Source organism: Benincasa hispida, chromosome 8, assembly GCF_027475165.1.
Source record: "Benincasa hispida cultivar pf3 chromosome 8, pf3_genome.v1.1, whole genome shotgun sequence".
Classification (NCBI taxonomy): Eukaryota; Viridiplantae; Streptophyta; class Magnoliopsida; order Cucurbitales; family Cucurbitaceae; genus Benincasa; species Benincasa hispida.
The window spans coordinates 67,642,598-67,714,686 of record NC_143485.1 but is presented as its reverse complement, the minus strand read 5'-3'; the positions used below and the strand labels follow the sequence as shown (position 1 = coordinate 67,714,686).

Sequence of the window (72,089 nt, the reverse complement as noted above, 5' to 3'; positions counted from 1 at the left end):
TGATTTACAATGTATCTGTAAATTTGAGATACATATTAATATAGATAATTTTAACCTTAACATATACTCTTTGACATATGCTCAAACATGAAAACAAAGTAATACATATAGATTTTGAAAAAAAAAAAACAAAAAACAAAAAAAAGGTAATTGATACATATGGAGATGATCGACAGAGCTGGTCACCTGAAGTGATCTTAAAAATTGGCCACCAGGGGTGATCCTCGTCGAAGTTTATAATCGGAATTGGTATTTGCTAAAATTTTCATTGGAGGTGGTCTTCACCAGAGTTGTCATCAGAGGTAGTCTCTTCTAGAATTAGTGGTCGAAGTCGGTCGCCTGATGTGATCGTTGGAGTTGGCCTCTAAAGGTGGTCTTCACAAAGTTGATTAACGAAGGTGGTCCTCTTCGAAGTTGATCATCGAAGCTGGTTTTAGTTGAAAGTTTTGCCTGTTGAGTTGTGTATCCTAAAACTCGCAATTTGTAAAGTTAAACACATTCTATTATCAATAAAGATGTTATTCAATATTTTTCAATAAAGTTGATATTGAATCAATAAATTGCATTCGTAAACTCTAAATCCAATAAACTAAGATCTATGGCTATTACATGAATACTTGAATTTTTTGTAGAGACATAAAAATAGATCAAGTTTAAGTAAATAGCCAAAATAGTCTATAGTATATGAATAAAGTTGGGTGTCTTATTTTGGTAACACTATTGGATGCAGCCTACTCTGTAGTTGTTACAAGTTGATGTAAAGGTACTGCAAACAAAGTGATCCTGATTCATTCATGTATTGACATGAGAAGTGGGGGCATCCTATGCAATGAGTTTGCATAAGATTAGATCAAGAAATAAGTCGCTCTTACTTTATAACGTTGTTTACTGTTTAAGACTGACTATTTCGCTTAGATGGCCTAGATAACTCGATCTTAATCTCGAGCTAACTATGAACTCCTGTTTATTCGGGATTATCCTTAGATTTGCATAGGTGAGGGTTGCATCAACAACGCTGGCTCAATAAACCTCCCATTTCAGGGGTAAGACCAGGTAGATAGCTGGAGACATAAGATGCAAGATGGAATTCATGCCTACCCGATTTAGTGATAGAAGGTTGTTCTCTTAAGTACTGAATCCAGGTCTTGAATAAGGGGCCTCACCCTCTCATTGGCTCGAGAGGAATCCGATTTAGTGATTGAATCATAAACTAGTTGTTCATTAGAGGATCAGTAGAAACTTAAGGAGCAAGACATAATATCGGGGGTAAAACAGTATATTGACCCAACCCTTATTACGAACAACCTGTGAAGGGTTGACTTAATAGTTATGGTTAAATCATGTGGACACAAATATATCTACAGTGAGAAGAGTGCAACTATCAAGCTATAGTGGTGTGACTTGATAGTTAACGAATGCTAATTAATTTGGTCTAAAGAGTTTTAGCCAATTAATCTTAAATCGTTGGAGCTTATGATCTGTAGGTCCATAAGGCCCATCTACTAGCTCGTAAAACATGAACACCTTGAATTAATAAATTGAGTGAATTTAGAATGATGTCAATTTGAATTATTCAAATTGAAATTAGGGTTTGAGTTTGAATAAGTTCAAATTCAAATTAGGGTTTTTATAATTATATTGATATAATTAACGTTTAATTTATTGAAACTAAACAAAGTTGGAGTGTTTGTAATATTTAAATATTTATTTAAATATAAATTATATGAATAAGATTCATGTTGAAAATTAGGTGTATGATTAATTTAATATTTGATGTTTAATTAATTATAAATTCAAATTAATTTTCAATTTTAATTCCATTTAAGAAATTGATTTTTGATATTTTAGATTTGATTAATTATAAATAAATTAAATTAATTTTTAGGTAATTTTTGAATTAATTAAATTTTAAAATGGAAATTAATTTGAAAATGGAAAAGGCTTTCTAGTGGGTTTTTCCTACATTGAAGTAAGGAGGAGGTGTTCCTCCTCCATAATCCCACCTAATCCAATAAATCTTCAAGTAGCTACTGGCTGTTGAGCTGAAGTTAAACTGCTTGTATGCTGCAAGTAAATAAAAACACTCAAAATTGAAAAAGAAGATAGAGAATTGAGCTGAAAAAAAGGTTTTCTGCAAGCTTCGTCTTCTTCCTCTCAAACCCAGAAACTTTACCTCACAAATTCACTCAAATTCGAATTCCACTACTCAAATTCAAGGCTGAAAATAGTAAAGAAGATCTCTTGGTGGTTCACTAACAATTTGGAACTGAACTAACGTGAAGAGCAGCTTGGATTCGGAAGAAATCATCAAAGGTATGTTTATTTGAAACCCACTTATGATTTTCTGCAAAAGCATGCTTTAGAACTCAAATTAAATGTAATTAAAGTACTTATTGATTCTATTTGCTTCTGTTGCATACTTGTATATCCTATCATTGTCATTATTGGAGTTAGGTGATGGAGATCATAGACTGAGTTGGTTGTCGAGGTGATCGTGGGAGTTAACCACCGAAGGTGGTCCTTGCCGTAGTTGATTATTGGATATGGTGCCCACCACAATTTTTGTTGAAAGTGGTCTTCACTGGAGTTGTCATCGGAGTTGGTTGGGTTAAGGTGATCATCGAAGTATGCCACTGAAGTGAGATAGTTGTAGTTGTCGGTGGGTAGAGTTTTTTGCATTTAAACGGGGAGAGTTTAGCTAGGTTGAGTTGGGTTAGATTGATTAAAATAATCAACTCAACTCTATCAACATTTTAAGTTGGTGGGACAAATATTGAGTTGGTAATTTTTACTAACTCAACCTAACTCATGTTGGTGAGCCAAACACCCCAAAAGATACCATTTCTATTTAAAATAATAATAGTTAATAAATGTATTATTTTTTAACCATTGTTAAAATTAGATGGAGATTGCCTACTGAAACACATATTTAGAAAAATAAAATATATTTATATATAAAATACAATCTTGTTTTTCATTATATCTTCGTGTTTTCTAATTTTATTTTCTTACCAAACCACACCGTGGAGGGACCCATTGAGTAGAATTAATATGTTGGAGTTAATAAGTTTCTGTTTGGAGGTTAAAGTTGTAAGATCGAGTTATTCAAAAAAATGTACAAAGTAAAAAAAGAAAGTAGAATTATTCGATAAATGTAAAAAGTTGAGATAGTCACAAAGAGAAAGATGAAGTTTCTCTAAAAATGTGAAAAGTAGAAAAAAAAAATGAGAATATAAAGTTATTCGATAAATGTGCAAACTTTAATAGTTCAATGGTGTTTACTATTGAAATTGAGTTGTTTACACCAATTTAAAGACTTGGTGAGTCAAACAACTCTAAAGTTTTTTTTTCCTATTTTCAGATCACTTACTAAAATAATATGATACAACATGAGTGATCTGTGGTATTTGACAATATCATAAGGTTCAAAATGAAAATTTTAAAAACTATAACACTACTAATTGAAATTAAGCTGACATCATAGGAAAAAATTGAAAATTCAAAATAAGCTCCATATTGACCAAATTAAAATTAAACATAGAGATCAACATTTGTTGCGACTTTGGAAAAGGGGCGCCAGTCTATGCACACAGTCTCTCACATTCCCACTCCAACGTACAACATTTATTATGCATTCATGTGGTGCAAGCTTATCATGTTTGATATACAACACTTGGACAGTCAAATTAATTAACTCAATTTTCTCGTTTGAAGGTGTATTTGATTTAACTTTTTAGTGTTTAATTTTAAAAATAAGTCATTTTGAAAAATATAAAATATTTGACAACCACTTAAAATAGATTTTGAAACGCTTTAAAAATATATCAAAAGAATCCAAATAGACAAGAAGTGTTACTTGTCTGATTCTTCCTTTGAAGAGAGCATTAGTTAGATCCTATGAAGTCTAAGGCTGATAAAACATCACATTCACTAAATTATTCAATGAGATTGCTAATGTATTATCGTCTATGTGGTTTTGAAAGTATGTATAATCCAAAGTAGTGCAGTTGGGTGTGACGACTATTTGCCACTCAATGATTTTTGTTACCTTTTCATTTAATGAGATTGGTCGGTCTAACATTTCTTCCCGTTTACAAGTCGTATGAACTTGAAAATTGATGGAAAAGCGAGGGCAATGGCATAGGCGGAGGGTTCTATATGCCATTGACCTATAATTTATAATCTGGTTTTACAAAAAATAAAACACAAAAAAAAACACAAAATTTATAATTTAAAACTTAAATTATTTTTGTTGTTTTTTTTTTTTTTTTTTGTGTGTGTAAAACCAGACTTTTAAGTTTATTTTTTTTCATAATAACTTATTGTCTTTTTATGTCCGGAAAGATTTTGAAAATTCAATATAAAGTCTTTTTATGTTATAGGTAATTTAATTACGGGTAAAATGGTCTAAAGTTATGTCTATTTGGTCTCTAAAATATAAAAGCAATACTTTAATTTTGGAGGCTTGAAAAATAGTTTTGTGTAGTCCCTAAACTCTTTTGACCATTAGTTGATTAACAGATGATCTGTTGGTCAAATTTGGATGATTAGGCTTGCTGAGTTGGAAAACTAATTTAATAAAATTTATTTATTATTTCTTCTTCCCCATCTTTTCTTTCTATCCCATTATTTTCTATTGTAGTCGACGCCACCTCAGTTATCCTAGTTATCTCTGTAATTTTCATTCCTCTAAAACAAATCCCAGGTACAAAACCAAGTGCATTCCAATGGAAGTCCTCAAGCTTAACAAAGATTTAAATCTACCATTCAATGTCTTGTACTTACATTTGTACCCTCATCAAACATCAAACATTTGAAATCCAAAGAACCCGTCGATCCAATCCCAATTTTTCTTCCTCTTCCAAGAAAAATCCCTCCAAAATGGCTGAAGAAATTCCCAAACCTCAACCAACACAAATACACAAATCGAGTTCGAGGAAGGTTCATACCAGTTGACTGATAACGGGTAGAAATACAAGTTATCACAGTTCAAATAAGTAAAACAATGAGAGAATGCGACGGTAAAATAAGCATTGTCATGTCAAAAAGCGCTAAACTGAAAGAAATTGCGATCGCATGCACTCATCGCATAAAAGAAGATAATTTACTTATTTTGTGCAGGAAAAATGTGATGGCGCAAGTGAAATTGCGATCCAAAGGAACAAGGCATCAGCGTGTATGAAGATTGCGATCACAAGACATGCGATCGTATGCGATCATAAGAAGTTTCTTAAAAAGGTGGCAGCATAAAGACTGTGCATCAAGGTGACAGCACAATAAATCATGATGGGACGGAAAGCTGATGACAGTCGAATCCGAATTTAGTTGACAAGCCATTAAAGCCACACTGTAGCAAGTACACTCAACTTTCAGTGACTATTAATCGTTGCATCAGAGCAAGAGAATTAATATTACCCATCATTGCAATCATTAGAAAGAAAGATTGATTCACCTTGAGCTTTATAAATACCGAAGGCCACCAGTGTTAACAAGTAACGAAGTTAGAGAGTTAGTTAGTCTGTTCACACACATACTCGTAGATATACTTAGAAGACGGAGACGAACAAGGAGATAAGGAAGCTGAGAGATCATTCCCGGACAGATTGAGAGACTATTGAAAAGCGTTACAAAGAAGAGAGGGCCAACACTTGCAAAAGCAAGAATACACATCGAGAATAGAGTTTGAGTGAAAAAGAACAATGTAAAAGGCCACAGGAAGTAAGACATTACTTACCGGGCTTCTTATCTCTCAATTCCATTTGTTATTTTGTATTCAGTACTTATTTATTGAATATGGAAATCTCATTTCAATCTATGTTCAATCTCTCCATATTTCGCATGAGTAGTTAAACTTCTGAATGGGTTAAGAAGTATTTAGCTAGTATGACTTAAGATTTACATTTTATGCGATCATCTTATCTTATGTATGCGTCATTCACCCTTTAGAGATAGTTAAGAGAGTAGTCTAAAGATAGAGTCTAGACTTGAGAGAGTCAGATTAGAATCTAGGCTTGAGAGAGTCAGATTAGAACCGCATAACCAAGAAATAGAAACTTAGACATAAGTTTTATTGCTATCTACACATCGCATGCACCCTAGAAATAGGTATGATTGTATGTAGTCACCTTGTTTTATGTGTACATTACTCATCATCGCATAGACAAGAATAGAGGCTTAGACATAAGTCCTATCGACTTTATCGTGTACTCATCGCATGCGTCCTAGAAATAGGAGTTATGACATTCTACATTGAGAGATGATGTGTTGTCATTTGTGTGTAGCATGATCGCATAGCTTGTGTATAATCTTAGGAATTTACTAACTAAACCCCTTCTCAACCCCTTCGTCGCCTATTCATTGTAACTCTCAATTTCATCAACTCTGCGTTCAACTCCGTCGCATAAGAAAAATTCTTAATCAAAATACCATCCACTTCATTTGTTTTTGCTACTACAAGAGAATTAAAGTGACTGTCACGTACTTACTTTGTAGTCCCTGTTTCGACCCTAGACTTACCAGGAAACCTAATAAGGCTTATAATTGGGTCTTGTTAGGAAAACTTGCATGTTCACTGCATATCCCACATCACCGCAACTCACATCATAACGCATCAAAATTACACGCATCATTGACCCTATCAAGAACAATTGTTGAACATGGCCGAGGCCAGAAGGGAAATTGTCACTACGCTCAAATATCACTGACTCATCACGAATATATGGAAAAAGAAAAAATAATAAATAAGCAAAATAATTGGGGCTTGGGGTTTTGGTTTTTCAAATCAGCAAGTTTAATCAACAATTTGGCCTATCAAAGGGGGTTTTATTGTTCCACTTCGTGAAAGGTGGGTGTAACGAGATTGGGATTTAGGGTTTTGATTTTATGCTCAAGGGAGCAATTTTGTTGCTTTTTTTGAACTTCTATCTCAAATTTCATCTAGGCAAGACACAAGATTCTATAAAGATCATCAAGCATTAGTTCTGTTATGAAAATTTGGAGAATCATCAAGCACTAGTTCTGTTATGAAAATTTGGAGAATCAATCTCTTAGATTGCCTGAGCTTAAGAATTTCAAAGAGAAGTATCATCAAATGGTTTGGAGAATGATAGACTTAAATGTTGGGAATACGATCAAACTTCTACACATTGGTTAGATAAAGGGAGAATCATGGGTACATAAAGGAGGACAACTATCTCTATTGGTATGAGGTCTTTTGGGGTGAAACCAAAAGCATAGAAGTGAAAGTTGAAAGTTGATGTATGGGGGAGAGGGAGGGTGAGAAAAGCATGTAAGAAAACATATAGAAAATTTAGATCAAATAGACATCAAGACCAAAAGTGCGGTTTAATTAATATAAGGGAGGGCGATTTTTTTTTTTTTTTTTTTTTTGGGAAAGAGAGCTTTCAAAATTGTACGCTATCCCTCATTGTGAGGATTATTTAATATAGTTCTTGTTGTTGGGGTGGTTGATAGCTATCAAAAAGAGCTATTATTCTTAGTTTAATTTAGACTCGTTAATGGATTTTATGTGTTTATTGTGTTATTTTGTAGGTATCAAGCAATCAAGAGGTAGAATTAATCATTCGGTGAAGAACAGAGTTAATTTGAAGAAATTTGGAGGTGATATGAACATCCGGGCTTCAAAGGAGTTAAAATTACAAAAATGTCATAGTCACTGAGTTGCAACGCTAGCCTGACGATTGTTTGACGCTCTGTAGAATTGTAACACTTGCCTGATGCTTGCCTGACGCTTGCCTGACGCTATAAGGCAGAATGTGTAGCATTGCAACGCTACCTGCAGTGTTGCAACACTCTGAAGTTTACACAACGCCAGCGTCGCAGGCTTTTCCCCACGTTGCAACACTACAATTTTTTCTATAAATACCTCCCTTCATCTTTAGGTCAAGATATGCTGAATTTTGGGGCCGAATTTGATGGAGGCTGAAGTTAACCTTCATTCTTCTTCCTTTCCCTTCAGAACTTAGTGTCTTTAGGTTAGTTATTCTTTTTGTTTTGGGTTGTAATCGTTGGATTAAATGTACATCTCAGATTTGTCTATGAATTAAGAGGTAACTTCTATCTAATTTTCTTTGAGCAAGAGCTCTATGTCTAATTTCTTGAGTTTTCTGTAATTAAATTGTGATGTTCTTCAATTCTATGTCTTTCTTTGAATCTTGATGAATCTAGATTGCATTTGTCTGTTGGACTGAAGACCCTATCATGATTGCATATCTCCGTTAGTTAATTTCGAGCTCGTAAGTTTCCTCGTAGTTCGTCTATGCTTGATTTTACCCTGGTAACAATGGTCGAATGTGTATGCTTGAGATTTTTAGGCTATCCTTGAATTTTGGCATTGCATGTTTAATCCACATTCGAAGAATAAATTGGTTAATTGAATATGGCTTTTCCACATATTTTTTTATTCTATATGATCGCTAAGAATCCAGTAGAATTGAGAGCATATAGTTTAATTAGGACATGGTCTTTCCGACCTTAATTAATAATTAGGATGTTTGATTGATTTTGATTTAATTGATTGTCGGCCTTCGTAGAGAATAATTAAGTCGAATCGATTTAGTAGTCGTGCATGCAGAGAATTGAACGTTCCTTTAATTATCGATTTTCATGATAGAAATTGCATAAGATTCTCTCTCTTGCTAGAATTAGAAAGACTTCTATTCTAGATTACATTTACTCTTTTATTTTAATTTCGTATGTTTTATCTCTTCCACACCAATATACCCATTCACCGCTCTAGTTAGGAAATTAACATAACGAAACAAATCGCGCTTCCTGCGGATCGACCAAGACTTACCACTATTGCTGCATTTTAGTAGTAATAGCAGTAGTTCGGTATTATAAATTTTCTTTCATTTCATAGTCCTTTTCAGGAATTAAATGATACCGCAAAAGAGTCGAACAAAAATGACATCGTTACTAGGGAGGCCATTGATGTTTCGTTAGTTAAATTTCTAGTTAGAGTATTCTTTTGCTTTTGATTTTTTTTCTTTTTTGTGTCAATATTCTAAGCATGGACAAATATCATCAATAAGGATGGGGCAATGAAGTGGAGCATCTCGACTTAGTGACGAGGTTCGTGACCTTCAAGGTAAACTTGCTGAGTTAACTTCTTTGGTTAGTCAATTGTTTGTAGATAACCCTCAACAGGTGCAAACATGCCGGATTGATTACCCTGAGTAAGCATGCCCAAGTCTGCAATGATGGGAGGAGCCCTATAGCTATGGAAACCTATAATAAGACCAGTGCCACTATGATCCAAACCCTGCCACATCCGACATGTCGATGCATGCTCACATCACCGACTCAGGTATGTCAGTAGAAGATGTGATTAAACAACTTTCTATTAACAATCTTGTTTTTTAGCAAGAGATCCATGACCTTCAGGAGAGCTTTAGTTTTCAGACTGAGGTTGGAACTGATCTTCAGAGTTTGAGAGACTCAGTCACTCAATCTTCTGATTCAGTTGAGAGAGGATGAGAATCCCCGCAACTCACTTCTTATGACATCATCGAGCGTGCAACGATGAAGTAACCTATGTCTAGAGTCCATTTTTTTAGGACTATGGAGAGTTTGAGCCTAAACCCATTGATTTCTAAGTGATGGAGTTAGAGGTTGAAAAACCTCGCCTTGTTTTGTCGTCTGGTACACCGTATATTTTTTAGTTTTGTTCTTCTTGTTCTCAAGAGTCAGTTGAGTTAGTTGAGTCATAGTCTTTATTTTCTGAAGAGTTAGTCCTTAAGTCTTTTGATTCTTTCTTTTTACTTTTTTTGTCTAATATGAAAAATTTCAAATTCAACTTGTCTGGTTCTCTTCAAAAGATGAAGAGCCTTATGGTCTTACCAGGCTATATCGACTCATCTAAGAAAAGACCAGATAAATACGAGAATATCTTTATGCCTTGACAGAGGACAAGTCACGTCGAGCAATCGACGTTAAAAATTTGCCCTTCCTGGAGGGAGCCAAGTGATAAAATTTACTACTTTCTTTATTTTTTTTTTCTAGATTAGGTTTATTTTTGTTTCTGTTGGTTTGTAGGGACAACCTAGAAGAGAGGAGCATCTTTTTAAGAGGCGAACCTACTGCCACACCAAAAAAACCGAGCATGAAAACGCCTATAGGAGAGGTTTTCTGTTTTCTTGTCTTTATTTTTATTGTGCTTAGATTAGAGACACAATGGGGACAATGTATCGTTTTAAAGTTGAGGTGGTGGTTATATAGGCGTCTGGCAAGTCCTGGAGTACCTGAGCTCAGAATTTTTGGTTGAGCCGCTAATATAATTTTTATGATGCATGTATTGTGATGATGACTTTCTGTGATAGGATTTAGATAATTCTCGCCTCGATCTGTTTAAGATTCACAAAATGTATGCATGATTTTGGGCCAAATTTAAAAAATCTTCTTGATTCTCTTGCATATTTTGAGCACATAGTCATCTTATTTTTGGTTTTTTAAGGAACTCTAAATAGAGAACCAGTGAGCGGAAGTGGATCATTCCAAATCCTATTGAGAAAGAATATAAACAATTACAATCCAACGAGAACAGATTATGCATAAACAATAAATTACACATGCTTCTTTAAATGAACAAATAAGAGATAGAGTATGCAAACCTTTGAAGAACCTTTCTTTAAGTTTCTCTCGATCGTTCAACAACTCGTTCAACAACACGAACTTGAACGCAATGATTAGAACACGATGTCAACGAACGTCTGGATGAACCTCGATCACAATCAAGTTCAACTCGATATTCAAACTGTAGGAGTATATCAACATACAGTGGAAGCAACAAGGATCAATAAGCATTCTAATTCATTAATTTTAGCTATAAATAAAGCATGCTCATATAATAATAAGAGGGTTTTATGTCATACCTTTGTAGAACCTCTTGAATTTCGATTCTCAATTGCAAAACTTCTCCAAATCTCGTTGTGAATCACCTCAAGATCTTTCCTACTATTCTCTTGGAGCTTTAGATTGAGTTATGGGACTCAAGATAAACTTGAATGAAAGGAACTTGAAGAAGAACTCACTGCACCATCCACTTTGAAGAACACCATTCTTCAACTCAAATTTTTCAGCAAAAACTCAAATGATGCATGCTTCAATTCCACTTCCATCTTCTCTATTTATTGCAAGACATTCATGCAAAGAAGAAGGTTGCATGAGATGCAGCTCATGCTTGGAGTATTGAAGCTAGAGTCAAGTGCATTTTGTGTGAGCAACTTCATGATTGAGGAGAAATCTAACATTTTAAAAAAAAATTGTTTTCCAATTTTTTAAATTCAAATTGATTTCTAAAATCAATTTAATTTCAAATTTTGAAATTGTTATTAATTTTACAAAATTAATTTCATAAATTAATTTTCTAATAAAATTAATAACAAATAATTAATTAAACAATTTAACTAAGTCTAATTAATTTAATATCAAATATTAAATTAATTTTTCACAAATTCCACCTTCATGAATTTAATATTTAAATCATATTTAAATATTAATTAATTCTCCAATTCCATTTAATTCTAATTTGAACGTTTCAAATTAACTTATCACGCTACTCTAAAGTTAACCTATTTACGAGCTAGTAGGGGGACCTCACGAACATACAGATCATGGGCTCCAATGATCCGAGATTAATTGGCTAAACTCTTTACACTGAATTAACCCTCGTTCGTTAACTAATGGGTCACTCCACTAAAGCCCATAGTTACACTCCCCTCATTGTAGATATATTATGTCCACTCGATATAACCATGATTACTAAGTTAACCCTTCACAGGTTGTTCGTAATAACGGTTGGGTCAAATGTATGTTTTACCTCAGAGATTACCTCTTGTTTCTTAATTCCCACTGATCCTCTAATGAACAATTGGTTTGTGATTTGTTCAACAAATCGAGTCCCTCTCGAACCAATGAGAGGGTGGAACCCCTTGTTCAAGACCCGGAGTCAGCATATAAAGAAACAACCTCTCTACTATCCCTAAAAGTAGGTAGGAGTGAATTTCATCTTGCACCCTACGTCTCTAGCTATTTACCTGGTCTTACCCCTGAAATGAAGGTTTATTGAGTCGGCGTTATTGAGCCAACCCTCACCTATGTAAATCTAAGGATAATCCCTTCACAGGTTGTTCGTAATAATGATTGGGTCAAATGTCTATTTTACCCCCGAGATTACCTCTTGTACCTTAAGTCCGACTAGTCCTTTAATAAATAATTGGTTTGTGATCCGATCAACAAACTGAGTCCCTCTCGGACCAATGAGAGGGCAAGGCCCCCTGTTCAAGACCCGAAGTCAGCACTTAAGGGAACAATTGTATATGCAATTATCCATTATGGAAAGATCCAAGGTTATTTTATGTAACTTGAATAGTATATGGTAGACATATAGGTAGATTATGTTCAAGTAATAACCTAAATGGTCTGTAGTATATGGATAAGATTGGGTGCCTTATCCTGATGACACTATGGATACAACCCATTTTGTAAATGTTAAAAATGTTGTAAGTGTTGAAAATGATTTGATCCAAATCGTTCTGTGGAGACATGCGAGTGAAGGTATCCTATACAAAGAGTTTGTATAAGATCGGACCACGAAATGTTTAATCTCTCACTATAACACCATTAACTGAAGAGATCAACATTTCATATGGTGATCATAGGTAACTCGACCTCAATCCTGATTGAGTTATGAACTCCAATTTATAAGGGTAGTCCTTTGATTTTTATGGGTAAGAGTGGCCCATGTCGTCGACTCAATAAGCTTACCATTTTGGGAATTTGTCCGAGTAGGGAGTTGAGAATATAGTTACACAAGATGAAATTCACTTCTTCTCGTTTTTAGAGTAAGTTGATGAATTGCTTCTGTAAGGGCTGATTTAGGGTCTTGAACAATGAGGCTTCACCCTCTTATTGCTCAAGAGGGATTGGTTTATAGTTAGACTATAAATTAATTGTTCCTTGGAGGGATCAATGGTACTTAAGGAGTAAGAGGTAATTAAAAGGGTAAAACGGTAATTTGACCTAGCTATAGTTACGAGCAATTCGTGAAGGGTTGACTTATTGATAATTTGTTATATCCATGGACACGGAAATATTCTACAGTGCGAAGAATGCAGTTGTGGGTCTTTAGTGGAGCGACCTAGAGTTAATGAATGTTGATTGATTTAATTAAAGAGTTTAATTAATTAATCTCGAATCATTGAAGCTTCTAATTTGTAGGTCTATTATGTCCCTACTAGCTCACTAATGATAAAACAAAGAAAATTTAGTTTTGGAAGAATTTGAATTGTTCAAATTCTAAGGAAATTTAAGTTAATTGTATATGATACAAATAATATATTGTATATGACACAATTAATATAATGTATATAGATATATTATATTATAAAGTTAATTTTGAATGAGACTCAAAATTAAACTATGTAATATGAGAGAATAATCTTTTTTAATAAGATTCAAATATTAAATAATATGAATGAGATTCATATTCTGACTATAGGTTAAATTTAATGTGAATGAGATTCATATCAAAACTATAAGTTAAATTTAATATAAATGAGATTCATATTAAAACTATACTATATGAGAGGAAAATACATTTGAATATGATTCAAATGTGACACTAATTAAATATATGATATTTAATTAATTAATACTAATTTTGATTGATTAATATCTATTTTATTTTATTCAATTAAATATGATTTAATTTAATTAAAAGTTAACTCCTTTACAGGGGAGTTAATATTGATTATTGTGAGGGAGGGGAGTTATGTCCCTCCTCACTCCAAATGCAGAATGATTTTTCATTTGATGGACATACAAAAGAAGAAAAGTTTTCTCTAAAGAGATTCTCTCAATGCTAAAAAATCTCTCATCACTCAAAAGTTACAAAGAATGTAGTGGTGGTGTCCTGCGTTGAAGAGTTGCTGAGATTGTGATCACATTGTGGAATTTGAGAAAATTGAGGAATTGTCTTCAAAGGTAACTCTTCTCCTAAAATTTCTTATTTTTACAGCATGCTTAGTTAAAAATATATTTAAGATTTCTCTGTTTTTTCTGTTAATTTGAAACCTATATTAAAAGCACACGCATTCATAAGCTTCTGCTGTGGGATTCAATCCCTTCAATGATTTCATGAATTAATGAGGAGCCATTATGAGCTTAAGTATTTGTTACACTCCACTAAATCTATATAAAGCGATCGAAGTCATTCATCCAAGGGTATGTCCAAAATTCTCTCATATTCTCTACTATCAAGCTACTCATAAATCTAAGATTGACTTAAATGTCGAGTGTGTATGACTCATAGTATTAAATTTTCATCGACATGTCCATATTTTCATCACTATTTCTATGTTTACATAGGTTCGACATCAACATAAGGGGTGAGTCGATATTTCTATTATATTGTATATCCACGAAACATTAAAAAAAAAAAAAGTAATAAAATGTCATTAATGTAAATATAATATAATTAATAGACATGTTGACTTATTTAAAAATCATAAAATGTTTGTTTACTGATTTTTTTTTTTTAATTTTTTGTTTTTATAAATTTTTCAGAAATATACATTGTTATTTTATCAATATGTTCATCGAAATTTTTGTATAATTAAGACTTTGATATTATAAATCTTGATGTAGCTTGACACCACATTGGTGTTCAATTTTCTTTATCTTGCAAGACACTTGGACTATTGTTGCTGGATATTTACAATGTAGTGAAAGAAAGTAGAATTTGAAATATAAAAGTGGATTTAATCATGTAGATTAAGTTCATGGCTAGAAACTTCAAATTAGATTGAAACCATCAAATTAGATGATGATTCAAGTATAAATTTAACATACACATGAAAAGTTAAATTTATAGGTTTTTTTTTTTTAATTTGAATAAGTTATGTTTGATTTTGGTAAACTAACAACTAAATTGAGTTAAATTTGACAACAATTTTGTATTTATTTCATTTTATTTTGTACTTCGGAGAATTAGTAAGTTGCTAGCCTATAAATTTCAACTTATTTATTCATTTGAAGTATCTCATTCCAAATTGAAGAGATCTTATTTTTCAATCTTGAGTTGAGTTAATAGCAAGTATTCAAGAGTTTTATCAGATCCAAGTACATAGTTTGAGGTCGTAGTTCTACTGAAATTAGTCATGGTATATTTCTGAGACGATCGCTATAGTTTGTTTGAAGTCTATGTAGAACAAATAATTGTCTTTAAGACAATATTTATCAAAAGCGTGTCTCGGCTACCTTTTAAATTTCCACAAGTTTTGAGGTTTTTATAAGTTCTTGATTATTTCAATTTATAAACCTTATTATATCATCCGACCTACTTTTGAGTTTGAATATTATTATTTTATACAATATGTATATTGTGTAGTTGAATTGTAATTTTTGCGAGTATATTCAATCCTCTATATATCATTGCCTCCAACAATTATCTCTCAAAATACAAATTTATGATCGATTTATTTTTGACATCAACACATATATTATAAGCTCAAAGATTTTTATATTAATATTTTGGTCACATCATTTTTTTTTTTTTTTTGAAATATGTCAATCATCAATTTATGTTTGTCAAAATAAATTTAAAATTACAATATACTGAGATGCCATTGCGTGCAAGCTTCCCTATTGCGACTTAATAATTGCTTCATAAACTATAATTAAATTTTTATTCAAACGGCGGAAACTAGCTGGTTCTTAAACATGATTAATTTAATAGTGTAAATATGAAACAGCCTTTCAAATTTCAACCAACTTATTATTAATCAATTCAATTTATTCCAATTGGGTACCTTGTTAGCATAGGTGGGGATTTTTTAATATTAGTATTATATACAGCAATATGTTACTGTTATTGAACATGTGTAGTGTTTTTTTTTTTTTTTTTAAAAAAAAAAAAAAAAAAAAAAGATAAAATCATTTATATGTATCTATGATGTAATTTTGTTGAATATTGTCAACTGATGTATAAAAAAAGGTTTAAGGTTGAATATCTATTTCAATAACAAAAACAAAAAAGTTTAAGGTTGAATAAATATTTATATAATATATATTGGACATGGAGTGAGTTATTATAAGGTAGGTAAAAAAAAATGGTATAGAGAAAAAACTTATGAGAATCAAATCCAACTATAAATATCAAATTAAAAGCAAGCAATTAAAATGAGTTAAGCTCAGTAATAATGGACATGACTTTCATTTATAGAGGTCGGAGGTTCAATTCACATCCTTGCAATTGTTGTTACTAAAAGATTAAAAATTTAGAAATTAAATTTATATTTCATAAAGTTCAAATATTAAATCAACACAAATCTCAAAGATATGAATTATCTCATAAGTTAACCTATTTATTTTTACAATGTTACATTACAAATTGAGAAAGATGATTTAAAATTAAATTATAGGCAGTAAAAGTAACTATTCACCTTTTTCTAGTGTTCATGTTATTTATTATTATTATTTTTTTTTTGTAATATTACATTAATAATAAGATAATTAGAATTTGAACCTACAAATTGAAGGTAGTACAAACATCAAATATCGAATATTTAACAACCTATGAACTTATATTTTTAATTGAACTACAAAAAAAGTTATATTTATGTTGGTTATTTATTTTCTTATAAATAATTTTGATTATCAGAATATTTTAACAAAATTTAAAAATTATAATTATATGAAAATTACTTTACCTGTACTTTTCAGTGATTTGTTTACAGTACTATTGTTTTTTATTTTTTATTTTTTATTTTTACTGTTGTTAAAACTTCATTGTCAATGTCTTTTTTGAGGAAAACTTCATTGTCAATGTCAAATGAATTTCATTTTTATTTGAAATTTATGGGATTTGATAAATTTATGCAATGTTTGATTCTATATATTAAATCGAGTTTACTTTTGTGCAATGTTTGATATTTATTGAAATTAGTAAGTTTGAAACGATTTTTATGTTTTTCGATTAAAATTAATGTAGTGAAATTTGAATAGAAGAAAAGTTGCGATCTTTGTGTAAGTCAAATGGTTCACATGAATTCAAGAGAAAGTTTATAATGAAAATACAATTTGCCAACTTTAGATTAAAAATTGCTGTGCTCTCAATTTAAAAATCATGTCATATAAAAAAAATAATGTCTCATTTGATCATGATTTCATTTTTAGTCCTTTGAGTTTAAAATTTACCATTCTTTACCCACTATTTCTTTAGTACGATTTTTACCTTATTTTAGAAATATTTAAATTTTTAATCAAATTCTAAGAACATAAACATAACTAAAAAGAAAAAATAGTTTTAAATAACTTGTTTTTATTTTTGAAATTTGATTAGGAATTTTCAAATATTTTATTATCGTAGATAAAAACTATGATAAAGAAAAATACGAGAAACAAGCACAATTTTCAATCAAATAGATATCAGACGATCCAAATATGTAAAAGTTCACATTCAAATATGATTTATGTAAAAAAAAAAAAAAAAAGAACTAGCTAATAGGCCATGTGAAAAAAATATTCAACAAACTAGGGTTCTTGAGTAACAATTACTATAAGGTTGGCAACGAGGGCGGGGTAAGTCGGGGCAAGAGGGGATTCCCCATCCCCATCCCTGCAGGGGTATTTCCCATCCCCATTTTTTTTAATATATATAAATATAAATATTTGTAAAATTAATATATATTTATACGGTATATATATAATTAGATATTATATATATTTAGTTGTAATATATATATATATATATTAAAAAATAAAAAAATTAATCAGGGTCAAGGTCGGGGACGGGGCAAGGATACCGTCAGACCGGGGATTCTCCACCCCAATCGGGGACGGGACCTGACCTTACGAGGATTTTTGTCAACTTTTGATTACTATTTAACTCTATTTGATAATTACTTTATTTTTATTTTATTTTTTAAAAATTAAGATTAAAAAATTACTTTTCCTATAAATTTTTTGTTTTCCTATTACTTTTTTTAAAAAAAGATTTAAAATAATGAGACATATGTTGGGGGAAAATAGTTTTTGAAATTTGATTTTGTTTTTTAAATTAACCATTTTAAAATGAATTTATTGTTGGAACCCACAACTATTGAGGTCCATGACAAACATGTTCATATTTGAGAGAGGTTTCCTTGTCCACATTGGAAGGTCGTAAAGATATTATAAATATAAAAGATCTCCAAATACCACATAAGTGGATGGGTGTTTGGGTAATCATGCTTACATAAAAAAAAAAATTAAAAAAAAGGAAAAAAAAAACTTTTTTTCTTTTTAAAATTTAAATCGTTATAGAATTAGTTTTTGGCTTAATGTGTAATAATTTCAAATGTGAAAATTCATTTTCCTCCAGCCGGAAACTTTTTCATCTTCTTCTTCTCCCTTTTCCTCTGATTCTAAGCTTTTATTTTTCTCTTGTCGATTCCAACCCTTCCTTCAATGAGTGCACGTTCGAGGTAGAGAGTTGTATAAATCTTAGAGAGCAACCGATATAAATGATTCGCACCGAGGTCATGCCAAATTTTCTTTTAAGGCAATGGTTTCCACGACACGATGACTCAAATTCAATATTGTTGATGGTTATTGTTCCGGTCGGGAATCAATGTCATTAATTCGACTTCAAATCGAAACAAAATAAAATTTATAAAATACCCGAACTACTCCTATTACTACTAAAACGTAGCAATAGTGGTAAGTGCAGGACCGAACCACAGAGAAGCAAAGAATTAATTTCTTTTGGGTTAGATTTGACTGTGGAAAAGCAGTAAAAACCAGGGTTTTGTTTTAGGTTTTAAATTGAAAACATGCAAGATAAAGGAAAGTGCAAGAGATATACAAAACGGTAATGGATTCGTGTGGTTCTCAGATCAAGTAGCTATTCAATGTAATTTAAATCATTGTTTTAAGCCAACATATCATTTGTTCGAATTATGCATGCATAGCTACACAATCGATGTGAATTAACTAATCTCTACAAAAGCCGACAATCAATTAATCCAAACCGATCGAGTGTCCTAATTCGTAATTAAGGCTGGAAAGATCGTGCCTCAACTAACCTACATGCTTTTAGATGCAATTGGGTCCTCAGCGACCATAAAGAACTAGAAACACATGCATTAAGATTCAGAATTCAACTATGTTGATTAAGCGTCAAGACAACCGTGTTCAAATAATCAATTTATTCCTTAAATCCAGATTAAACGTGTGATGCAAAGATTCATGAACAACCTAAAAACCTAAGCATGCTTATCTAATCTGTGCTACAAGTTTAAACTCAAAGCATGGATGATTACAAGGATGCGTGCGAGCTTGAATTTAACTAGTGAAGACATGTGTTCATGATAAGGGCATCAATCCAATACATAAAAGCAAGTCTAAATTAAACAAGATTTAAGAAAAGCATAATTCTGAATTAAAGCATAAAGATTGAACAGAAAACTCATCAAAATACAAAGAAAGTTTGATCCAAGAACTAAACGAAAGATTACCTCATCGATTCATAGACAAATTGAGGGGATGTGTTCCAATACACATTCATAATCCGAAAATAAAATAAATCTAACCTAATGATACTGAAAACATAAAGAAAAAGGAGAAAGTCAAGGCCTCTCCTCGACCTCCCTGGAAGAACAACAAAGTTTTTCAGCATTTTCAGCATGATTTTGTCCTAAACGAAGAGGTGAATTTATAGAAAAAATCAGGGGCATCGCAACGCTTGGCATAGCGTTGCAACATTGTTGCGGCTGAAGGGATGCATCAAGCAAGAAGTTCAATGTTGGCCTCAACGCTGTCTCGCGTGTGCACCTCAAGCTCGTCCGTCAATTGTTGTAGCATCACAACGTTGTTGAAGAGCGTTGCAACGTTAATGCTTCTGTCCCTCAGTGTCGAAGTCGAGCGTTCCGTAGTGTTGCAACGGTGGTGCTGATGAAAATCCAGAGCATTGTGACGCTCGATGCAGCATTGCAACGTTGCGTCCACTTCCAGATACTCACTACTCGATACTCGACACTCGTTAACTCGGTAGCATTTTCTTGATTGCTTGACAGCCTTTTACTCGATGGTACTCGATGATGTTTGATGGCTGATTATACTCGGTGGAGCTCGGGCATTTTGGTCTTTTCAACTCCTTTGAAGTTCGGATGTTCAAATCAACTCTAAATTGCTTCAAATTAATCCTGTTCTTTACCAAATGATTAATTTTACCTATTGGTTGCTCAATACCTACAAAATAGGGAAATAAACACATAAAATCTACTAACGAGCTTGAATTAAGCTAGGAATAATAACTATTTTTGAGAGCTAATAGTTATCATTTGTTAAGCTTTATATATGTCGTGAGGCCACTATTCATTTGTTTTGGAAGTGAAAACTAGCTAAGGATCTTGGCTACACATGTTTGGTTCTAATGTGTGTTCTGTTTTATGTGCTAGGAACTCTTGATAGGTGATAAACTATTATGATTTGTTTTACGCGAATGGTGGCATTGAAATAATGTCGTTTTTCAGTGCAAGTTCATCTTAATTGTCTTCGTGCTAAGACCATTTTTATTTTTTCTAAAATCGTAATCTATTAATGGTAATCTGAAAAGTGAGCCCAATTTGATTATGTTTTTTGTTCTTTACCTGTGATCTATAATCTTAATGAAATGTGGAGCCTATAGTCAAATTCGTAATCAACAAAACACAATCTAAATTGTGGAGTTGAGGATGATCAATCTGATTGTGTTTGTTAATTACATAGGAGAATTATGAATTTGTCATAGTTACTATTACTTTTATAGATATCGTTACCGATTAACCCTAAACGATAACGGTAATGGTAAAAAGACAATAATGTCAGCCAATGCATATTAAATAGTCTCAATCGTAATCAAGTTATCTTTGCAAAATGACTAAGCAAACGTGATCAAAAGTGACCCAATTATGTTTGCAATTGAGGCTCATTACTGTTGATCTATTAATGGAATCCCATTACAGTTTCACTAATTCTGATTATAGATTGATAAACATGACCTGCTAAGTAGAAAGATTTGCAAACTAAGGTGGTGCTTTACATACATGCTTTGATACTTTTAGAGAGTGGATTTGTGCAACAAATTAATAGTTTATGAGTGAAAAATGGACTTATGTGTTGGAGGTTTGGTGTTGGCAATGCTTTTTAAGGTTGTTGTGACATTAGTTCCCCGAGATGTCCTATCAGTTGTTCCTTGATATGTCTTATAAGTTGTTTCAAGATTACTGATTCTCCTGGATATATTTTCCTTATCTGGAAAATTTTGCATGTTATTCTTGAAGATATTTCTTCTTCTTTGGGATCTTCAAATTAAGATGGGTTTGTTTTCTCCTCCTTCATTGTGCATATTTAAGATGTTGTTCTTTTTTAGAGTTGACTGCTTTGAAGAATATTTGAGTCTTTATATTGTGTTTGTGTTGAAAAACACATGTGTTAATCTTATGAATGTAAAGTTTGTACTACTGTCGATCTTGAGTGTTTCTCTAGATCTTCGTAAATTGTTTTCAACATATTGAGAATGAATTCTCATACATAGGGGAGCCTAAGTATTTCAAGTGAAGTGGTCTTCGTTTGAAGTTGGAAAGATAGAAGTTGAGAGAGAATCTCACACTTTGGGGGAGTGTGATCACCAATGTAGTGATCATATACTGAGTTAGATTATTCGTTTGTCACTGTAATTGTCGTTTATTTACAAATAAGTATAACATTGTAATCACTTTACTTTATATTAATGTAAAATCTTTCAATAGGCACACTGCCCCCAATATAGGTGGTATTACATCAAATTGGGTTACCACATTTTGCATTCTATTCTTGCGTTATTTCTTCAGTTTTTATCTTTGATGTTCTTGAAATTGAGGTAACATTGCGTGTAACAAGTTTCGTTATGTGTTAGATAACTTTTATTTCATTATGTCTCTCTAGTGCTATCATAATGCATTAGAGTGGTTCACGTAGGTTCTCTTAATCAAGTTTCAAGGTTGCTTTGGGATAATTCTTCAACTTGCGTGATCGTAGAGTCACTTTCGACCTAGTCGAGGTCGATCACTTTCTCTAGGTCTATTTTGGTCTAAGGTGATCTTTCTTTGAGACATTCGAGGACATGTCTCATTAGGTATTTCATTAAGCTCGACCTCAGCTAAGGCATTAGTTAATGAAGTAGGTAGAAAGATTCAAACTTCTAATATTTTTAAGTCGATGAAATACGACCCATTGGAAAATGGTTGGAGAAAAGGGAGAAAAAAAAGAAAAAGAAAAGCAAATAATTCATGGAGTCGAGCGTTGAAGAAGAGATGAGAAAAATTGAAAATATGAAATTGGGCAGTTGGAGAGTTGAAAGTGAAGCGCAGCACACGCAAGACGAACAATTGCAGTAAACAGTCTGAATTTTATAATCAGAAGAAGAATAAGAATGGGTTCGGTAAAGAAATATTCAGAGGGTCGGCCCTTCGACTCCAACTCGAACTTTCTACGATGGCGGATCGTGCCTGCATTTTTTAATGGCCGTACGCGTATTGACTTTTCAGCCGCCATCTCTCCTCCTCCTCCTCCTCCTTCTTGTGGCCGAATCTAATAATTACTCTGGCAAGTCAAACTTTGGTTTAACCAGTCTTCATCCCAATTTCCATATCCAATTAAACAATTCATTAGTGCCTCTCCCACCGTATTTCTCTCTCCCCTTTTTTGTATTATATCTTCTGAATTCTTCCCTTCTCCCTTTTCTTCGGTCAAAACTTGGAACTCTGCAAAACGCTTTGAAAACAGCAACCTCCACTTTCAAACCCCTTTTGGGTCTTCTTCTTCTTCGCAGTCGTCGCCTCTTCCCCTTTCCATCAAAACCCAGAGGGATTGAGCCAATTCGCCGGAATTTTGGTGTCTTTTTCGTAGAGAAATGTCTTTCAACATCAACCGGTTCGATCCTCAATCGGCGGCCGAGAAAGCAGTTTCGGTTATCGGCTTCGGCTATGATCTCTGTAATGACTTACGATTGTCTTCTTGCAAACCGGGTCCATCCGGGTCGAAACTGATCGACATCGATTTCACCCGAACCAGAGACCTTGTACTTCCCGGCGGCGTTGTTGTCCCTAATGTTTCTACTTCCATCAACTGCGACAAAGGCGAGCGCACCAGATTCCGCTCTGATGTCATCTCCTTCAATCAGGTCAATTTTTTTTTTTAAAAAAAATGATTTTTACTGTTTATAGCTTAGAATTCTCTCCGTTTTATTGTTTTTCACTTCATAAAACGAACTGGGTTTATGTATTTTTTGGTGGAAAACAGATGTCGGAGCTGTTTAATCAGCAATTATCTCTATCTGGGAAAATTCCGTCGGGGTTCTTTAACACCATGTTTGGCTTAAAGGGTTGCTGGCAGAATGATGCAGGTTCCACCAGAAGTCTTGCGTTTGATGGTTGTTTCATTACACTTTATAACATTGAGTTGGAAAAATCTCATATAACTCTCTCTGAGCAAGTCAAACGGGAGGTGCCTTCTTCATGGGACCCTGCTGCCCTTGCAGAGTATGTTTCTTTTGTTTTTGTCTTTTTTTTAGCAGAAATCTGAACATTTGGATGTTTGTCTGTCTGAACTGAAGTTTCTTCTATTGAAATATCTTCTTCACTGATCTTTAACAAACTTCTATGTGGATATCTTCTCCACATTTACACACTGATGATTGTTAATGCTGTTGAATGATTGAGAATGGATTTTTGGAAATAATGCTTTCGACCAAGCACTTTTCTGTCCAACACTTGAGGAAGAAGCACTGATCTTCGAAATTACTTCGACTATGTCACCAAACAGGCGGAAAGAGTTCTTGAAAAGTGCATTTAGTTGGTTTCTTACTTTTCCATAAGTAAATAAAAATAGTGATTCAGTATTGGATGAGTATCTTTCTTGTAAGTAGGTGACCAAGTGGTTTGAACCTATTCCGTTAAGTCCACTTTTTCCCCTTGGCCCTAACAATCACTAGGGCAATTCATGGCGGTCGGTTCTTCTAAACTTCCTAACTATCGACTTAAGAGATGATCTGATTAGTATAATCCCTTAGATTCACCTATTCTATCATACATCACATTATGCTGCACAAGTTCTTTGGTTTAGATTATGTCTATATCTAATAAGATACACCAGCATGCATTAGGCACGTCTCATGTAATTGCCAATACATGTGAATGTCACATTTGAAATGTTATTTAACGAAGACATTAGACATTAGACACATGTCAAATACTTGTTAAAGTGAAACACATTGGATATCTGATTTTTTTATGCAACTAAATACTTTTTTGCATTAATTGTTACTTCATTAATCTTACTAATTAGTGTGCCTGTTGTATTTGCTTCTCTTCATGGTAACAAAAATGTTGTATTTTCCAGTACATCATTATGGATTGCATTAGTCTTTCGGGTGGGTATCCTTAATTCTCTTAGGCAGAAAATGCTAATATGTATATATTGTTATTATGTATTTTTATCGTTTTATTTCTTTTTTTGTGTTTTTTTTTTTTTTTTTTTTTGGATCTATCTAGTTGATGCGTTAATCTGAATATATGTTTATTTATGATATAACTTGATTTCAGGTTCATTGAGAAGTATGGTACTCATGTGGTTGTGGGTGTAAAAATGGGAGGAAAAGATGTCATTTTCATGAGGCAATTACGAGAATCGAATGTAGAGCAAACCGATGTGCAGAAGAAGTTAAAGAAATTAGCAGATGAGAAATTTTCTGAAGATGCAAATGGAGGTTTCACGTCAAATCCTGCAGCAGCAAAAATCAAGGTAAATACTCAAGAACATAAATCGCTATCACCATTTGATTGGTGCTATGTCATTGCATTGAAGCTAGGATATGGAAAATAGTAAATGTTGATTAGCTATTGAAGGAAAATTGGATTAGTCACGAGAATGAGATTATAGAAGATTCAGATTAACAATCAAATTTCCTTGACTCATGCATTGTATGTAGCTCATGATTCATGTTCTTTCCTTAAAACTTCTTAGATTAAAATCAAATCACATCAATAGAATATGGATTAAGTTGCTAAGTTCGCTATGGAAACCAAAGCTTGAGGTTTGAGGTTATGATGCAGATCTGCTAACAGTTACCTGATATAGCGGTTGCCTTTATCTTCATGGCTTGTTTGTGAATTATTTTTCTTTTTGTGACACAATAGGAAACTTTCTGCTCCAATTTTGATAGGATGAATGGTTGGTAGGCATATTGTTCACATGAACCGAAAATTTAGAAGTGCTAACAAGTTTCTAGGTTTAGTGATTTATCTACTAACTGCATTGTCTATATGTCTAAACATTTAAAGTCCAAACAGGAGAAAAAAACTTGTATCCTCATTGACCGTATTGATAATTTGGATCATACATTTCACTTTTTAGGATGAATATTCTCTGCCGTGGGAGCTTCGTAATGCATTTGCTGCCTCTATCAAACCACCAGTGATCAATCACTCAAAGGGTGATGTAAGCATCTCGGCATCTAACTGTTCTTCATTCGAGTAGAATATTGCTACACATCAACCTATTAAGCAAATGAGAACTGATTTAATTAAATGACTGAATGCAGGAGTTGACGGCAATTTATATTAGGAGAGGAGGTGTGGATGTCGGTCAAAGTCATAATCAATGGCTCTCAACCATATCTCAGTCACCTAATGTTATCTCGATGTCCTTCGTGCCGATAACATCACTCATGAATGGCGTCCGAGGCAATGGATTTCTAAGCCATGCTGTGAACCTGTATCTAAGATGTAAGTATGCCAGACCTGCTGTTAAGTTTTGTTTCTCTATAGCCATTGTCCTGAAAACATTGCCTGCCTTTAATGTTAGATTTTAATCATTGAAAAATTGTGCAGATAAACCTCCAATTGAGGAGCTCCAGCAATTTCTTGAATTTCAGCTGCCTAGACAGTGGGCGCCGGTGTATGCTGATCTTCCTCTTGCTCCTCGGCATAGGAAACAAGCTTCTCCATCTCTCAAGTTTACTTTGATGGGGCCCAAGCTTTATGTAAACACTACTAAGGTAATCTTCTGTCTTGAAGACTTGGGTTAGATAAAATAGCGATGGCAATGTCGCATACGTGATAATCACAGTCAACTTTGCCGATGTAGCTACTACAAAAAGGTTCCCTTTGCTTGGATGCAAATTGTTGAATGTTTCACACGGTGTCACGATTTTGAAACTGCAGGTTGATTCGCACAATCGTCCAGTAACAGGAGTTCGCTTGTTTTTGGAAGGAAAGAAAAGTGACCATCTGGCAATTCATCTCCAGCATCTATCAACTCTTCCCAAGACCCTCCAACTCTCAGATGATCTAAGCTATCGACCCATTGATGAGCCAGAGGAGAAGGGCTATTTCGAACCAGTTAGATGGAGCATATTCTCTCATGTCTGCACTGCTCCAGTAGAGTACAATGGTTCTCTAATTGATGATGACTCTGCTTCCATCGTCACGAAGGCTTGGTTTGAAGTTAAGGTTATTGGAATGAGAAAGGTCTTGTTCCTGAGGCTCGGGTTTTCAATGGTGGCATCAGCAGGGATTCGTCGATCGGACTGGGAAGGTCCTTCAACAACATCACGGAAATCTGGACTCATCTCCACCTTCATCAGCACGAGGTTTAGTTCAGGGTTGCATCAACCAGAAGAGCAACCAAAAATTGAATTGAATTCGGCTGTTTATCCCGATGGTCCACCATTGACTTCTAGAGCGATGAAAATGTTGAACATCATCGACACGAAAGAAATGGTACGTGGTCCTGAGAATTCACCTGGATACTGGGTGGTTACTGGAGCCAAGCTGTGCGTGGAAGGTGCCCGGATCTCTATCAAAGTGAAATACTCATTGTTAACCATATTGTCGGAGGATTCTATGATCTGATAAAGAGAGAACTTAGGCAGTGAGTAGATACAACTATTTTTCTGCTGTAAATGTGTTTTGTACATTAGTCCTCTATAGTTGGCCACGAAACACCATCATTCTTCATTCATAGTGAAGCAAACAGTATTTTGAGAATGTAAATTTCTGCTGTATTATGCATTTTTTTAACAATTTTTTGGAGTGAGAATTTCTGGTGGCACAGCTTTCTATGATATTTGATCGCCTCCCTCTACCTGTCTAATTTTGTCAAAAGAGTGTTATACTTCTTTCCCCCCTTATCATATGGATCCAGTGGAATTGATGCTCACCAGTTCTGTAATTCATTTTCATTTTGATGTAAAATTTTAAGAAGTGTTATATAACAAATATCTCAAACTTTTACACCAAATATAGATATTCACTTGAAAGCAGAAGGTTGCTACTATGTCTTGAATCTATCTCCCGGCTAAACAAAACAGCGAGAAGTGTCAGGAGAGTCAGGGAAAACAGGTGTCCGAGTATAGGTCTGAAACTCGGTCTGTTTGCTCCTACAAAAACTCATACGGTGCGCCTCCTACTCCTCTCCTGATAGCTTCGCCCTCTTTTCGCAAGGATGGCCCTTTACCTGGAAAACCATGAAGAGAGGAACATCCAAGCACCAAAAATTGGGAAGGTAACTAGAGCAGACGCCTAAAAAACCATACAACATGGTTAAATTGTGGAAGTACACCAAAAAAAAAAAAAAAAAAAACCAGCGAGGAAGTTCTAGATCTTCAAGGTTTTTGTCGGCTTACCAGAAAGAAAATAAATTCCTTGTTGGCAAGATATGCTGCATATTCATTTCTTTCCATTTCTTGTTTAATCAGTCTTTGTAACTGCAGATATTCATTCAAACTTATAGTCATGATGAAAACGCATATAGCTGAGATTGGCAATGCATATTCCACTGCAATATATATATTCTGGTATGAAATGCAAATGTCAAATCAAAGATTAAGAGATAGAGGTAGCACAGGTTAAAAGAATCTATATGTTGGTTAATTCGTTTTATTCCCATGTCGTTGCAGAAATTATTAGATTAAGCTTTATGTTGACAAACACATACACACCTCATGGTGATACTTTTTGGCTTCTTCATAGACTCTTTGGAGGTGATGGATGGCTCCTGTAACCCTGGAACTCAAGGTCGGCACTTTGTTGAAAAGATGATGGTTCAATGTCTGAAGGTCCTTCTGAAGTTGCTTGACAAAACACGTGTTGGCCAACTATAACCAAAATGAAACATTCAATAACGCTTACAAGTGAAATTATTTGGAAGAAATGTGATATGATTAAAGTCATTTCATTCTAACATTGGTTATAATTCATATTGCAGTGCTCTATGAAGGTTCAGGTAACCATAATGCACGGGTGACTTGCGAGCCAGAGTAACTGAAAAGGAAAATGTTAAACCAAGCTTATCCAACAATTACCTTCAAAAAGGTGCATCTGGTTAGAGCAACTTGCCGGCGGACCTTCAAAGCTTGTATCTAGTCACAAGCCAACAAATTTAGTCAATACATCAGCATAAAAGCCAGCAATAAATTTTTCATTGTGCGCACCAGCAGAACATACTTTTGACATTTCAAGAGCCTGCTCTAGATGCCGAATTTGAATCCACTGTTCAGATACTATGCTAGACTTCTGGAAAATAAAATGGCCACAAATTAAGCATACTCACGAAGGAATACTTGCATAAAGGAACATTTAATCAATGAATATCAGATGGTTGAGGAGAAGATATGTTAATTATATAGAGAAATGAACTCATTCTCAATCAGAGTCCGGGATATGAATATTTCTTCAGTTAAATTAACCGTGTTCTGTGTTAACATGTAAAAAGGAAGAACATGAAAACTTCAACAAATGACCAGATGTTCAAGGATTTCTTATGGTCTATAATTAGCATTGCATGATAATGATAGCTACTGGATACCATGGAGTTTATAGGCCAAAAAGATGGTGTATAATGTGTCAATTGAACATGAAAAACAATAATAATAACTCGTCTTCGTTTTATACATTTTCCATGATGAATATGTGGGCATGCTGCACATAACATTCAAAACAATGCTGGCTAAAAATGAACCTGGTTCCTTTCTCTAGTCAGAAATTTATACCTTCTCAACTTGTGAGGTTACCTCTTCCAGTTTTTCCTCAGCTTCCTGCACCTTGGCTTTCAGAATATGAATGTCAAAGTTGTTCTTTCTTGATTCAGCCCAGAGACGGCGTACCTAACATGCCCAAGCCTACTATACGGATCAATTGAACCTTTGAAGATGCTTCAACAAAATTTACCAGATAATTGGTTCTTGGATCAGAAAATCTACATATGCAACTTTTAACATAAAAAAATTAAATAGGAAAAAGTAAACAGAAAAACCTCATCCTCCAGAACAGCAATGCTTTCATCATCACTTGATGTTTTCTTCTGCAAATCAACTAAGCTAATATCAGTCTTAATAATAAATTTCGATATTTTGTCAAAGAAATAAAGCATTCAGATTATGTCTGACTCTGAATTTTCTGCCTATTGTCATGCATTTGAGAATTAAATGCTTAAATTGAGAGTAGAACTCAACCTACAATCAGACAAATTTTGGCATTCATTTAGTGAATTCGGACGTGTGAATTGCTAAACTCCGAAATGCACACAAAGATGAAGCAACATGTTGAACATTATAACGCATGAATCAAACCTTCATATCAGATAAAGCAGACTCCAAGGATTGAACCTTATGGGACATAGCCTCAATTAGCTTTTCCTGCGCCTTGAGTTCACTACTTTTCTCGGTTAAATTTTGCTTGCTTTCCTCCAGAACGGATTCTGCATTCGACTTTATTAAGTAAAAAATAGCGACACCACAGAAAATTTATGTAATAAATCCGTGTCAGCCTGAAGTCTGGATTGACAGAACAGAAACTAGAATGAGCTAAATCCTATCAAGAATTAAAACAGTCGGTATGCACCTAAGTGAGAGATCCTGAGCTTGATTTCCAGCAATTCGTTGATGAACCCATCGTTGCCTGATCGACCAGGCGAGGCGATCTCGCTTACGACGAAAAGAGGTGAGAATATGGCGGGAAAGAGAAAGATGGTCTTAATTGCACAAGCCGCCATTTTTGCAGAGCTTTCTGAGCTCCACGACCCAAAAACCCGCTCTGGAATTTGCGCAACGCTGAGCCACCGTCGCCGTCAATGTAAGATTGGATTATTGGGTGAAAATTTTAGGGAAAATATTAATTTTAACGCTAAACTTAGGCAATATGATTTATTCTTACACTCAAACTTTTGTGGGTGAATTTAGCATAAATTAAACCTTGGGTAAATATTTAACATATGTTTAAATTTAGGGTTTCAGATGAAAATTAATGGAATATTAAATGTAATATTCCAAGTCCAAGATTTAAAATTCGAATTTACCACTTGATCAATAAGGGAGATCTTAAAGATATGAAAATTAAGTTAAGAAATGGTGAAAAACTTAAAAGTTACCACTTATACACTTAAAATTACACATTATACCAATAATGTGTAATTTCTTTTCGGTAGTTCAACCATAAGAACTTCAAAATTAGTCATGCTTAGTGTTATAACCCCAAGTCTCGAAGACATAGTTGAGCGGACAACTAGGGTGGAATGGGTAGGATGGCACCCTCGCATGTACTGGTTGGTGCGCCATTGTTGAATGTCGATAAGCCATCTGCCTCGTGACTTGGGATCATAATATTTAGCCTCTTCAAAAATTTTCTAAGGATAAAATAGTATTTTCACATCTGGTGAGTTAAACGAGTCTATAAAAAGCCAGTTTTTTTTCAAAAGGTCCGTTTTTTAAAAAGCAAAACTAATCGTCAATTTCGCCAAATTGATACAACTTGATACATGTATAAGTATTTTTTTTTTCCTCTAAAATGTTTAGGGATAAGTTTCTTTTCCCTTGATTTCATGAATGAATGGGGAGGGGAATTCAACCTCGTGGTCACAAACAGTTGATTATAATCAAATGAATGGGGAGGGGAATTCAACCTCGTGGTCACAAACAGTTGATTATAATCAAATTTGTGTCTAATCCATTTTGATGGATTACAAATTAAAATTACTCTTCAAATATATTAAACAGTTATAAGTGATATTAAAGTCAACTAAACTTATTCAACATAGTATTTTTTAAAAAAGGGAGAAATATGTTACACTTTTTTTTTCCGTAGGTTTTGAATTTAGTTTACGTTTTGGTTTCTATATTTCAAAATATTACATTTTTATCTTTAAGGTATGAATTTACTTTTCATTTGTCCCTAAGTTTTAATATTTTACATTTTTATCCTTGGATTTTCACAAATACCAACTTCTATTTTGGATTTAACTTCCATCCGATTCATTTAAAATAATTATGAAGTGAAAATTTTCAATTAATTTTACTAATTTTGAAAAATTGGTGAAAACTTATTTAATTTTAATTAATTTAATTCTCATAAATTAATTAATAGACATTTGTACTAAGTAGCAAGGACAAAGATGAATATTTAGTGAAGAATTAAGAGAAAAACTACAAATCTTGAAACTTAGGAATCAATATAGAAATCATAAAAGTGCAACATTTTGAAACCTATCAAATGGTAATTAAACTCAAAATTGAAAGGTAAAAATGTAACATTTTGAAATGTATAGACCAAATGAAATTTAGATCCATAACTTAAGAACCAAAATGACTTTTTTCCCCCTTTAGGACAAATTGCCCCTAAAATATGATGATAGTTGTAATTTCACCCCTAAATTTTCGGGAGTTAAAATTGAGCCCTTAAACTTCTTTAAATGTTAAAGTTATACTTTCAAATTTATGTAGTTGTAAAAATTTACACCTAAATATTTAGGGGGTGTTTGGCAAGTAAAAATTATCAACTCAACATTTGCCCCACCAATTTAAATGTGGATGAAGTTGAGTTGATCTTTTTACCAACTTACTCCCACTCACTCCAACTCTCCCTCAACTCACCTCAATTCTCTCTTCCTCCAATGTTTTCAATGGCTCCATCCCGTCGACCACTGTTGGCGACTATTGTTACCACACTTCGACGGCCATCTTCTCTAGCCAACTCCGATGATCAACTACGAGCTCCAACAACCACCTTCGACGATAACTCTGGCGATCAACTCTGACGACCACCTTCGCACAAGCAATTCTAACGACATACTCCGACGACCACCTTCACATCACCAACTCTAATGACCAACTCCGAATCTGGCGACCAACTCCGACGACTAACCCCAGACTCCGACCACTTTCGACACAACTCCGACAAAGACCACCTTCGATAATCAACTTTGGTGACAACTACCTCTATCAACCAACATTGACATTTACCTTAGGCGACCAACCCTGACAAAAACTACCTCTAACGAGACCTTTAATGACAACAAACCTAGTTTTTGTGAACACGTAAATGAACAGCTAATGACAGTCCTATTTTATGTGCATGTTCAACTCATACGTTTTACAAACCGTTTAAGTATATTATAGGCTTGTTGGTTATATAAATAATAGTATTTTGTCTACATTAAATGTAATATTTTGATCTAGTTCATTCCGGACCTTTGAAGATATGTTGTAGTATGTTTGAATTTTATTTACATTTAGCTTCATTCTAATCTATTTGAATTTTATTTACATTTAGCTTCATTCTAATCTAACTATAATTTATCTTACTTGTAGGGCCCAAACTAATTGCATAATTCCTTCAATAATTAGTTTGAGGTTCATTAGTTTTAAGTTTGGAGTTTACTTTTTATAGTCCAAATGTTTAATTATTGGGGAATAGTTTGTGATGTATCGAGTGTTATTCATTGCTATGCATTTTTTTTACATGTACATAGACATTTTTTTTTACATTATCATTTCATTTGCAAGTGACAAATTAGACTTAACCATAAAAAATGCTGGAACAAAAAAATGTTTGCAAAAAATCGATTTTGCACAAAGAAGAATTATTTCATTGTATTAGTGTAAAATGTAAATAGTCAAACGTTTGCCCCCCAAAAAAAGCATTAACCATAAAAATTGAAATTCATACTTCCCAAATGGGCAAAAAGCAAGATAAGAATTAGTTTAATCTTTTTTTTTTTTTTTTTTTGTCTTTTTGATTTAACATTTATGGTTGAGCTCAAATTAATTGAGAGTTAGGGATTAGAGAAAATGTTTATTTTATTGGAATATGACATGTCTTTGGAGATGTAAATAAAATTGTTATGCAATTGAGTGTTCAAGTTATATGGTGAAAATATGTTACATTCTTCAAGAAGGAAAAACAAAATATTGTTCAATTTTGAAACTTTTTAAGTGTTCGTGATTGATGGCTAAGTAGTTGTGAAATTTTTTTTCATTTGTTTGGATATATGCCTGGTGTTTAAGAATATATATATATATATATATATATTACGGAATTGAGTATTCAAAAATTGAATTCAAATTTTGTATTTAGTATATGTTTACTTCGTAGGAATTTGTTATATTTTAAGAATGAAAAAAAAAAAAAGTATATTTTAGTGTTAAAAATTGTAGGAAAATATGTGTAGTTGATTTTTTTTTTTTTTTTTTTTTTTAAAAAAAGGGTAAAAATTCAAGACAAAATCAATTTTGTGTAGAAAAATTGCACTACCCAACTCAATTTAATTTTGCACTTCAAACACAAATTTTTTAACTCAACTCTAACTCCATACCCAAAATATAGATATTTCAATTCCAACTCAACCCGACTCTACACTACAAACACAGATAATTTAACTCCCCAGATAATAATCAATTCACACCCAACGTTCCCTTTTAATGGTGAAAATTACCCCTTCAAACTTATGCAATTATTAAAATTGAGTCCAAATCTTAAAAATTTGTACAAATCTGATCCTTAACCATTTAATTTTGAAAATTATTCCGATAAGTTACACTTTTCCCGTGAGATTTCGAGTCCCATCTTTTCAAAACTGTTCGTGGCCAAATCTGATCCATACTATCGTTTTAATTTGTTTTTAGATTTTCTGGAGCCCAAGAAGATGAAGCATTGCTATATGTTTTTCTTTTTCCTTTTGTGATCTGTTATCAATACTTGGAGACAATGGCTAAATTCAGTCTGAAATTATAGAAGAAAAGAGGGAAGCCGAACTGACGACTCGGTAAAAGTTAATTATAAAGCTCCTGAAAGAGTATCGAAGCATTATTAGGTTAGGATTTTGAGATTAGCAAAATTAACAATCATGCAACTTATTGGAAGTTAAATTTTCAAAATTAAATATTTATGAATCAAATTTGTACGCATTTATATGTTTGGAGGCCCAATTTTAACAATTGTATAAGAGTCCGTTTTGATTAACTTGAGAGAAAAAATATTTTTAAAAAAATCATTTTTATTTAAACACTGATAAAAACAGATATAAACACTTGAAAAGTTATTTGGAGTGATTTCCAAATACTCAAATTTCTTTTAAACTATACTTATTACTTAAATTAAACACTTGAAAATGTATTTCAAACACACCCTAAATTTGAGAGTTTAATGTTTATCATTTAAATGTTTGGGAGTCAAATTTCTACAACTATATAAGTTTGATGGTCTAATTTTAACGTTGTATAAGTTTAAGGGCTAAATTTTAAGTACCGAAAGTTTAGGGGTGAAATTGCAATTACTACCATACTTTATGGGTGATTTTTGTAATTTGTCCTTAAATATAATATCATATTGTAAAAAGATTCTCTGAAAGCAATAAATTGAAGGATATATATATATATTACCTGGTTAATAAGAACTTGGTGGAAGAAAGGTAAGCTACAAAATGAATAATTGAACTCCATGTTTTTTAATATTGAGAAGAGATAATTAATCTCTCCCTTTTGAGTTACAAACTGAGGTCTCATAGTACAACTTCAAGGCATTTTTGTAGCCAGCATCTCCCACACTACAAACAGTTGCAGATTCTTATTATGCTTTCTATAATTTTTGTATTTAAAGGTAAGACTTCACTGATTCCAACCTTCCTTACAGTGTACAAATACAGTTAATCCTCATTACACAGGGGAAGGAAAGACTATGAAGAAACTTTCAGAAAGGAAACTTCACCTTATTCATCACTCATCAGTACTATTTATGAGTCATTTGCATTCTCTAGTTGCTCGCTTTACTTGCTTTCTTTCAGGAGAGGATCATAAAGGACATCTACAAGGCTCTATTCCCCAAGTCTTCTCTGCATAGTCTTGGATGGTCCTGTCACTGCTAAATCTACCAGAACCGGCAGTACTGAGGATGCTCATCCGCGTCCATTTCTCTTGATCGATAAATGCTTTATCTGCCGCTGCCTGGAGTTGAATACAATTGATCTTTATCATAGTAAACAAATTACGAGGAAAGGCTATTAAACATCAAAGCCCTTGAATTCACATTTGAAGAAACCAAAGGAATACCTGTGCCACTAAATAGCTTTCGAAATCGGCTCCAAGGAGATAATAATCGTTACTCCCGTCCACTGTGTCACATAACGACTTGAAGTAGTCTTGGAAGCCAAAATAACCATCCCGAACCATTCTTAAAACCATTACAGAAAACATGAAAAGGATTTTAAAAATTGAGGACAGGAAGGTCATTCTGCATTCCATTCCCCAGTAGATCATAACAGATGAGAGTGATTGTATGTATACCTTACAACACGAGCAAATTGCAGGGGCACCTTAATTGTAGATCCTTTTTCACGCAATGTTGGAACTTCATGAACTTTAGCTCCAAATAAAAACTGAACCAAATATATTGGAACTACTGTAAATGCTTATTTCCTGACGTAAACTTAGTGCACTCAAGGTTTCTGACATCTAAAAAGCCAAAACTTATATAAAAGATAGCTTCAGTTTCAAGGTGCAACGGTATGGTGGTTATTTCTTGGACAGGCAGTCAGCCTACCTAAAATTTTTCGAGATGACTCGTATGTGTGAGATTGACTTAATCATGTAAAAAGAGAAGAACAAACACCTCGGATTGGAAATAGAAAGGAGTAGGACAAGGTGCGATTGACCAGTTGTGAGAGGCAATATCAGTTCAATTTCTCTCTAGCGCTAAGACAACCAAGACATGATACAAGATTCTGGTAACCTAACAACACAGATATAATGTGAGACTGTAATTTTGCATTTGGAAAATAATTGTTATTCAACTAATTCATGGACTATATTAACTTCAAGTAATTTCACCATTATCCTTGTCTGATTCATTGCCTACCGTTATAGTTCTATTATTAGGATTTTTCATTATTGTAAACTATTGGGTTATATATCTTAAAACTCGCAGTTTGTAATATTAAACATTTTCTATCATCAATAGATATGTTATTGACGTTTATTCAATAAAACTGTTGTTGAATATGTAAATTGCACTTGTTAAGACTAAATCCAATAAATCAACGATCCACGTCATTATATGAATACTTGAACTTTATGTGGCGACATAAAGATGGATATACGGCCGACTCTGTAGTTGTTACAATTTGTTGTAAAATGCTACAAACGAAGTGATCCTGATTCGTTCATGTAGTGACATGAGAAGCGGGGCATCCTACACAATGAGTTTGCATAAGATTGGACCAAGAAATAAGTAACTTTTGTTTTATAACGTTGTTTACTGTTTAAGACTAACTGTTTCAAATCGATAACCTAGGTAACTCGACCTTAATCCTGAGCTAACTATGAACTCCTATTTATTCGGGACTATCCTTAGATTTACATAGGTGGGGGTTGGCTCAGCAACGCTAGCTCAATAAACCTCCCATTTCAGGATAAGACTGGTAGATAACTGGGGACATTGGGTGCAAGACGAAATTCACATCTACTCGATTTAGGCATAGTAGAAAGGTTGTTCTCTTACGTACTGAATCCAGGTCTTGAACAAAGGGCCCCACCCTCTCGTTGGCCCTAGAGGGACTCGGTTTAGTGATTGGATCGCAAACCAATTGTTCATTAAAGGATCAATGAGACTTAAAGAGCAAGATGTGATTTCGGAGGTAAAACAACATTTGACCCAACCGTTATTACAAACAACCTGTAAAGGGTCGACTTACTAATTATGGTTAAATCACGTGGACAAAAATATATCTATAGTGAGAAAAGTGAAACTACTGAGCTATAGTAATGTATCTCAATAGTTAACGAATATTGATTAATTTGGTTTAAAGAGTTTAGTCAATTAATCTCAAATCGTTGGAGCTCATAATCTGTAGGTCCATAAGGTCCCTCTACTAGCTCGTAAATCTTGGATTAGTATGGAGTTTCAAATTCAATTTGAAGTGTTCAAATTTTAAATTAGGATTTGAATTTGAATGGTTCAATTTCAAATTAAGATTTGAATAATTATATTTGATATAATTAACGTTTAATTTTATTGAGATTAAACGTAATTGGAGAGTTTAAAATATTTAATGTTGATTTAAATATTGATTACATTAATAGGATTCATGTATCAATTAGGTGTTTGGTTAATTTAATATTTGATATTAAATTATTAATTAAATATGTTTAATTAATTATTTAAAATATTAAATTGATTTTATCAAATTTCAAATTTAGAATTTTAATTTTGTTTTAACTAATTTGGAATTAATTAAAAAATAGAAATCAATTGTTAGTGGAAAAATCTACATTTTTCCAATTGAAGTGGATTAATTTCAAATCCAACACCTAGCCCACTTTCACGTGCTCTTTGATGTGTCAATGAGTTGAATCTCTTAGTGGAGCTTAGTGCTTGCATGTATGAGATACATAAAAGCTTCAATTTTGAACGGTGGAGATAGATGAAGGCTGAATTTGAGAAATTCTACAACATTCTAACTTCTATCTCAAACCTCTCTCCAAATCCTCATATTTTCTTACTCAATTCCCATCAATCTTGAGTTTCACCACTCAAATTCAAGTTGGAGAATAGTAGAGAAGACACTCTTGGTGGTCTACTGTCGATTTGAAGCTCAAATTCGTGGAGCAGCTTGGATTCGGTCAATTTCTTCAAAGGTATAAGTTCATGAAACCCTCTTTTTTGAAATTGTATTTTAGCATGCTTTTGAAACTCAAATTAAATGTAAATAGAGTGTTTATTGATTCTGATTGCTTCTACTGTATGCCTAGTATATTCCATCAAAATATCTTTGTTATATTCTCCTTTTCTATGTTTTCCTTCTTTGGTCACTCTTGTACACTTGTACATATTCATATCTTTAGTGAATGGAATTATGTATTTCCGATTCTCTCAAACCTAAGAGTTTTACATGGTATCAGATATATAGACAATTAGGATTCGAGAATTTAGAACTCGTTTGTGTTACATCTAAGATTTTGTGGAGAGATGAGTTTATACATGAGAAAAGGGAGGGTCGTTTTTTTCTTCGTTATTTTTCGACATCGCCTAGTCCATCGAGGAGCCCAGTTGTCGATCTAAAGAACCCCAAAGTCCGACATTCATCTAACCAGCGAGTGAGGCTCACGTGTGGCCTCTTCCTTCTGTCGCCGATCCACGTGCTAGCGCGTGTAAGGGTGTGCACCACCTATTTTTGCTCATCCTCTTGCGGTGCCATCGAAGTTGCTTCCTTTCTTTGGTGGTGTGTTTGTTTGGACTATATACTCACAGTTTGTGGTTCATTGAAGGGAGGAAAAAAAAACATCTCTTCGGTAAATTAAGATTTGCTTCTCTTCTATTTGGTATTTCTTTTTTGCAGTAATGGTTGACAAGAAACCAGTAGTCATGTCTGAGATAGTTCCTATGGTGTCAAAAGTAACTGAACACAAGTTGAATTGATCTAATTACTATTCATGGAGATCAAATGTTCGCCACTTTATTAGGAACATTGAGTTGAATGATCACATCACGAAAGAGCCACCCACTGATGCTATTAAAAAAAAAATTGGTGGCGGGATAATTAAAAAATGCTTCTACAAATAAAAAATTCTATTGATTGTGAAATGGTTGAATAAGTAAATCACTGCGAATCAGTCAAGGAACTATTGGAATGTTTGGATTTTCTTTATTATGAGAAAGAGAACATTAATAGAGTGTTTGATGTTTGTAAGACTTTGTATAAATCCCATACAAGTTACTTTATGGAGGTAAAAATACATGTACGAAATTCAATGCCTTGAAGCCAATTAGCGTGGATCCAAAAGTTCTAATGGCTCAACATGAAAAGTTGTTTATTATGAGTTTTTTAGTTGATCTTGCACCTAAATATGAGATGGCCAAAGATCAAGTATTGTCAAGCTCAAAGATCTCATCGTTGGAAGAAGCTTATACTCGAATACTTCATACAAAGAAGCCACAAACAATTATGTCTTCTGATTGTAGCAATGCTTTGATTAGGCGCACAAATGATTATAGAGGTAATAAGTGGGTTGAATCGAATAGCTCCAAAGGTCATCCCAGTAACCAACGATCAAATTCAGGAGGTATTGTTTGCTATTACTAAAGTAAATCTGACCATACGAAACGTGAATGCAAAAAAATATTGAATAAGGGTCAGAGGGTGTCATCTGCACATGTCGCTTCTACTCCTGATAATCTTGACAAGTCAATTACGATTTCTGCATAGGAGTTTGCTAAATTCAACAGTGTCAAAAGTCATTGACGACATCACCTTTTACTTTCATTACTGCCATCGTAGAGACAGGTAGCATCTTTAAATGCCATCTTTCCTCTACTTCGAAATGGGTCATTGACTCTGGCACTACAGACCATATGACATGTAACCCCAGTTTATTCTCTAACCTTTGTACTACCTCTTCACTTAATGTCACTCTAACTGATGGAACTTCCATTCCTGTTTTAGGACCGGGAACCGTCCATTTTACTGAATTAATTTTTTTGTCATCAGTTTTAAATTTATCACATTTCTCTTTTAATTTGATTTCGGTCCGTAAATTCACTTGTGATCTTCATTGTCGTCTCCTTTTTTCCTGGCTATTGCTTATTTCAAGATCTTACAATGAAGCAGACTATTGGTAAAAGGTGTGAATTTGGAGATCTTTACATCTTTGAACCACAAATACCTACAACCATCACATGCTCTAGCGTGTTGTCTCCCTTTGAAGAACATTGTTGTTTGGGTCATCCGTCTAGCTCTGTGTTGAAGAGTCTTCGTCTCCAACTTCAACATTTGTCTTCTTTAGATTGTGGGTCATGTCAGTTTGCTAAATTTCATCGTTTGAATTTGTATCCTCGTGTCAATAAACGAGCTAGTGCTCCGTTTGAATTAGTCCATTCTGATGCTTGAGGTCCACGTCCTATTGAGTCTAAGGAGGGTTTCGATATTTTGTTAAGTTTGTTGATGACTATTCTCATGTGACGTTATATTTAATGAAAAATCATTCTGAGTTACTTTCTCATTTTCGTAACTTCCATGTTGAAATTCAAACTCAGTTTAATGGTGCTCTTAAAATCTTATGGAGCGATCATGCTAAAAAATATTTCTCTCATGCACTCAAGTCTTATTTAGATGCCCATGGCATTCTTCATCAATCTTCTTGTGTCGATACTCCATCTCAAAATGGGGTTGCAGAACGAAAGAATCGTCATCTCCTTGAGACAGCCAGAGTTTTGATGTTTCAGATGCATGTTCCAAAATCTTTTTAGGCTAATGCTATTTCCACAGCTTGTTTCTTAATAAATTATATGCCCTCTTCCATTCTTAAGGGTGAGATACCTTTTCGTACTTTATGTCCTCAGACAACATTTGTTTTCCATTCCACCCAAAATATTTGGTTGTACCTGCTTTGTTCGAGATATTCGGTCTCAACATACTAAACTGGATCCAAAGTCCTTACAATGTATTTTCCTTGGTTATTCCCGTGTTCAAAAGGGGTATCGGTGTTATTGTCCTAGTCTAAATAAATATCTTGTCTTTCCTGATGTCATGCTTTTTTAACATTCTTCATTCTTTTCATCACCTTATTTCTCTTCGAATAAGAGCCAGAAGGAGCATAAAGAATTAGAGGATGATTTCCATTTTATACAATTGTTTCCTCTTCTGATACTCTTCCCGATTCATCTCTACCTGTGACTACCTCTATTCTTCCACCTGTTGTTAAGGTCTATACTCGACAACCACCTCCTTCAGTACTCTATACCGGAGGCTTCTTTATCTCTTTCAGTTCCATACCCTGTATCAAAGGCTTCTCTGTCTAGTTCAGTTTTATGCCCTTACCAGAGTCTTCTTCATCAGTGGATCCGAAAACGAGTGATGATCTTCCTATTGCTCTTCGTAAAGGTAAACGTAAGTGTGTTCATCCTATTTCCTCTTTTGTTTCGTATAACCATTTGTCGTCTTCTATATGTTTATTCATTGCATCCTTAGAGTTTATATCCATCCCTAAACCTGTTCATGAAGCTTTGTCTCATCCTGATTGGTGTACCACAATGGTGGAGGAGATGACTGCCTTAAATGATAATTGTACTTGGGATTTAGTTTCTACCCCTGCAGGAAAGAAGGCTATCGATTGCAAATGGGTGTTTGCGATTAAAATCAATCCTGATGGTTCTGTTGCTCGGTTAAAAGCACACCTTGTAGCAAAAGGCTACCCACAAACTTATGGCGTTGACTATGCTGATGTTTTTTTTCCAGCAGCAAAAATGGAATTTGTAAGGTTGTGTTGATTATTTCCTTTATTGTAAAATTCTCTATTGTATTTATTGTATTATATTTCTTGTTTTTTATTCTTTCCTTATTTGTAATTGGGCATATCTTCCATTTAAGAAACTCTTTTCTCCTAAGAGAAATAAGAGAAAATAATGATTTTCAGTATGGTATCAGAGCTTCAAAGGTTTTGAAACCCCGATCCCCCCCCCCCCCTCAACAAAATAAAAAACCCCTAATTTTCTAAAAACCTACCTTCTGTCACTGTCGCCGATCAGTCTCCATTTGTTTGCCGCCGTTGAACGTCGCATCTCTGTCGAACGTGTTTTGGTCACATTTTTTTGCCGTGTTTTTTAGTTTTAACGCTCGTCCGTTGTTTGCCTTCATCGTCTGACCTTGTCGTCGCCGATCGCTATTTTCACTACTCAACCCTGCCCATCGCCACCGTCCGTCAATCATCCCATCAAGTTGCTGGTTTGTTTAAGCCTTTGTTTGATGTTTTTTCTTTTTCAGATTTATTGGTTTTATTTTTTGGGTCTTTGCTTCTTCAACGATATGTCAGACACTAAGGCACCCATCACTAGAGTTTGCGACAATCGTGTCCATTCAACCAGTCCCACTGTCCAAATAACTTCCATTCAACTTAGTGGGGATAATTTTCTTTGTTGGTCCCAAAGTGTTCGAATGTATATTCGTGAACAAAAGAAGATTGGTTACATCAAGGGAGAAAAAACCGCTCCTAGTCCATATGACCCTTCAATCGCTGGATGAGATGTTGAAAACTCCATGATTATGACTTGGCTTATCAATTCCATGGTTGAAGACATGTGTTGTAACTATATGTGTTACTCTACTGCCAAGAAATTATAGGATAGTGTAACTCAGATATATTCTAATTTAGGCAACCAGTCACAAGTGTTTGAGTTGAATTTGAAATTGGGTGATATACGACAAGGAAACAACCCAGTTACAAAATACTTTCACTCCTTAAAAAGGATTTGGCAAGACCGTGACCTCTTTGATACGTATGAATGGAGGTCTACAGAGGACCAAAAGCACTAAGATGGTTGTATTTACAAATTCCTTGCCGGCCTCAATGTTGAGTTTGATGAAGTTGAAGGTAGAATACTTGGAAAAACAACTCTTCCAACTAATAATGATGTTTTTTAAGTTCACAGGGAAGAAAGTCGCAGGGATGTCATGATTTGCAAAAAACCTATTGATTCAGTTGAATGCTTTACGTTGGTGATTGAAAATACTGCAATGAAGGCTTCTGATCGATCCAACAAGCCACATGAAAAGCCTCATGTCTAGTGTGACCATTGCAATAAACCTCGACATACACGTGAAACTTGTTGGAAACTTTATGGAAAACCTGTGAACTGGAAAAGTTTTAAGCAAGGTGGGCGAAATTCCCATCAGCATACCTTTAATGCTAATGTTTTTCACTCCAGCCCGTTTAATAAAGAGCAAATTGATCAAATTCTGAAGCTACTAAAGAACAATTCATCATCTGGTAATCCTAGTGTTTCCTTGGCACAATCAGGTATTTGTCCTCAAGCTCTCTCTTGCCTTAATTCAACTCGATGGATTATAGATTTTGAAGTCTCTGATCATATGACCAGTTCCTCTTATTTATTTGAATCATATTCTCCTATGTATTGCAATGAAAAAATTCACATTGTCGATGGTAGCTTCACCTCTGTTGCAGGAAAAGGAACTATTCCTCAGACTACAAAACTTATGTTATGTTTTGTCCTTCATGTTCCAAAATTAGCTTGTAATTTGTTGTCTGTTAGTAAAATCTCTAAGGATGCTGATTGTTGTGTTATCTTTTGTGAAGCTCGTTGTATCTTTCAGGATCAGGACTCGTGGGAATAATTGGACGTGCTAGGATGATTTATGATCTTTATTACTTTGATGAAGTTTTTACTAGTCATAAAAATGTTCAGGGCTTGAGTAGTGTCTGTTCTCCTTCTGTTAAAGAAACTATAATGCTTTGGCATCGTAGATTAAGGCATCCAAATTTCTTCTACTTAAAGTATCTATTTTTCGATTTATTTAAAGGATTTGATTGTTCAGTTTTTCGATGTGAAAGTTGTATTTTTGCCAAACATCATCGATCCACCTATTTGCCTAAATCATACAACAAGGCTTCATCACATTTTTCCTTAATTCATACTGATGTTTGGGGTCCGTCTAAAGTCTTAACTCATAGTGGTAAGCGTTGGTTTGTTACCTTTATAGATAACCACACTCGTTTAGCTTGGCTTTATTTGTTAACAAAAAAGTCAAAAGTAAAAGAGATTTTTGTTTGGTTTTACAATATGATTGAGACACAATTTCAAACTAAATTTTGAATTTTTCACTTTGATAATGACACTAAATATTTCAATGAACAATTAATCAAATTTTTGCAAGATAAGGGAATTTTTCATCAAGTTATGTGTCATAGCATGCCTCAACAGAATGACATTGTTGAGCGAAAGAATAGCCACTTACTTGAAGTTGTTCGTGCCCTTATGTTCTCTATAAATGTTCCAAAATATTTGTGGGCGATGCCATTCTTACAATTACATATTTGATCAATCGAATGTCGTCTAAGGTTTTGAATTTTAAAACTCTTTTGAATCACTTCAATGAGTTTTTTTTTCCTAATAACTAATTGTTCTCTGATTTACCAATTAAATTGTTTGGGTGTACTTGCTTATGTCCATACTCCTCCCCTTTCTCAAACTAAACTTGATCCTCGAGACACTAAATGCATTTTTATAGGCTATGTCTCTCATAAGAAGGCTTACAAATGTTTTGATCCTTTGACCAACAAGTATTTTGAGAGTATGGATGAGTCTTTTTTAGAAAATCAACCTTCTTTTTGGCCTAAATTATCTTCAGGGGGAGACATCTAACCTTGAAGATAATTTTTGGGACACTTCATCTCTCCCAAACATTAGTGGTCCTGAAATTATGAGTTTTAGTCCTTCGATGCCAAGTATGGAGAGTTCTTCTTCATGGGAGAAACACAACAAAATGACTCTACAAATTGAAATCCTAAACTTCAAGTTTATACTAGAAGAAACTTGACTCAAAGAGTTCGAGAACAGACAGTTGACTTATCATAGGAGGACCAATCAGATACTCCGATAAATGATCCTGAAGATCCAGGTATTAAGCACTCTACTCCTATTTCTCCTAGTTCTTCATCTCCTTCTAATCCTTTACCTGATGTCTCTAATCTTGATATTCAAATTGCCCATAGGAAAGGTACTCATAAGTGCACCAAATATCTCATTGCAAACTATCTTTCTTATCATAGATTTTCTGATTGTCATAAAGCTTTCATATCCAAAATAACCAACCTATTTGTTCCAAGGAATATACAAGAAGCCCTAAATGATTTGAATTAGAAATTCGCAGTGATGGAAGAGATTAATGCGCTGAAACATGCACATGGGACATAGTCGAACTACCAAAAGGTAAGAAAACAGTGGAATGCAAATAGGTGTTCACTGTAAAATGTAAAGTTGATGGTAGTATTGAAAGGTACAAGGCCAAATTGGTTGCCAAGGGATTCATTCAGACCTATGGCATTGATTATTAAGAAACATTTGCTCTAATAGCTAAAATTAATTCTATTAGAGTCTTGTTGTTTGTTCAGTTAATTTTGATTGGCCTCTTTATCAACTTGATGTTGAAAATTTCTTTCTCAATGGGGATCTTGAATAAAAGGTTTTTATGGACTTGCCACCTGGTTTTGAGGTGGATCTCGGGATTAACAAAGTGTGCAAGTTAAAGAAATCATTATATGGGCTTAAACAATCTCCCAAAGCATGGTTTGAATGTTTGGAAAGGTAGTCACAAAATATGGATTCAGTCAAAGTCAAGCGGATCATACTATGTTTTATAAACATACCGGAAGTGGTAAGTTGGTTGTTTTGATAATGTATGTTGATGATATCATTCTTACAGGTAATGATGAGACAAGACTGAATATCTTGAAGAAAAACCTTGCTAATGATTTTTAAATCAAGGACCTGGAAACCTTAAAGTATTTCCTAGGCATGGAGTTTGTTAGGTATAAAAGTGGCATCCTTGTCAACTAGAGGAAGTTATATTCTTGACCACTGAATGAGACAAGTTTACTCAGTTGCAAAATAGCAGAAACTTCCATTGAGCAAAATTTAAAATTGGTAGTTGCAACTGAGAAAGAGGTAAAAGAAAAAAGAAAAGTACCAGAGACTTATGGGGAGACTCATATACCTCTCTCACACACGTCCTAACATTGCTTTCGTAGTTAGTGTGGTAAGTCAATCCATGCATGCTCCCGAGTCCATTCACTTTGAAGTAGTTTATAGAATCTTGAGATATTTGAAAGGTACTCCAGGAAAAGGTATATTATTCACAAAGCAAGACCACCTACATATTGAGGTTTACACTGATGTTGATTAGGCAGGTAGAGCGACTGATAGAAGATCCACTTCAGGTTATTGCTCTTTTGTTGGAGGAAATCTGGTTACTTCGTAAAATAAAAAACAAAGTGTGGTTGCAAGAAGTAGTGTTGAAGCAGAACTTAAGGCATTAACACATGGTATTTGTGAGGGCATATGGATAAGAAGACTATTGGAAGAATTGAATTTCTCTCAGACAATGGCCATACACATTTATTGGAAGAAATACACATTTGAATTTCTCTCAGACTATTGGAAGAATTGAATTTCCATTGCTGACAATCCAATCCTTCAAGATAGGACAAAATATATTGAAGTTGATAAACACTTCATAAGGGAGAAGATTGATGCAGGAATAATATGCATTCCCTTTCTTCCGACAATATAACAAATTGCAGATGGTTAACTAAAGGTCTTCCAAAGTGACAATTCAACAAGTTGATTGACAAGCTAACCATGAATGATATCTTCAAACCAACTTGAGGGGGAGTGTTGATTATTTCCTTTATTGTGAAATTCTCTATTGTATTTATTATATTATATTTGTTGTTTTTTATTCTTTCCTTATCTATAATTGGGTATTTCTTCTATTTAAGAAACCATTTTCTCCTAAGAGAAATAAGAGAAAATAATGTTTTTTAGCAAATTGTTTATGTCATTAGCTTCAATCAATCATTCTTCTTTACATCAACTTGATATTAAAAATGCATTTCTTCATGGTGATCTTCAAAAGGAGGTGTATATGGAGCAACCACCAGGGTTTGTTGCTCAAGGGAAGAATAGAACAGCGTGTCGCCTTCGTAAATCATTGTACGGATTAAAACAGAGTCCATAGGCTTGGTTTGGTAAATTTAATCAGGTGATTGAAAGCTTTGGAATGCGGAAGAGCACATCAGATCATTCGATATTTTTTAAGAGATCTAAGAGTGGTGTCATCTTATTAGTCGTATATATTGATGATATTGTGATTACTGGTGATGATGATTTAGGTATGCAGTCCCTAGAGACCTTTCTTCATAGTTAATTCCATACAAAATATTTGGGCATGTTGAAATACTTATTAGGAATTGAGGTAATAAGAAGCAAGAAAAGAATACTATTATCACAGAGAAAATGTGTACTTGACTTGTTAACTGAAACAGGGAAGCTAGGAGCTAAGCCATGTAGTACCCCAATGATGCCCAACTTACAATTCAAAAAAGATGGAGGATTGTTAAAAGATCCTGAAAGATATAGGAGACTAGTGGGAAAACTTAACTACTTTACAGTGACTCGACCTGACATAGCCTATTCGGTGAGTATTGTGAGTTAGTACATGTCATGCCCTACAGTTGATCATTGGGCTGCATTGGAACAAATTCTGTGTTATCTAAAGGCTGCTCCCGAGCGTGGTTTATTATATAAGGATTATAGTCATACTAATATTGAATGTTTCTCAGACTCCGATTGGGCAGGATCTAAAGAAGTCAGAAGATCAACTTCAAGATATTGTGTTTTTGTTGGTGGTAATTTGAACTCTTGGAAGAGTAAGAAGCAAAATGTGATGTCATGTTCAAGTGCAGAATCAGAATATAGAGCAATGGCACAGTCTATGTGTGAATTGATTTGGATATATCAATTTCTTGTTGAGTTGAGATTTGAAATCACCACATAGACAAAATTGTGGTGTGATAATCAAGCAGCACTTCATATTGCATTAAATCTAGTATTTCATGACATATTGAAGTTGATTATCATTTTGTATGTGAGAAAATTCAACAATGTTTGGTATCCAGAGTACGTGTGAAGATTGGAGAACAATTAGGAGATATCTTCATAAAAGCGTTGAATAAAATACGTATAGATTATCTATATAACAAGTTAAACATGATTAACATATATGCTCCAACTTGAGGGGGAGTGTTATAGTTCTATTGTTATAATTTTCCATTATTGTAAATATCTTTGTTATATTTTCCTTTTCTATGCTTTCCTTCTTTGGTCACTCTTGGTACATTTGTATATATTCATATCTTTAGTGAATGGAATTATGTATTTCTAATTATCTCAAACCTAAGATTTTACAACTACAAGAACCAATAATTTGCCAAAAAGCAGGATGATTTGGTATGATCTTTTCAATATAGAAAAATTTTAATAAAGAACCTACAGATAAGCTATAAATATAAGAAAGATATACTCACCATGTTGTCTTCCCCTATTTCTTCAATTATTTCAACCGTGGATCCATCTGCTGTAGCTAATAATAAACAGCCATTCATAAGGAATTTCATGCTACCAGTGCCCGATGCCTCATGTCCAGCAGTACTACATCAAAATTTATTGCATGTTATGCACCAAAGACGATAAAGAAGAAAAAAAAGTAAAGCTTAGTGGAGTTTTTTTGCATATACTTCAATTATCAAAGAGATGGACATTGGACATCCTGTAATATCGAACTCAAAATAGAAATCAATTTGAGCCACAATATCAGTTTTTCAGGTATGCATTCTTTTAATTATTAAAAATTTACTAGTTCAATATTTTTGCACATTGCTGTAATGAATTCCCCCATTTCTTATTGTGGATATTAGAAGGATACTTGCAATGGTGTGGTTTGTTTCACCCCTGTATGGTTTGAATGGCTTTGTTCCTGGTGTTCTGTTGGGACTACTTTCTAGCTTCTGATTATTATGTGACTGTATATTCTTCACAACAGTTCTATTTTATATCATAAGAAAATCAATCAACCTTATGTGCTGCGAAAGGTCGGCACCAGGTATTACCAATTCAGCAACGGATACATTGTAATCAGGAATAAAAACCTGCAGTATTTCAAAAGTTATAAAGTGGGTGAAAGTTGGTTGAAGCGTAGGAGGTATTTGTGGGGACACATACCTATTGCTCATTTACAAGATAGAGGATTGAGCTAGCAGAAGACTTGAGATATCTAATATGAAGATCAAATAAAAGCCGCTTACCAGTTTTAGAAGATCACCTATGTCACTGTCGTTATTAATCTTCTCTGCTACAGCATGACAAAGTTTGATGATCTTCTTTGCCATTTCATAACCAGGAGCAGCTTTTCCTCCAATTATGCAGACGCGAGGTACTACTTTCCTCCGGTCATCCTTTGCCATATTCTGCAATAAGCAAATAAGTGGTAACAAATGTATAAGTTCCATAGCAAGGAAAATCTAATAGGAGACCCCAGACATGGAATTTATGAGATTGACGAAGATAACTCCTCAAAACTGACATGGCATTCCGTCTTCTCCAATCAAGAAAAAGAAGGAAAACAATCACATTTCCAATGTACCTTTATGCAGTCATATCTATGGATGATGCCTAATATATTCAGCAGCTGTCTTTTGTACTCATGTATCCTTTTTATCTGCACATCGAACATTGCATCTAAACTGACCTGCATTAGTTGAGAGAATATGTATTACCACAATAAAATACAGCAACACCTGAATAAAGAAGATTGAACGCAAGCAAGTAAAATCAGAGATAAAATATGGAATATCTGTCCACCTTGAGGCCACTTGTTGCTTCAATGTATTCGGCAAGCCTCATTTTATTTACCCTCCGCACCTACAAGTTCACGCTACAAGACTAAGTACCCAACATCCACAACAGGTAGTCAATCAAGCTTCAACAGAATGAATGGAATAAATTACCATTCGCCATTCTTGATGCAGGGAAATATCGGTGGCATATTCACGCAAGCCCATAAGAAGGTCAATATCACGTATCCAAGACTCTGTCCCAAGCCATTTTGAGATGAGAGCACATAGATTAGGATTGCTCACCACAATCCAGCGACGCTGTGGAAATCAGTCATTGAACAGAATGGTCATATACTTTCATGGAATCCAATTTGAATTTTTCTCAGCAAACCAAAAACAAGAAAGAGAAATGAGGATTTTTTCCAAATACGTGGAATATATGAACTTATGGTGCTGAATAAATAACCAAACAAGTATATCCATGACCTTAATGATCAAGATGGCACCAACCAGAAGAGCATTTTATTTATCAGTACAAAAGTAAAATACGAATCAAAATCAATTTAAATGACCAAGGGAAATATTGAAGTTCCCAAAACTATTAGAAAACATGGCATACTCAGCTGATATTTTTACTTGTAAAAGAGTTAATAAATAGGTCGGCTCATATTTAATTCGCCAAAAAAAGGGTGAAATAGGGTGCATTCATCATATTTGCTAGTCCCCTTAGTTCCAATCACTGTACAGTCAAGAAAAAGATATGATCAGACACGTGCCACCATATGTACCACATCACTACAATCTTCCAACCTGGGTTACTCCATTTGTTTTGTACTGAAATTTTTCTGGCCACAACTCATAGAAGTCCTGCAAAAATGTTCAGGTATCAACTCTATAGCCTTACTTGCATCAAGTCTCTCAAAAGCTGATGAAGTTTGCAATACCTTAAATACCCTTGTTTGTAATAATTCTGAATGTAATCTGGATACGCCATTCACAGTATGGGAACAAAAAATTGACAGGTTTGCCATACGAATACTCTGTAATATGACATAAAATAATAAATTTGTAACAATCATCAATGAAATCATCCAAACAATTAGATAAAACATTCGAAAACCAACAACAATGAAAACTTCATAAAAATAGAGAATGGGGATGGGTTTACCAATACCTTCACAGCACCTTCCTCTACAATGGACATCCGGGACAGCCTATTATAGTCTAAACCAATCCTCTTCTTCAACTCCTCCATGAAATATGAGTTTATGTCATATATAATCTAACAAGAACAATGCCTCATAAGCTAAAATTTATTTCTTAAAATAAGCAGATGAGATAATATCAGAAGAAAAAAAGTGGCAAAAAGGAATTAAGACAACACAAGGAATACAGAAAGGTTGAGAAGCCTTGTTGACCCTGAACAATTCTCGCCATTAACCTCCAGAACAAAGGAAAACAAAAGTTGTGATAAATAAAACAAACAACGTTGTTCGGAACATACTTGTAAATGTCTAGGGAGAAGACTTTCAAGCAGATCAACAGGGATCTTCTCCAGTGCTTCAGCTAGTACAGTGTGAGTTGTGAACGAAAAGATTTTGCATATAATGTCAAATGCTTTATTCCACCCAAGATGTTCTTCATCAACGAGTACTCGCATGACCTCAGGTATTGCAAGAGCCGGATGAGTATCATTCAGTTGCAGAGCAACCTGATACAAAGATGTAGGCACAACTTATGGAACAAAAGCACAGTACCAATGCCTAAGAAACAAACTTTAACATCAAGAACAAAATTTTTTCTTGTAGAAAACATGAATTGGTAGAAACGTAAAGCTGCCCACCCATTCTGTGTTTGCTAGAAAATAACAGAAGGTGGGCACAGCACCTGAAAAATTAGAAGGGATGGAAAGAGATTTTTTTTTTCTTTTTCCTGATAATCAACCACGATTTCATTCAGAAAAAAATGATAGAATATAATGCATCCAAAAGAATAACAACCAAGCCCACAAAATAAGGGAATCCAACTAAAGGAGGAGACTCCTGTCAAACAAAATAAGGCCTAGAGTCTAATAACAAAAAGAATTTGATGTTGACACCCAAAAGATAGAACCTAGTGAAGGACTAAACATTTGCACAGTCCCACTCCTCTAAATATTATATTGTTCCTCCCTCCCCACAGCCCCTACACCACTGCACATAGACCACTTAGTCATAAGAAACGACCCTTCACAGAACTGCAGATGGAAGAGGAACTCTTGATCGTCTGACTGTAGTCCCTATGTAGGACAAGCTGAAAACCAATAACTTGAAAGAAGTAGTTCCCAACAGCCCAAGTAAAAAATCGCAGAGAAGGAGACCTAATTTCAGAGAGGGTCCTTGGTGATTTGGTTAGGAGTCGGTTAGAAACAAAAAGGACAACTCTGATCAAGAAATTAAGAGGAAAATATAAGCTGGGAGGCTAGAGGAAAGAGCTATAGGCAGTACCCAATAGCAACCTAAGAGGAAGACTTCAAAAGGTGAAGAGTATTAGTATTAGGCCTCTTGAACAACTGCAGTATGCAGCTCTCAACTAATTTAAACACAAATTTAATTGTATTCCTTTTTGGTAGATTGGTTCACTAAATTCCAAGAAGGTATATTTGTTATTAGTATCAGGAAAAAACCCCCATTCAGTTGCATATTGATCTCCGGGAATATTGTAAATTAAAAACCACATATCTTCAAAAATAAAATAGAAAATAATTAAAGATGAAAAATATTTGATCCAATTTAAAACAATCATGTTAATCCCTCTGGATTTATAAATTATTTTCAATGAAATGGAAGGAAATCCTAAGTTCCTAACAGCTAAAGAAACTACAGGAATTATAACCTTGTCAGGAAACTGATTTAAGTCTTTATGAACATCTTTAAACCTGCGAATGATGTCTTGTAAGGATGCGGAAACAAAGAAATATTGTTGCTTCAGTCTCAGTTCCTTCCCCTGAAAAACAACAAGCTCATAAAGTGAGCATATTGAAGCCATGGAGGAGAACAAGAGCATGTGATGAATTAAAATACAAGAAACTAATTGCAAGTATTAATAATGTCAAGAAAATAAAATGCACATCTAATAGCATTGTTGTCTCGGTAGTTGGTTCCCTCTATGATTGAGTAATATAACCACATCATAAAAAAGAAGATATGATAAACATAAAACGAACCTGATGAGAACGGTCATCTGGGTACAAAATACTGCTAATCATTTCTGCCCTTTGCCTATTTACCACAGCATCAATATAATCCCCAGTATTATATGCTTCCTGGAAACAAAATTGTTCTGCAGTATTAGAGCCATGTTTTTAAACAGAGATTAATAGAAATTCCAAAACAGCTACCAAATAGAGTATAATAAACTTTGAATCTTCATTACTGGAAAAGAGCTCATATTTTTGTAATGCATCATGCAATGAAGAATATATACAGCTAAACAGTGAAACTTATGCGTTTTCATACAAATGATATTAAATATACATTGGAGTTAATTAATATTATATTGGTATTCAGTAACTACCATATCATGCTGGTTACTTGGTTTGGCGGCCCAGAGACGGAGAGTAATGGTGTTCCTTGTTCCATAACCAGGTATAGGATTGTCATAGGCTACTGCTTCAACCTAAAATAATTGCGTCGGACAAGTCAGCCGATTAGTTCTTTGAGATAATCCTTCAACCTAGGGAGTAGGTTTCAAAAGTCTATGATTAATTTTCTCGAGAAAAACAAAAAATTAGAAAAATGCATTAAATAAACAGCACTTGGACCACTGAAATAAGAAAGATGTTTCTTACCATTTCACCAGGGTTCCAGACCTGGTACTTCTCTCCATTCAAAATTTCCTCTTCAACAGTGCCATAGAACTAAACCAGCATCACAGACAATAAGTCAGAACTTTAAGGCAAAATTCAAACAAAAAGAAAAAAAAGGAAAGCTTCAAAAAGATAGGACACATGACATTCTCAAACCTTGACGGGATATGTTACATGAACTCTCTCTATTTCCCAAGGATTCCCAAAGTTCAACCAATAATCAGGTTGCTCGTGTTGAAAGCCATCTAGTATGACTTGACGAAACAATCCATACTGGTATCGTAGTCCATACCTACAGATAGAAACATAATTATTTTAGGATGACATGCTCTCACACGCACAGAAAGTCATAATATCTGAATTTAATATATCCTACTAGAGAGAAAGGACAAGGAGCTCAAAAGCTTTCTAAAGAATATTAAAGATTGAGCGCAATTACAAATTCATACTCTTAAACACTAAGCTCCACTAGATACTGTACTATGGGTATCAAGATTCTTATAACTACTCATAAACATGAAATTCTTAAATCTTATCTCCACGTTTAATACCCCCAAGCTGGAAAGTCCATAGTTGCTAGAGAATCCATTTGACATGCTGAAAGACGAGCTAAACCACCATTGCCAAGAGCAGCATCTCCTTCCTGGGAACATTAGGTACAGTTAGCATAAGAAAGAAAAGTGATATGGTAAAATGTGGTAAACAAGAAAACATCGTATGATATTTAAACAGGCAAAAGGCCTGGAAATTCTTAAATCAATGGGTGGAAGAGAAGAGCAACAGCAACATCATTCCTATTCCCTGCTAACAACACAACTTGGAATATTGAGATTGAGAATGATTGACAAGGTCAAACCTTAACCAGATATACGCTGGTCATGCTAGTACTAGTCCAGTAACACATGCAAGTAAAATAAATTTTTAGATTTATTTAGGGGGAAAAAAAAGGGTAAATGAGAACAAACATAAACTCTCTTCTGTGCCATAATTTTTATATGGTATAATATGGAAGAAGAAAAAAAGTTGCATCTGGTTAGAAATCTAATTGAGCTGAACCATTCAAGAAAGCTAAGATAGCAGAGATTTCAACAAATTGACTACCAAGTATGCACTAACCTGTTCTGCCAGAACTTCAAACTCAAAACCAAGCTGGCTCAGAGCATCAGCACATTGGTCACGGATACCAAGGTTGATAATACTATTTGACAAAGAACGGCCTGGTTTCAAATAAAGCTTTATATTGGCATCAATAGTCAACAACCAAGGACTAAAAAGATGTGGACAACTTCAAGAATATAGAATGTTTTCTGAAATACAATTATAAAAGATGACTGATAGCAGGGGAAGGACGACAAGAGACGATGGAAGTGGAAGAGAGAAAAAATCAATAACAATGATTCTCAAGAGCATATAACCAGATGGAGTAACCTTTAGATAGCAAACTAAAAGTCCAACACACAAGTTCAGTTCAAATGCAACCAACTGTAAGATCAAAGTGTTGATAGAAAAAATATGAAACAAAATGTGCAGCTAGAAAAATAAAAAGAAATAAATGGCTCACGATGATGGGTCTCAAGTCTTTCAACCTAATTTGATCGATTGTGTAGAATATGAGACCATTGAACGTGAGGATTAAATTACAATCCTATCAAACTGCTAGAGCATTTAAGTAGGTAAAATATTGAAGTTAGAAATGATTGTAATGGAAAGAAGGTGACACATTTGAAAAGTGCCAATTTTGTTATGAATATGCATTCTCAAAATAATAAACTCAAAGAGTTTCATTATTTTGTCCCAAAAAAGAAAAAAGTTACATGACTGAATAACCTTGATTTTTTTTTATACATATAAGAAAACAAAAATATACTAAAAATGGATCCAATATTCAACTGCTAAAAACTGTATTGAAAATGGGTTTAACACTCATAATCCAGTGTCAGCCAGATGAAAAGCTGGCTATACCTGCACTTGTTCAAACTGTCAGTTGACAGTTATCTAACAACAGCAGCTAACAGCTAACACCATAATACTAGAAGATTTTTTAAGAGAATTCAGAAAGAAGTTACACAACCATAGCATTCCATTTCAAAGAAACACCAAAATTTGACGTCTCTTAGGGTTCCCCAAAATCATTTTTTATCACATTACCAGCTTGGGATAGAGGAAACAACACCAGAATTGTAAAAGGAAACTCTTTAACTCCAGAAAAGTGCATAAATACCCATAAGATATTCAAGTGAGAGAAAGTATACGCGCTTAGGATCTTTCCTCTTGAAGTATAGCTGAGTATCATGCCATCGTTCAATCAATCGATCTCTTGTGCAATGAGATAAAGCCTACAAACACCACTTTTCAAAATCAATCATCAAATAATGATGAAAACAATAGTCAATTCGAATATAAATCATGATGAAACAATAATTTGCCGAAACTGTTACAACATGGCTCAGGATTTTGATACTTTTGTATTTTATATTTAGAAAGAAAGATCATAAATATATGTCACAAAACATGCTGCTTAGGAAAAGATGCCTACAAATACAAGTTACAACAATACCCTCTCCCTTTTTTTTGAGACATTACAACAATACCCTCTCCCTTTTTTTTGAGACATTACAACAATACCCTGTTAATTATACAAGAAAAAGGTCGTGTCGTATACAGTTACATTGCATCCATGTAGTAAAATTCACATGCCAATATTTTCATTGATATTTCAGTAAATTAGAGGGTTTGAAATCAATATCCAGAATGAATTTGTACTAAATACATCATACAGATATGTAATAAGAAGAAATATAATAGAACTTCAATGATAGGGTATAAATATAATAGTGATGATATATAACCTATGAAGCATAGGCACAGATACGGTTACACGATACGGATATGATCGGATATGGCGATTCGTCAATTTCTAAAAAACTAAGATACAGATACGTCTAAGGATACGTCATTTTTTTATATTTTTTTTAATATATTTCTAAAAAAGCGAAGATACTGATACATTGAACATACATTTTCTTTATCTTAAAAGAATCTAAGATATAGATAAATTTAGCATACAAGTTAATAACAATAGCACAAAATAGAATACAAACACTGAAATACAGTACAAAAAAAGCAACATCTAAGATGTTTAAGTACAATAATTAATAAAATACAATAGAAAAATGACTCATATTACAAAGAAGAAGAAGATTAGAGGGAGAAATATAAAGATAAACGAAGAACTTCTTCATGGAATTATTGAAGATATCCAAATGGTTTATATTTTGGTAGACTTTGTGGGGACTCAAATGTGAAGATGAAGATTAGATTATTCTAAGATTTGGTCTTTTATTTATTTTTTTTCCTTTTAGTTTTGGACTCGAGTAGTGAGCTTTTTATATAGATTTCCTAGTTTTAGATTGGAAAAGATTAGATGAATTGCTTGTCTTTTTTCTTTAAAAAAAGATACGCGTAGAAATAGATACGTCAAATCGCGTATCAAATACGTATCTGGAAAGTATCTGGAAGTATCGATATCTGATACATGTCTGATACGGATTCTTTGCCTCACATGAAGTATCTGTGCTTCATAGTATATAACTTTCTTAAGTATTCTTAAATTTAAATCTGTTAATCTAAACACCTTTGTTGAGTGTGTGATCTCTGTATTTGTTTTTATTTTTATTCTTTCTGGAACTTCGTTGCCTTTGACATTTCATTTGTTTCTACAAATGGGAGAGTTCGATATTTATGTCAGAATAGACCTTGAAATGTTGAAGGAAAGAAAATCAATCACACGTTAACTCAGATACATGGTGGAGAAAATTGTGGGTCAAGCTTATATCATGAGAGTAATTGTATGATATTTTCCTGAGATTGTTCCATTAGCCTAAAATAGCATTTTTTTCATTCTTATACAACGGCAGCCATGTACAGACTCAGTAAGACATACAAACAAAATATTTTTCAAAACTCCAATTTGTTTATCAACTCGTGGGTCAAAGCTTACAGCTTATCGTTTCTCCAAGTGAATGTGACATCTCTGAAGTTTCACATGTAATCACACGTCTAGTTTCTAAACAGCAGGAATCTATTCTTTCCATAAGTTAGCGCTTTCTACTCCGGTCCGGAAAAATCGCTATATCTGCTACCTATTCTTGAATTGACTACTCGATAATCTTTTGCTTGAAATTCAAAATGAGTTAAACGACATTACCTGATAAGCTTCAAAATCATCAAAACTAAAGCGAGACCGGGCAACTGTGTACTCAACGTGATCGAGAATATCCTTTTGAAGGCTAAGCGGATCATTTTTCAAGAACCCATCCATCAATTCGAACATCCTTTCCGCCTTCGCTGTCCGTTCACCTGAGGTAGACAATAACCCGGGCTTCCTCACTACAATGCCACGAGTGGCAGGAATGGCGGAGATCGTCAAATCATCGCCATCGATCGCTTCCATAAGTGCCTTCTTGATCCTATCAATGCTCTGAAGGTCTTCAATCTTATTGCCATGCGAATCACTGACAAAGAACTTCTTGGTGAAGTATTCACCCTCGAATTCCACAGTAGCCTTGTCAATGCGCAAGCCGAGGACCTTGAAAACCCTGGTGATCACCTGAAGGAGGCCGATTCGATTGCGGGCTCGAATCACGAATGCAGTTGATTCACTCTCCTCAGAGTTGTCGACTGATATTGTTGACACAGCAAAAACAGTCTCACTGGTGGGGTTAGTTCCATTTGAGGCCTGGCGAAACACGAAACGTGAAGAGAAATTCTTGGCGCGAACTGAAAACGGGGGAGAGAGAATGGTCGGGGGTGAGAAGGAAAGGCTTGATCGAACCGGAACTCTGAGAATCGGTAACGATAATGCAGACATTTGAGAAAATTCAAGCTCCCGTCGCCGGAGCGAAGTGGCTGAGTTAGTGAATTCTGAAGATAATATAAGATCCAAGTGGCTGAGTTGGTAGAGAAAATTCAAGCTCCGACAACGCATAATGATTCTATTTATCGGCTTAATTAACTTGAAAAATGAATGAGGCCGACTCTATGGAGGAGGTGACTAAATCTGGACGGCCAGAATCGAAACAGATTAATTAGAATGGATTTGGACCGTTGACTATTTTTGGATACTTTAAGATGTAAACGTGTCAGTGTGTTATGACTTATGGTTTTAGGGGAATCAATTAAAAAGTTCCATATCTCGTGAATTTTGACATGTCGATGAGGATGTTAATCTTTCCATCTTTCGAATCCCATGGTGTCACGTGATCCGATGTAATAGGTTTTGTTGAATGTATTTCTTAAATTGGTTTGACCCTACCAACTCACCACATCTTCCGATTCTTTCCATATTTTGAATTGCTCTATCCATCGGTCACTATCGACGATTATTGTTATCATATTCCGGAGACCAATTCCAGGCTCCAACAACCACATTCGATGACAACTTCGATGACCAACTCCATCAGCCAATTTCGAACTCCGACAATCACCTCCGATGACAATTCCAATGACCCAACTCCAACGACCACCTTCACACAACCATCTTCGACGACCAATTTCAGGCTTCGACAACCACATCTGACAACACATTTTGACAACCAACTCCAACAACCACCTTCGTAGGCCTCAACAACCACCTTTGACCACAAACTCTGATGAAAATCACCTTTGATGACCACCTTTGAGCAAGCAACTTCAACGACTAACTTTGAGCTTCGACAACCACCTCCAACGACAAACTCCAACAACCAATTCAAATACCACCTTCAAGCAACAAACTTCAGGCTCCGACAACCACCACCGAATACAAACTCTGATGAAAATCATCTCCAATCATCAACTTCGCACAACCAACTCCGAGTTTCGAAAACCACCTCTAATGACAAACTTTGATGACCAACTCCAATACCACCTTCATGCAACCAACCTTAGGCTCCGATAACCACCTTCAACTACAAACTCCAGCGAAAATCATATTCGATAATCAACTTTGACAACTACTTCCATCTATTATAACACTAATGACGGTCAAAGTAGGTTATAGGATTGTTAATTATACAAATAATAGTATTTTTTCTAAATTAATTGCAATATTTATATGTAAAAATTTGTGAAAATATATTTTTATTTAATTGAATTCACATATCAAATGAGTGTTAAGAATACTTAGAAAAGTATATATGTAGTTGAAAAATATGGTAATAACAAAAAAAAACCATAAAATGGAGATTTTTTCTGGAGCATTTTCTAGCAAGAATTAGAAGAAGAAAAGGAACTGTAAATTGAAGATTTATTCTCTGGTAATCCTCTAAATTTGGAGAATTGAAAGTGAAATTATCAAAGAAATGTGGTGGCATTCCGTTGGCTGCTAAGATGATGAAGGAGATTCAATAAAAAAAATTAATGACAAAGTAAAAATCTATAGCAACAATAGGAAGAAGAAAAAGAGGAGGATGATGAAATTCATGGAGAAAAATTAGAAATCAAAACTTTTAATTTATTTTGTTCTTATTTTGTTTAACCAAGCATGTTAATTGTTGTTCATTACTCAAAAAAGAAAGAAAGAAAGAAAAGCTTTAAAAATTAAAAGAAGAAAATTGTCATTCATATTGTATTCAAATAAAGAGGTTAGAATTATTGAATAAAAAAGCTTCAAAACAAAATAGTAATAATAAGATCAGATTATTTAGAGTTCAAAAAATTGCATCAAGTACCTCAGACATATAAATTCAATTATGCACCCCAAACACACACACACATATATATATATATATAAACTCAAATCAAATAAGTATGCACCCCAAATATAGACATTAATGATTCAGTCCTCATATTGTTAAAATAAAATAAAATAGTAATAATAAGCATAGTTAATGATTCAGTACTTATCTGCGTGATTCTTGAACTCCACAATTAAAAATAAATAAATAAACTAAACTTATTTCAAAACTACCATTCAATCAATTATTTCCTTAAAATGAGGATAAAAAATGAGATTGGACCCATTTAAAATGAAAATAGAAACATGACACGTACCTATGTTAGGATTTTATATTGGATAAGAGGACTTCACAATTTTTTTTTTTTTTTTTGGGATTATTCCTCTCATTGTCAAATCCAATATGTGTTGGTGTGATGTAAAAAATATTAAAAAGTTTAAGTCATGTAAAAAATCATGTTGTACCAATACTAGTGCAAGAATGAATTTGCGGATTATGGTGAAATATTTTTCATCCTCCGATCAAGATCAAAAGATTTGGAGGAATACAAAATTTTTAAACAGTGAGTAAACCGTAAATGACGAATGAAATTTGAACTCTCATTGTCAATGGGCAAAAGTTAAGATAAATTTCTTATTTTTGTTGTGAAGACCAACTTGGTGACTTGATATATTTATTTGTTATTATCTTCACTTCTACTTAAACAAAGTTTCAATGATCATGCTCTTCCATAAATTTTGTCTCACTCTCTCGACACCTTTGTTATTCATCCGTTTCAGTGTTTGATGCCTAGTAGAAGAAAGATTGGGAAGCTAATGAAGTTATTATCTTGAAACAATTCTAAGAGGTAAAGGTTAAAGTAGAACTTTTGAAACAATGGAGCATACTTGAAACATACACTACCAACAACACATGTCACTGTTTAAATAATTACTTTAATTTAAGGTATCGTTTGGTAACTATTTTGTTTTTTAAAATTAAGTTTATGGACACTACTCCCACCTCCAAATCTCTTCCTTGTTATCTACTTTTCACCGATATTTTAGAAAACTAAGTAAAATTTTAAGAATTAAAAAAAGTAGCTTCCAAAAACAATTTTTGTTTTTTTAATTTGGCCAAGAATTCAACCATTGTACTTAAGAAAGATGCAAATCATGTAAGAATTGTGGATGAAATAGATTTAATTTTAAAAAATCAAAAGTTAAAAAAAAAAAAAAAAAAAAGATCACCCAATGGGGCCTAAATGGTAGGATTTACAAATGAATATGTATTTATTTAGTTTGTATATAATTCAAAAATGAATTTTCGAATGTGTCACTTTAATCCTTCAACTTTAGAATGATTAAAAAAATTGTCATTATTAACTTTCAAAATATTTATTATAGTTTATATATTTTTAAAAGTCTCACTTTGTCTGTGTGTTTCTTAGTAATCTTATCACATAATGTTATGGGTGAACCAGATGAATATTGCACTTCAAAGAAATTTGGTATAAGACTTGGTTTGAAACTAATTAGGGAATTAGGATGCACACATGCAATAAAGATGCCAAAATGTAGGCTTGAAGGATGTTGTTTAAAATCACCGTGGAAAGGTTATAATTTCTAAAGAACTATAAAGAATGAGAGAAAGGTTATAATTCCTAAAGAACTATAAAGAATGAGAGAAAGGTTACAATTTCTAAAGAACCATGAAGAATGAGGGGAATATGGAGAAAATTGGGAGGAGATGATATTCTCTTGAAAGGATGAAAGACGACTAATTACAATATATGAAAATCAAGAATAAGCATAAGAAAATAAACCTATAGGTGGCACAAGCCTATTTGCAGATATAAAACAAGGAATAATAGGAATGAAGCAGTAGATTACAATGAAAAATAAAATAGAATAATAAGCTAATTAGATGGTTTAATAATTTCCATGGTGGAGTTTTGCACTCTAAGTACTATGTATTCATAAACTTTGGCTTTGACGAACGATTTTCAAATGCCTTTGATTTGGATCATACTCAAGTTCAACCAATTGACTCCAAAATTATTTATAACTTGATTTTGAAAAACAAATCTATCACAACGAATTTTCATCTTGTTATTATTGTCATTGTACATCCCATGGCTAGTTTGGGTACTATTGAGGAAGACAAAGGCAAGAGCCAAGTTAACGTGGTCAAAGAATGTTAGGTCACCAAGCTTAATACAGGCAACCATTCCAGATCAGCAATACACTAGAATACTCAAATAACAAAATATATTAAGGAAGAATCTTCATAGTTAAAAGACTACCAATTAGTGTATGTCATCTGTATTCCCTTTAATTATTATTCTTTATTTTGTGCTCATCCAAATTTAGGGATTTCATTGTATAGATAAGGAATGTTGGATATCAATAAAATTATCCTGATTTCACTGAGCAATTCCCTCTTATCTTGTTCATACCTTATCTTGGTGTCAGAGCAACCATGATTGATGACAATTCTGTCACAAGCACAGGCATGTAGTTGGTATGGAACTTACGATGCTAACTCAAGCTTCCTTACCATTAAAACATTGATGGGATGCCTTCTTATATGCCACTTACCTCATAAATGGTATGTCAACTCCATCCTTCAAGTAAGTCTCTTGTTGAAGTTGTGTTTAATAGAAAAATGGATTTTGAGAATCTAAAGATATTTGGGTGTGTTTGTTTTTCGTGCCTAAAACCATACAATACTCATAAATTTAGTTATTGTACTAAGAAATGTGTGTATTTGGGAATGAGCGCTTATCACAAAAGTTATAAATGATTAGATCAGTCAGGGAGAGTATTTATATTGAGACATGTTATGTTTAATGAAATTGAGTTTTGGTACAAGTCTACTGCTGAAGTGACAAAGGTAGCAGGGACATATGCTTAACCTTTTGCTTCAACTCCATGGCTACCTGTGCCTCAATGATAACATTACCTCAGTCACAAGACACAACTCACAGTACCACAATCACCAGCCCTATTCACTCGTCTCCTCTCCCTTTAACAGCTGACCTTTCCTCACCAATCCCAAACAAATCTCAACCTATGGTGTCTCTAACTGTTCCTATCACCCCAACCACACCTAGCTCAGCTTCACCACACATCATCCCTCTACCCAACCCAATAGTCTCTCCCTCATCTTTACATGTCTTCACATGAATGATTAGGATCATATCATTTGTAATACTTTACAACAATTGTAACAATTACAAAGCGGGTGTTCATGAAGTTATAGTAACCATTTCCCAGAAAGAGTCTTTGTTTGAATCATCACTTTTTTCACTTTTTGGTAGTACCGGTGAACCAGATGGCCGTGGCAGAAATCATGGCTTTAGCAAAAAACCCTAAACATCAATCCCTCAATCATATCCATAGTGTCACTAGGATACCAGGATAAGGTATTCATCCTTATCCATCTACTATAGACCCTTCAGGTTATTGCTTAAACATGATCCATTTGTATGTCTCCACATACATATTTATATTACATCTAATAACCTTGGATCTTAGTTTATTGGTTTTAGGTTAATGCAACTAAATGTCAAACAAAATACAAGTTATTTTATTAGATAAATAATATGTCTGTATAAACACAATTTACAAACTACAAGACCACAAGATTTAGGGCATCAACCTCAATGCCATTTAAGAATACATTTTTTAAATTCAATTGTCTCAACACCCAGCCTTTTGAAGCAGCAGTAGTGATGACCACACGGATAGTTGAAGCTTTTAAAATCGGACTAAACATCTCAAAAAAAAGTCCAGACTGGGGGCTTTGGTGAAAGCCTTTGGCAACCAACCTTGCATTGGACTGCTGAATGGTGCCATTTGGGTTTCTTTTGATTCTAAACACCCATTTGTTTCCCACTACATTAAGTGAGGATGAAAGAGGAATGAAGGACTAAGTGTTTTTCTTTACTAAGGTAGAGTATTCTTCATCCATTATTGTGTTTAATGCATCAGCTACACGTGTGGGCTCTATAAGAGACCAGTCTTTAAACGACTTGGACATTAGGACTCTTGGTTTAAAAATTCCAGCCTTGTCATGAATGACCATGGGGTGAGTAGGTAGATTGACGAAAGGCTTTATAGGAGGAATAGAGGCAACTACTGGTGAAGGAGTTGAGTTCAAATATTGATCTGCTGGAGAAGGTAGTGGGGATATTTATGGTGATATTTGTAGAGATGAGGTATCCTAGTGACATTATGGATATGACCCGCTTTGTAATTGTTACAATTGTTGTAAAGTATTATAAATTGTCTGATCCTGATCATTTATGTGAAGACATGTGAGCGGGATTATCCTATACAAAGAGTTTGTATAAGACCAGACTACAAAATGAATAGTCATTCTTTGTAACACCATTGCTAGAAGAACCTTACATTTCACCAAAATGACCATAGGTGATTTTACCTTAATCCTGATTTAGTTGTGAACTCCTGCCTATAAGGTCGGTCCTTTGATCTTCATGGGTGGGAGTGGCTAGTTTCACCGATTTAATATGCCTACAATTTTGGGGATTCGTTTGATTGTGGAGTTGGAAACACAACTGCACAATAATGAATTCACTCATTCCCTATTGTTGGGGTAAGTAGATAAATTGCTCCCTTAAGATCATATTCTGAATTTGAACAATGTGACGCCACACTCTCTTCGCCCGAGAGGGATTCAGTTATAGTTAGACTATAACTAGTTGTTCATTAAAAGGATTAATGGTACTTTAGGAGTTAGAAGTAACTACAGGGGTAAAATGATAATTTTGACCCAACTGTACTTACGAGCAATTTGTGAGTCAACGCACGTTGATTGGTTACATCAAATGGACATAGAAATATATTTATAGTGCGAAGAGTGTAGTTACAGTCTTTAGTGGAGTGACCAGTAGTTAATGAAGGTTGATTAATTTAATTAAAAAGTTTAATTAATTAATCAAGTATCATTGGAGCTTCAATCTATAAGTCCATAAGGTCTCCTTGTTAGTTCAATAAGGATTAATGAGAATCAAATTAATTTTGGATTAATTTAAATTGTTCAAATTAACTAAAGGGAATTAATGATATAAGATATAATAAATATAATGTATATGATATATTATAATATAAAGTTTTAATGAGATAAATAAATATTTGAATATGATCAAAATATTAATTATGTGAATGTGATTCATATAGAAACTATAGGTTAAACTTAATAACAAGATGATTCATATTAATATTATAGTTTATTTGAGAGAATAATAAATTGTAGGTTATATTATATGTGATATATAAACTATAGATTATATGTTATATGGGATATAACATATAGTATATATATAATTCAAATTATTTGTTTCTAAAAATTAGAAAATTAAAAGGGGAAGGAGTTATTTGGATAACTTCCCCCGACCCCTATTTTCTCTCAAACATTAAATACAAAGGGAGTTTAATTGGTGTTCATTTATTTCACCATGGAAACGACTTCATCTCTCCATCATCATCCATCTCTCTATGAAAATTTCTCTCAATAAAAGTATTCCTCCTTCGCCAAAATTAGCACTCAGAAGTCCACACCTCTCTAGTGATGCTCATCCTTGAGAATAACTCGAACTCTCTTATGGTGGTGTTCGTTTTGGGTTGTTGTCTTGCTGTGAAATCTCGTTCATGTTTGGGAGAAGAAGTTTTGTTTGTGATACTTGGTTGTGGAGAGAAAACGTGAAGAGTGTTGTTTCTTCAAGGGTGAGTTTCTAACTTTCCTTTCTTCTCTAAATCTCAGTAGAAAAAGCATGCTTAGTTAATTTATGGTTTAACTTTAGTTTCTGTCACTATGAGTTATAGAGTTCTGTAAAACAAAAACGAGACACCATTTTCTTCCACTTCAGAGTATTCCAAACCCTTCAATTGGTATCAGAGCTAGGTTGAGTCTCTGATTTTTCTTTTCGAACTTTAGTTAAAAGGTATGGTAGGATTTGTACACTGTATAATGAATGGTTGGTGGTTTGCTCATTGGATATTTTTGAAAATTGGCTTAGCATTTACTGCTTTAATTCAGTCGATTTTTAAAGGCCCCATGTATTTTTGGGCAATTTTATTATTGTGATTGAGTCTATAATTATCCACGTTGCTCATGATGAGATTTTGGCTTCAATTTAGAGGAATTTGGAAGAAAAACGAAGCAATTCAGATGAAGAATTGAAGCAAATGAAGTTTTCTGCCTTCAAGCATAACGCACACCATAATTACGTTGTGCATTACACTGTAAAGCAGAATGGCCAGCATAACTACACTCAGCATCATCATTGTAGCACTAATACAGAATGTAGCGAGTTGAGTACAATATAAGGCTATGCTTCAGCAAGGGAAAAGCCAGTGTAGCAACACTGCATGTATCGTAGGGCTATGCTACAGCAAGGGAAAAGCCAGCGTAATGTCGCTGGCCTAAAACGTCATTACGCTTCGAACGTGATGTGCGGGTGTCAAACACCTCCTGTTCATGGGTTCAAGCATGGCTGGCGATTCTTCTTGGCAGTTTTTTTTTTATCTAATTATTAATTTGTAATAATTAATTTATTATTTGTATTTTCATTAATTAAATTAATATAAGGGTCATATTAATTTAATTAATATTTAGGATGTCAGTTTTTGTTCCAATGTTGCTTTTATTATTTTATTATACATGTGATGTATGATTTATTTATGTAGCATATTGTTTAAGTATGATATTATAGTTGCATGATTTAATCAAGCATGTTCATACATCATTTTTAATATAATTGTTATATTATATGAATGCATGCATTAATAACATGTCCATGCATGATATTATATCATAAATGTTATAATATATAGTTGTGGATGATGGATGAATGTTATTTATTTTCATTACTTTATTATATAAATATTATGTATAATGTAACGAAAATGGAGATGCATGAAACATGACACCACTTTAGAAAAATTTTATTGTTATATTTTACAATATGTCATTAGATGCATGTATAGGTTTTAATTATTTCATTAGACTTTATAACTGTTATAAGTTAGTGAAATTAGAATTTAATCAAAAATTGCATGCAAACATAGATTAAATTAATTTTAAATGGTTTAAAATTGATATTACATAGGCCTATGTTAATAATATTTATAATAAGATTAGAAAGTTTTAATCTTTTAATTCCCTTTTAATAGGATTAAATTGGAGTAAATAAAAGATTAAATTTACAACGTAGTTATCTATAAGAGACCGTTGTCTAAGGAAGGTTTTGTCTAGACTGGGATATTTAAGCTGACGGAAATAGAATACCCTTACGTAGGAATCGACTTGGAAGGTGAATTAAATAAATATATTATAAGCATGCAATGAATGGTTAAGGTTTATTAAAGTGTTTAATAAACAAGAATCATTATTGTTAAACTACCCAATATAAATGTTATAATCACTTAGTAAAATTGATTAGCCGGATTTTCCTAAGTAAATGAACCCTAGGTTTAAAGTATTCAGTGGGAGAAAAATGATATGTATAATATGTCAATTTTCTTTCATGTTTCTCCCTAAATAGTTCACACGGTGAGATCTATGCTCGACCTCGAGACACCTTTGTTTGTGTCTCCTTATGAATGACATTTTGCGTGGGTCAATACCAAGGTGAATGGAGAGAGTGTTTATTGTAAGTGGGAGAGGGACGTGTGTCAACACATCCCACAGTCACCTTCATTGGTTTGATATAAAGTTTCATGCTCGATCTTGAAGCACATTTGCTTGTATCCCCCTACGGATGACATTTTGCATGAAATTTTACACTTACTCCATAAATGGATTGGATTTTTTTAGTTTTTGCCGCAATTGATTTTTCTCTACGGTTGGCTCATTGGGGCAGAACTCTAGAGTCTAAAATGAAGGGTTACACTTACAAAAAGTTGTTAAGTAAGTTAATGATTTCTGGACCGAATAATGGTGACTAATTGTTGTAGGAATAAGATTTATTCTGGTGTAATAATTAGTGGAAATTGTTTTAATTCAATGAAAGGGTAACTAATCACCCTATAGTGACTTTTATCCTGACTCACTAAAGCATCATTGCAAAATAGATGTCACATAGGGTATATTAGTTTTTTGCTAAATTGAATGGTTTTTCATGAGTAATGCCTTAATAACTAATATAAATAATTTATATGTTTTTACCAATCTGAAATGACGGTAACTAGTGCTATATTGAATTTGCTAAGTGCTGACAAACTAAACAATGGTAATTATACTAGTTGGAAGAACACTATAAACATTGTGCTAATTATCAATGACCTGAGGTTTGTCCTTGTTGAGGAATGTCCTCAACTACCTACTATTGGAGCATCTCAAAATGTTCGGGATGCTTATGGAAGATGAGTCAAGGCGAATGAAAAGGCCCAAGCGTACATCTTAGTAAGCTTATCTGAAGTCTTGGCCAAGAAGCACGAAACCATGGTCACTGCACGACAGATCATGTATTTATTGAGGGAAATGTTTGGACAACCATCCACCCAACTCCGACTTTACGCTCTTAAATACATCTTCAATGGTCATATGAAAGAAGGGGCCTATGTTTGAGAACATGTTCTAAACATGATGATCCACTTTAACATGACTGAGATGAATGAGTTCATCATCAACAAAGCTAGTCAGGTTAGCTTCATTTTGGAGACTCTACCTGAGAGTTTCCTTTAATTTCATAGTAACGCTATTATGAACAAACTAGACTATAATCTAATCACCCTCCTTAATGAACTACATACTTACCAGTCCCATATGAAAATCAAGGAGCAGAAGAGAGACAAATGTTGCCACTTCCTTAAAGAAGTTCTGTAAAGGTTCGGCCTCTGAAACGAAGTCTGTACCTTCTTTTTCTGGCACAAAAAAGTTGAAAAGAAGAAAGGCGGTAAAATGCACACAAAATTTGCGTTATTTACCTTAGATTTATGGTGGTTTTTAATATGATTTTATAAGATTCAATGTGTTTGCTAGTGGTTTTTAGGTTTCATGTTCTAGAATGGAATTATACGCAAAATAAGCCAAAAAGGATCATATTATGCCTAAATATGTCAAAATCAACCAATGGATCAAAGGGAGAGAAGAAAAGAAGAAAGAACATGAAGATGTGAAGATTTACTAGATGTCATCCTTTGTCTGTCATTAAGAGGACAACGTAACATGCAGGGTAGCTATGTTGCCCTGTTAGTCTGAAAGGTAGTAGCTACCCTAATTGGAGTGTCGCTACGTTAAGGCGTAGTATTGCTATACTACGACTTGTGACGAAAAAAGGTGCACACATTTGAGGAGAGAAGCTACACTTAACTCGTTACACTTGAAGGTAGAAGCTGCGTTAAGGATGCAACGTCATTATGCTACAATAAGCGTAGCCTTACGCTATGACAACAAAAGGCAGTGTTGCTACACTACAGCCGAGCATTGCAACGCTATCTTTCCATAATTAAAAATTTTGAAATTTTTAGAAAGATTTTATGCTCTAATTTTGTAGCTTTTATATGTTTGACGTCCTTAAACACTCAAAAAATGAAATTCTAACCCAAAAAGAGTAGAGAGTGAATAATTATTGTGGAGACCGTTCAACTTCTTGACGTGCTGATGGAGAGAAGAGTGGCGATTTCTACCAAATGAGGGGCATTTCAGATGGGATTTTCTCTAGCTCTTTACTTTTCTGTACTTGGATGTTTTCAATTTTGTATGCAAATATGTTTTTTTAGAACCATGAGTGGCTAGACTCTCTTGTTTTAGGATGTTGACAAATTTACCTATGGATTTAGTTTAATATTTAGAGGTTTCATGGAATTGTAGAACTCTTTATCTTTCAATGTCATTGTTATTAATTTATATTGATTGGCCATCAATGAATGTTAGACCAAATGTCAATTTGATAGATTGCATGTTTAATTAGACTTATAACATTGAATTGTTATTAACCTATCACATGCGTAGTTAGGGAAGTAAAAATTGTTGATCACAATGTTTAATGCCATGAGTTTTAATTTGATATCATGATGTTAATTCTCATTTAGGATTGCATGAGAAAGAGTTATTTCCAAAAGATAATAATTCGGACTTTAGTTTCTAGACTTAAGTAAATTGTTTTGCATAATTCTATGATTAATCTAAATATCATCTAATGAAGTTTGTATTGAAATCAACACCCTAAAACACTCTTTTATTCTGAAATTTACATTCGTTTTTTCTCATTATTCAGTTCTCTTGCTTTAAATAAAAAACCACTCAAATCTATTTTTCCAATTCCTTAGCTAAAATCGACATGGTTCTAAATAGGTAAGTAGCAACTGTTCATTGATCCCTAAGGACGATACTCAGCCTTGCATGAAATTTAATGCATAGTATCAGCATAATCATTAGTAAGAGATGCAGAAGACCTCTTTTTGATGCCTATAAATATCTCATAAGATTTCTATACAACAACACAAGAGACAACCGAGAAATTGCCCAAGCTCTTAAAAAATCTCCATTCCACATCCACAAACACTTTCTTCCAAGCTTTCCCTTTGAGAAATCTTAAGTGAGAGCTCAAGATTTCTATCCGTAGAAGAGGAACAACAACATCACCATCCTCAAAACCACCGTGAAGCAGTCATCCAAGAAGCCGGAGGCACAAGAGGTTGCAACCTACGACTTGAGTCTCTATCCTTATCTCTTTGTTTTACATTTTCATTGTTATTTGTATTGTTGTGAAGAACTTCTATTATCAATATGAATACCATCATAATTTCTTATCTATTGATCTTCTCACTATCATGTATGAGCAACTAATTTCATAATGGGTTGAGGAAGGATGAAACTAACATGTACTAAGTAAAGCATAAACCTACGTTTAACTTGTTTAATGCGTGCTTCATAAATAGAAAGAATCACTGTTTAAAAAAGCAAGGGATTTTAGATCTCATTAAACGAGGAAAGAAATACCTTTAGACGTCTTTTGCATGAAACGCTAATCACATACATCCTATAAATAAGATATTGTAGCTAAACCACTGAGAAGTGAGCTTAAGATTATAAGTGAATTGCTTGAACGCATGGCTTATGCATTTCTTAGGAAGTGTTAGTGGATATTTTTCTCAACCTCACTTCATTCATTGGAATCTCACATTTTTCCTTGCAGGCTGCTTCATTCTATGTCATGGTAGTCATTGTATCCACATTCAATTATTTTAATATTAGCGATAGAATAGATAAATCAATACACCGCATCATTGTTAACAAACCGCATTAAAATTGAAACAAAGACTTCATCGCATCATTAGAAGCAATCACTGAGTTCGACCCTGGACTCACCAGGACTCTAGTTAAACTTGCACTTAGGTTTGACTAGATAAAACCATGCGTTTATAAGTTCAAGAAGGCATATCTCGCATCACATCAATAGAAACACATCAAATTTTTTGCACTGTTGCGGGGGATTGCGGTAACTAAGTTATGCTAAAATTATTGTTTTTGATTTTCATAGGTCTCGATTTTTGGTTTTTTGTATTCTTATATATGAAAGAGGTGCAAACATTTATGAGCAAAGGCTCAACATTTGAGCTATTATATGACCCAAAGATTGAGAGAACTTTTCATAGAAGAAAAAGAGGAAGCAAGAAAAGAAGATAAAGGAACAAGGTTAGGAATATGGCAGATGAACAAAACGATCTTGTACCAAATGTAGTAGTCAATGTAAGAAACAATGAAGATGCCAATCTTGCCAATCTCATAGTTTTAGCAAACGATCGCAATAGACCAATAAGAGATTATGCCTCATATGATTTCTCAACAGGAATCATGCGTCCAACATTTGATGGTTCTAGATTTGAAATAAAACCAACCATGCTCTAAATGATTCAAACAATTAGATAATTTGGAGGGAGGCCAGGCGAAGACACTCACACTCACTTGAGAAGTTTCATTGAAGTATGCAACATGTTCTATTCCCGAATATCACTCTTAAAGAAGTTAGACTCACTCTCTTTCCATT

The 72,089-nt window shown here is 33.8% G+C and overlaps 3 protein-coding genes across 6 annotated transcripts; 1 reads left to right on the top strand and 2 right to left on the bottom strand.

Moving 5' to 3' along the window:
- The first annotated feature begins 22,134 nt into the window (after positions 1 to 22,134).
- NSL1 (MAC/Perforin domain-containing protein) lies at positions 22,135 to 27,145 on the top strand. The gene is made up of 7 exons (XM_039038564.2): positions 22,135 to 23,203; positions 23,323 to 23,561; positions 24,624 to 24,822; positions 25,435 to 25,518; positions 25,622 to 25,805; positions 25,911 to 26,077; positions 26,244 to 27,145. Exons 1-7 carry the CDS (start codon positions 22,934 to 22,936, stop codon positions 26,931 to 26,933), a joined length of 1,833 nt encoding a protein of 610 aa, XP_038894492.1. The 5' UTR covers positions 22,135 to 22,933; the 3' UTR covers positions 26,934 to 27,145.
- Positions 27,146 to 27,244: 99 nt separating this feature from the next.
- On the bottom strand, positions 27,245 to 30,257 carry LOC120083049 (myosin heavy chain-like protein). 3 transcript variants are annotated; one of them, XM_039038565.2, is made up of 10 exons: positions 29,922 to 30,181; positions 29,651 to 29,778; positions 29,468 to 29,533; positions 29,335 to 29,382; positions 29,072 to 29,185; positions 28,527 to 28,595; positions 28,385 to 28,441; positions 28,022 to 28,177; positions 27,707 to 27,787; positions 27,245 to 27,602 (listed from the first exon to the last, which is right to left on the bottom strand). In XM_039038565.2, the coding sequence occupies exons 1-10, from the start codon at positions 30,070 to 30,072 to the stop codon at positions 27,534 to 27,536; spliced, it is 939 nt and encodes a 312-aa protein (XP_038894493.1). In that variant the 5' UTR covers positions 30,073 to 30,181; the 3' UTR covers positions 27,245 to 27,533. The 3 variants fall into 3 exon arrangements, with proteins under 3 accessions (XP_038894493.1, XP_038894494.1, XP_038894495.1); XM_039038566.2 differs by lacking the exon at positions 29,468 to 29,533 and having other exon boundaries at positions 29,922 to 30,257; XM_039038567.2 differs by lacking the exon at positions 29,468 to 29,533 and having other exon boundaries at positions 29,687 to 29,778; positions 29,922 to 30,185.
- A 4,517-nt stretch (positions 30,258 to 34,774) lies between these two features.
- LOC120083159 (uncharacterized) lies at positions 34,775 to 58,473 on the bottom strand. Of its 2 annotated transcripts, none has more exons than XM_039038760.2 (22): positions 57,583 to 58,473; positions 55,597 to 55,711; positions 54,492 to 54,592; positions 53,927 to 54,018; positions 53,532 to 53,667; positions 53,358 to 53,426; positions 53,084 to 53,185; positions 52,734 to 52,832; positions 52,403 to 52,513; positions 51,033 to 51,239; positions 50,697 to 50,810; positions 50,473 to 50,568; positions 50,339 to 50,395; positions 49,700 to 49,846; positions 49,554 to 49,613; positions 49,336 to 49,440; positions 48,998 to 49,159; positions 48,768 to 48,841; positions 48,221 to 48,344; positions 35,633 to 35,724; positions 35,399 to 35,519; positions 34,775 to 35,293 (listed from the first exon to the last, which is right to left on the bottom strand). In XM_039038760.2, exons 1-22 carry the CDS (start codon positions 58,360 to 58,362, stop codon positions 35,141 to 35,143), a joined length of 3,117 nt encoding a protein of 1,038 aa, XP_038894688.1. In that variant the 5' UTR covers positions 58,363 to 58,473; the 3' UTR covers positions 34,775 to 35,140. The 2 variants fall into 2 exon arrangements, with proteins under 2 accessions (XP_038894688.1, XP_038894690.1); XM_039038762.2 differs by having other exon boundaries at positions 50,703 to 50,810.
- Between the last annotated feature and the right edge of the window lie 13,616 nt (positions 58,474 to 72,089).

Excerpts from the sequence above, each read along its gene's own strand:
- NSL1 (XM_039038564.2), top strand. The coding sequence starts at position 22,934 with ATGTCTTTCAACATCAACCGGTTCGATCCTCAATCGGCGGCCGAGAAA. Across the intron at positions 23,562-24,623 it reads GACCCTGCTGCCCTTGCAGA|GTTCATTGAGAAGTATGGTA; the intron begins GTATGTTTCTTT and ends ACTTGATTTCAG. Across the intron at positions 26,078-26,243 it reads TTTATGTAAACACTACTAAG|GTTGATTCGCACAATCGTCC; the intron begins GTAATCTTCTGT and ends TTGAAACTGCAG.
- LOC120083159 (XM_039038760.2), bottom strand. The coding sequence starts at position 58,362 with ATGCGTTGTCGGAGCTTGAATTTTCTCTACCAACTCAGCCACTTGGAT. Across the intron at positions 54,593-55,596 it reads CTCACTTGAATATCTTATGG|GCCGTTCTTTGTCAAATAGT; the intron begins GTATTTATGCAC and ends ATTTGAAACCAG. Across the intron at positions 53,427-53,531 it reads ATGTAACATATCCCGTCAAG|TTCTATGGCACTGTTGAAGA; the intron begins GTTTGAGAATGT and ends ATGCTGGTTTAG.
- LOC120083049 (XM_039038565.2), bottom strand. The coding sequence starts at position 30,072 with ATGGCGGCTTGTGCAATTAAGACCATCTTTCTCTTTCCCGCCATATTC. Across the intron at positions 29,779-29,921 it reads GCTCAGGATCTCTCACTTAG|AATCCGTTCTGGAGGAAAGC; the intron begins GTGCATACCGAC and ends AGTCGAATGCAG. Across the intron at positions 29,186-29,334 it reads TTGCTGTTCTGGAGGATGAG|GTACGCCGTCTCTGGGCTGA; the intron begins GTTTTTCTGTTT and ends TGGGCATGTTAG.